We start from the raw sequence: 72,089 nt of genomic DNA, 5'->3' as shown, positions 1-72,089 counted from the left end.
AAAGAAATTTCTCCTCATCTCCTTTGTCTTTGGGCCTTTGTCATGCTTTCAGTTAGTTTAGTTTAATGTCATGTGTACTGACGCACGGTGGCGCAGCGGTAGGGTTGCTGCCATTGCAGTGCTCACAGCGCCGGAGACCCTGGTTCGTTCCCGAGTACGGGTGCTGTCTGTACGGAGTTTGTACGTTCTGCCGGGTCCACCACAGCCACTGACCTCCCCACCACCGAAGGGATTGTTTCAATGCGCTGCCTCAAAAAGGCAGCGGGCATCAGCAAGAACCCACACCACCCTGACCACACTCTCATTTCACTCCTGCCATCATAAGGAAGGTGCAGGAGTCTGAAAAATGTAACCTCCAGATTCAGGAGCACCATTTTTCCCAACAACCATCTGTCTGAAGAAGGGTCTCGACCCGAAACGTCACACATTGCTTCTCTCCTGAGATGCTGCCTGACCTGCTGAGTCTACCTTTTGTGGATACCTTTGTGTCTACCTGCATTTTGTGTCTACCTTCGATTTAAACCAGCATCTGCAGTTTTCTTTACTAACAATCTGGCTATTGAACACAACCACTAAGCTACAAACTGCCTTCATAGCACTGGGGACTTGGCATTTTGATTTTTTGTGTGCACTATATATTTTTTTGTATTTATTGAATTTCTTTGTTTAATGTTTGGTTATTATATTATCTACTGAGTACTGCGTTTACAAACTTTTTGTGCTGCTGTAAGTAAGTATTTCATTGTTCCATTTCGGTGCACATGACAATTGAACACGTTTGACTCTTCACCGGAACTCTGCTCACACTGCTTTGCTGTTACACACTCCTGTAGCATGGACCGATGCTAACCTCGCCTTCCCGTGGACTAAGTGTGTATGCACAGAAGATTGAAACTTAAAGTCAAACTATATGCGGCACGGTGGCGCAGCGGTAGAATTGCTGCCTTACAGCGTCAGACTCCCGGGTTCGATCCCGACTACGGGTGCTGTCTGTACGGAGTTTGTACGTTCTCCCCGTGACCTGCGTGGGTTTTCTCTGATATCTTCGGTTTCCTCCCACACCCCAAAGACGGACAGGTATGTAGGTTAATTCACTTGGAGTATGTGTAAATTGTCCCTGGTGTGCGTGGGATAGTGTCAATATGGGATCACTGGTTGGCCTTCACCCGGTAGGCCGAAGAGCCTGTTTCCGCACTGTATCTCTGTAACTAAGCTAAACTAAACTAAAAATATGAAGGAACTGCAGATTCTGGTTTACACCGAAGGTAGACTCAAAAAGCTGAACTCAACGGTTGAGGCAGCATCTCTGGAGAAAGGAATCAGTGACGTTTCAGGTTGAGACCATTCTTCAGACTCTGAAGTCTGAAGAAGTGAGTCTGAAGAAGGGTCTCGACCCGAAACATCACCTATTCCTTTTCTCCAGAGATGCTGCCTGACCTGTTGAGTTACACCAGCACTTTTGTGTCTCTCTTCTATATGAAATACTTATTGGGGAACATCAATTTCACACTTCCATTTGGGTAATGTTGAGAATAACACTTACTACAGTTGAATTATTCTTTTCTTACATTGTTTTAATTGGCACCATGAAGTACCCAGGCAGTAGGTCTATCGTCCCTTCACCTTTAACCTGCCTGCCGCTGCATTCCCACCTTGGGGAAAGTCGGTCATATTTAAACACCAAAGTATTGGACGACCCTTCAACTGGGTTCAGCTCAGTTAATTTACTTGCCTTCTGATTCCCTTTTTACGAGGCGATACCACGCAGAATTGCAGCAAACGTTCCAGTCCACAGCCCTGACCCACACAATCCTTGCACAGCACCCAACAGCTTCGCTTGGCATTTTCGAGGTGTAAATTAGCTTAGCTCCGACCGCTGTAAGGCATCTGAAGGGGGAGAGTTATTAATGGCTCACTTCTAGGTGTGAACTTAAAGGGATTGTAGATGGCTCCAGTTCAGATCCACCAGACGCCTCCTATACAGTTTGGATTTGGTGCATTAAACCCAAACTCCGTTTGAGCCACAGCTCAGATTTGCCAGGTCAAATACATCCCAATGTCTAAGTGTTAATCCGAGGGTTTAGGGCAAAAGAATGTCACGGCTCACGCAACAGTTTTGCTCATCCACCCTTGCTTTCTTCATATTTCCCGTTTGCTGGCTGTGAGACTGCGAGCATTCTTCCACAGAGGAGGGATTTTTCTGAACTGTGCCCTAGTTAAAGTTTTAACGAAAGAGAAAAAAGCTGCAGAAGGCAGGGCGGGCTCGGGACTCGATATTTGCCCATGTGCGGGGTAGCTGGTGTATTAGGTGGTTTGCAGTGCCCCCCGAGCCCACGCCACAACCTGGAGAGAGCTGCACATGGGAGGAAGAACTGTCTCAGGAGGGAGAGAGAGAGAGCAGCGAATCCCTGAAACACACAACACAATTTATTCAGCCCCGTGTTTCAGGGCTGAAATCCCAGCCCAAATCCCTCCACATTAACAGGAGAATAATGGACTAAGCAGCTGTCCCACATTCCACTGAGCTGAATCCTCCCTCATTCCAAATGCTAGGGATAATCTCCCATTTCGATGTCAAGTAAACACGGAAAATACCATGTGTAGGAAGGAACTGCAAATGTTGGTTCATGCCGAACTGGTTACAGAATGTTTTCTACAGAAAATACCATGTTTAGAGTTTGGAGTTTAGAGATACAGGCTCTTTGCCCCACCGAGTCCGTGCCGACCAGCGATCACCTGGTACACTAGCGCTGTCCTACACACAAGGGACACTTTACAATTTTTACCGAAGCCCAATTAACCTACAAACCTGAACGTCTTTGGAGTGCGGGAGGAAACCAGAGCACCCGATGAAAACCCACACAGTCACGGGGAGAACGTACAAACTCCGTACAGACAGCACCCGTAGTCAGGATCAAACCCGGGTCTCTGGCGCTGTAAGGCAGCAACTCTACCGCTGTGCCACCGTGCCACATGTGTAGGAGGTGTAGGATGGAACTGCAGATGCTGGTTTATACCGAAGTGATTACAGAAAATGTTCTACAGAAAATACCACGTCTCCACAGTTCAGAGAGGGGAGGTGTGAACGAGTGCCTTCATTTTTAAAAATCTTTCACACATGGCTCTTCACATCCAAGATGCCCCACACTACTTTATAGCCAATAGAGCACTTTTGTTGTGTATTTGTTGTGCATTTATCATATCATATCATATCATATCATATCATATATATACAGCCGGAAACAGGCCTTTTCGGCCCACCAAGTCCGTGCCGCCCAGCGATCCACGCACATTAACACTATCCTACACCCACTAGGGACAATTTTTACATTTACCCAGCCAATTAACTTACATACCTGTACGTCTTTGGAGTGTGGGAGGAAACCGAAGATCTCGGAGAAAACCCACGCAGGTCACGGGGAGAACGTACAAACTCCTTACAGTGCAGCACCCGTAGTCAGGATCGAACCTGAGTCTCCGGCGCTGCATTCGCTATATCAAGTGCGGTAACCAATTTTATACAGGAGATCCCACAAACAGCAATGATTAGTTTAGTTTGGTTTTGTTGAGATATAGAGCATGGAAACAGGCCCTTCGGCCCACCGAGTCCGCACGACCCGCGAACCCCACACATTAACATTATCGTACACACACTCGGGATGATTTTACATGTATACCAAGCCAATCAACCTCCACACCTGAACGCCTTTGGGCTGTGGGAATTAAACCGTTGATCTCAGAGAAAACCCACGCAGGTCACGGGGAGAACGTCCAAACTCCGTACAGACAGCATCTGTAGTCGGTATTTATTCGCAAAATGCTGGAGTAACTCTGCAGGTCAGGCAGCATCTCAGGAGAGAAGGAAAGGGTGACGTTTTGGGTCGAGACCCTTCTTCAGACTGAAGAAGGGCCTCGACCCGAAACATCACCCATTCCTTCTCTCCTGAGATGCTGCCTGACCTGGTGAGTTACTCCAGCATTTTGTGAATAAACACCTTCGATTTGTACCAGCATCTGCAGTTATTTTCTTACGCATCTGTAGTCGGGATCGATCCCGGGTCTCTGGCGCTGTAAGCGCTGTAAGGCAGCAGCTCTACCGCTGCACCACCGTGCTGTGATAATCTGTTTTCCTTGTTTGTGATATTGACCTGGGGATATGGACACCCAGCCTGCACAACATCAGCTGAGTACAATCTTACGTAAAACCTCTCCAACCCACGACACTCTGTCAATGCTACACCGACGAAAGCAGCCGAGATGTTAGTGCTCATCTCTCTGTGGTGGGAGTTGAACTCACAACCTTCCAGCTCAGAGATGAGGAGGTGCCAACAGCTACACCCTGACTTGGCAGCGTTCGTTTTATTCCCTTGCTTCTAATCTTGCTGCTCATTGTTAGGTCTGTTGCATTTTTGTCCAGGATTTTTCGTGATAGATTTTTGTTTCGAAAGTCTGAAGCTGAAATCTGTCTTGAACCGTGAGCCTACATCTTCCTGCAGAGATCAATTATGATCGGACAATGAATGTAAGGGATGGGAGCAAGAAAAGTCCACCTCACCCATTGATTCCGCTTTCCCAATCATCATGGATAGATTGCTCCTTAAGTACCGCTTACAGCATGTTCAACATTTTATAGACAATAGACAATAGGTGCAGGAGTAGGCCATTCAGCCCTTCGAGCCAGCACCGCCATTCAATGCGATCATGGCTGATCACTCTCAATCAGTACCCCGTTCCTGCCTTCTCCCCATACCCCCTCACTCCGCTATCCTTAAGAGCTCTATCCAGCTCTCTCTTGAAAGCATCCAAAGAACTGGCCTCCACTGCCTTCTGAGGCAGAGAATTCCACACCTTCACCACTCTCTGACTGAAAAAGTTCTTCCTCATCTCCGTTCTAAATGGCCTACCCCTTATTCTTAAACTGTGGCCCCTTGTTCTGGACTCCCCCCAACATTGGGAACATGTTTCCTGCCTCTAATGTGTCCAATCCCCTAATTATCTTATATGTTTCAATAAGATCCCCCCTCATCCTTCTATATTCCAGTGTATACAAGCCTAATTGCTCGAGCCTTTCAACATACGACAGTCCCGCCATTCCGAGAATTAACCTAGTGAACCTACGCTGCACGCCCTCATAGTTTAGCTATGAGATACAGCACAGTAACATGCCCTTCAGCCCACCGAGTCCCCACCGACCGGCGATCCCCGTACACGAGCGCTATCCCACGCACTAGGGACAATTTACCATTTTTACCGAAGACCAAATTTGAGGAAGGACATTCTTACTGTTGAGGGAGTGCAGCGTTAGTTCACGACGTTAATTCCCGGAATGGCGGAACTGTCCTTTCTTGAAAGACTGGAGCAACTGGGCTTGCATACTCTGGAATTTAGAAGGATGAGAGGGGATCTTATTGAAACATATAAGACTATTAAGGGATTGGACACGCTAGAGGCAGGAAACATGTTCCCCATGTTGGGGGAGTCCCAAACCAGGGGCCACAGTTCAAGAATAAGGGGGAGGCCATTTAGACCGGAGATGAGGAAAAACTCTTTCACTCAGAGAGTTGTGAAGCTGTGGAACTCTCTGCCTCAGAAGGCAGTGGAGGCCAATTCCCTGGATGCTTTCAAGAGAGAATTAGATAGAGCTCAATGATAGCGGAGTCAAGGGTGTATGGGGAGAGGGCAGGATCGGGGTACTGATTGTGGATGATCAGCCATGATCATGATGAATGGCGGTGCTGGCTCGAAGGGCCGAATGGCCTTCTCCTGCACCTATTGTCTATTGACAATTAACCTACAAACGTACACGTCTTTGGAATGTGGGAGGAAACCGGAGCACCCGGAGAAAACCCACGTGGTCACGGGGAGAAGGTACAAGCACCCCTTAGTCAGGATTGAACCCAGGTCCCTGGCGCTGTGAGGCAACAACTCTACCGCTGCACCTAATTGAGGACGATTAGAAATAAAATGTCCTTTTTTCCTTTGTTCAACATTGCCAGGACCTTTCGGGATTTATCGGCATTTCTAAAATTCAAACCAAAGGGCAGGTTTGTCGCAGTACACATTTCTGCAGCATTTAAAAATTTTGAGCATTAGAATTACTTCATTCATGACCGCCTCATTTGTCATTATGGGATCAAGTACATTTTTTTGGTAATTGTGGTAAAATGAGCCAGTTACTTTGTGAAACGCTGTGGGCTGCAGCCTACCCATGGCTTTGTAAACAGAGATGGAGAGCAGGAGGGAGAACCTACTGTGGTACCTTTGCAAGACACTGGCTGGGTGACCGGCAGATTATTGCATCTGATTCTAATCACCGCATCTTTGGAAAATGTGTTCAGTCTGATGAAGGGTCTCGACCCGAAACGTCGCCCATTCCTTCTCTCCTGAGATGCTGCCTGACCTGCTGAGGTCGAGGGGGAGGTCCCTGACAAAGAGCAATCCAACCAAGACCTCAATGGTGGAACAGGCAGAGGATGATGGCTGACTTTAGTGGAGCGTCACAACGGCTGGGAAGGTGGATGAAGGCTGCAGCAGAAATGGGTCCCCGGTCGTCTTGGACTCCATGCCACTGGATCCTGACCCAGATCTGTCAAGGACCGTGTGGTGGCTGTCTGTGCACCAGTCTCCCCACGTTGAACAATGTCACGCACAGGCATCCGACCCTATGGAGAGGACAGTCACACTCGCTTCGAGTGACCGCCGATGATGACAGCTCATTCCATATACCCAGCATGCTCCGTGTGAAAAAGTTGCCTCCCTTGGTTCCTATTACATCTTTCCCCTGTCACCTTAAACCTAGGTCCTCTGGTCCTTAATTCCGCTGCTCTGGGTAAAAGACTGTGCAAGTTGTACTGCGCAGTCACACTGGACAGGTCCCACCTAAGATAGACACAAAATGCTGGAGTAACTCAGTGGGTCAGGGAGCATTTCTGGAGAAAGGGGATAGGTGACATTTCGGGTTGAGTCCCTTCTTCAGACTGAGAGTCAGGGAAAAGGGAAACTAGAGGTATGGAAAGGATCAGAACAAATCAGAGCTGGCACCGATGGCCAAGGCAAGGTGGAGCCCACAATGGTTCATTGTTGGCTGTGGAAGAGGTGATAACAAAGTGATATATGGATGTTGTTCGTCCTTCGGGTTCGAAGATGACCATGACTTCACTTTCAATTGGAGGATTGGTGACTGTGGGTCCGGAAGTGACTGGTGAGGCCAATCCGGGTCCGGAAGGCACGCCCACACGTAGGACACAAGTGGATGGCTGCTGCAGTGGAAGTGGAGGTAGCCCGGGCCTTGCGCGCGGTGCGTTTCATCTGGGCCTCTGCAGTGCGTCTGTTCTCTGCTGCACGGGCTCCTGTGGTGAGTTTGCTGCGCCAGGTTGGACGGTCCAGAGCAAGAGACTCCCAAGTGCTGAGGTTGATGTCCAAGTCTTTGAGGGACATTTTGAGGCAGTCCTTAAACCGTTTCTTCTGTCCTCCTACTGAGCGCTTGCCCTGACACAGTTCTCCATACAGAAGCTGTTTTGGCAGTCGACTCTCGGGCATTCTGACGACATGGCCTGCCCATCTGGCTTGGGCTTTCCGTTGGAGGGTGTGGACGCTGGGGATATATGGATACGAACAGCGGAACTAGCAGAACATCCAGGGTGGGGGAGGGAGGGAATGCAAAGAGTTATTTGAAATGAGAGAAATCGACAATTCTCCGATTAGTCCTCCTGTCCTCCTAATTAAATATTACTGATTGTATATTGTGTTATCACCTTCCCCTCAGCTAACAATGAACTGTCGTACATGTCCTCTGCTTTGATCTGTCACTTTTGCACTTTCCATATCTCTGGACTCCCTCTCTCCTGACTCACAGTCTGAAGAAGGGTCTCGACATCATCGCCTATACATCGTAGGTATCACAAAATGCCGGAGTAACTCAGCGGGTGAGGCAGCATCTCTGGAGAGAAGGACTGGGTGACGCTTCGGGTTGAGACCCTTCTTCAGTCTACATCTTTCGTTTCCCTTTTTCGTGATTCTCAGTCCGAAGAAGGGTCTCGACCCGAAACGTCACCCGCTCCTTCTCCCCAGAGATGCTGCCTGTCCCGCTGAGTTACTCCAGCATTTTGCGGCTGCCTTCAATATTCATACCCCTGCGTTATCCCAACGAGATGACCAGTGAGTCTGCTCATGCAGAGAAGCCCAGTGACTGTGGACAGTCGGAAGCCTGGTGACTTAGCCACCGCTGCCCTTAAACATTACAAATAAGCAGCGCCATTCCTCTGCTTTTCAAAGTGCCAGGCAGGTAAGCGCTGCATTGTTACGGATGGCAATTAAGGATATCAGCTTCCTCCTGACCTAGTTGGAATCCAGTCATGAAACAAGAGTTCTATTCTTTCGCTTTTCCACTCTCCCGGGAGTCCCCCTCCTCATATGTTTCCAAGCATTTACAGAGAGTGAAAATATTTACTGGGAAAGGAAAGGTTTTACAGTTCCTGAATCTGCAGCCTGGTGAGCTGCTTGTACCTCTGTGGTTTGATTGTATCTTCGCCCTGTCTGAGTACAAATGGCCGGCTGTCTGTATGGCGTTGGAGATCGGCTCCGCTCTTCTCTCCCCCCCCCCCCCCCCCCCCGCACAACATCCTGACTCTATGTGCCTTATTCCATTATTTTTTTTCTTACCTGGAGGTAAGGTCAGAAATATTCTTGTCTGGAGATTGTAATAAGAGAAAGAAACTTGGGAAGACAGACCCAAAATAGGCCATTCGGTCCCTTGAGGCTGTTCCGGCTTTCAGTTGGGCCCATACTTTGCATGTCAGCTGCAGACAAGTTTATAACTATATGCCCAACCACCACAGGCATTACTAATGAGGGAAGCTCCTCTGTTGAATATAAATTATTAGCCTCAAGGTGGTTATCATTAATAATCTGCTTCAATTAACATGTCTCAATGTCATTATTGGAAAGACTTCTTTATCTTTTTCTTCATCTTAGACAGTACCTCAGGAGCAACAGGAGTCCTTGCTTCTGTAACGGTGCTGTGGGTTGGGAAGTGGCTGATGAGCCCAACATAGAAAATAGGTGCAGGAGGAGGCCATTTGGCCCTTCGAGCCAGCACCGCCATTCATTGTGATCATGGCTGATCATCCACAATCAGTAACCCGTGCCTGCCTTCTCCCCATATCCCTTGATTCCGCTAGCTCCTAGAGCTCTATCTAGCTCTCTTTTAAATTCATCCAGGAAAGGGCGGCACGGTGGCGCAGCGGTAGAGTTGCTGCCTTACAGCGAATGCAGCGCCGGAGACTCAGGTTCGATCCTGACTACGGGCGCCATCTGTACCGAGTTTGTACGTTCTCCCCGTGAACTGCGTGGGTTTTCTCCGAGATCTTCGGTTTCCTCCCACACTCCAAAGACGTACAGGTATGTAGGTTAATTGGCTGAGCAAATGTAAAAAAATTGTCCCTAGTGGGTGTGGGATAGTGTTGGTGTGCGGGGATCGCTGGGCGGCGCGGACCCGGTGGGCCGAAGGGCCTGTTTCTGCGCTGTATCTCTAAAAATCTAAAAAATAATTTTAAAAATTGGCCTCCACTGCCTTCTGTGGCAGAGAATTCCACAAATTCACTACTCTCTGGGTGACCGCCACCCAGAAATACCAGCAAACAAGGTTGTGCTGTGGGAACCCACCCATGGAAGACGGAACCCGGGACGACCAAACAAGACCATGCTGAAGACGTTGATGGAAGACGCACATGTAGAGACACAAGAGTCTCCAGCCAAAAGAGCCAGCTGTGTGGAGGACAGAGATGTGTGGTGCGTCCATCACCGTGCCCGTTGGAAACTAATGTCTTCAACGATTTTAAATCAATTAAAAAATCTGGGTGAAAAAGTTTCTTCTCACCTCAGTTTTATATGGCCTCCCCTTTATTCTTAGACTGTGTCCCCTGGTTCTGGACAACGTGGGAAGTGTAGATTCCTACGCAGATGGGACAGGAGGAGGGTGCCAGGACGGGCGAGGATGTGGGGTGGGAGGGAGGGCGCGAGTAGGGAGGTTTTATTGAGACGCAGTGTGCTCCTCTAACTGCTTATTCATCGCTTATGTGTGTTCCTGATACATGGCCTCAATGTTCTCTACACGGTGCCAAGTGTACATCCACTCTGGGCAGTCGCCAACCAGGTGTCCCTGGGATTCCTTAGACTTCAGACTTTAGAGATACGGCGCGGAAACAGGCCCTTTGGCCCACCGAGTCCGCACCGACCAGCGATCGCCCAAAACACTAGCACTATCCTACACACTCGGGACAATTTACATTTTTTTACCGAATACAATCAACCTACAAACCTGCACAGCTTTGGAGTGTGAGAGGAAACCGGAGCACACGGAGAAAACCCACGAGGTCGTAGGGAGAACGTTGTCCCCAGTGTGTGTAGGATGGTGATAATGTGCGGGGATCGCTGGTCGGCGCGGACCCGGTGGGCCGAAGGGCCAGTTTCCGTGCTGTATCTCTAAACTAATCTTCCCACCTCACACTTTTTGTCATCTCTGGCCTTCCACCAACCATCTGCCAAAGTCTCCCCTCGCCAGTGTACATCGATCACTTGCCAGAAATCATCCACAACCTCCTCTGAAGTAGGGCCCTGACCCGAAGCATCACCTATCCATGATCTCCAGAGATGCTGCCTGATGCTGTGAGTTGCACCAGCACTCTGTGTCATTTTCTGGGAACGTAATTTTGTTTCCAGAGTGCAATCGGCAGCAGACCCAAACCGAGTGGGTGTGCCGGCCTCGGTGAAGACTCTTTGACATTAGTTCCCTTTTCAGAGAGAGAGATCCAGCAAGCAAACAAGCCCCTCGACCCATCGAGTCGACATTGACCAGACTCAAAGGTAGACACACAATGCTGGAGTACAGCAGATCAGGCATCATCTCAGGAGAGAAGGAATGGGTGACGTTTCGGTTCGAGACCCTTCTTCAGACTGATGGCTGAACTCTCGTCGGAGAGAGGAGAACTTCTTCAAAGTTAAACCCATTTACATTCACCATACACTATTCTAATCCAACTTTGTTCCCTCCAATATTGCCATCAGCTCCCTAGGTTTCTCCCGCTCACCTACACACGGGGGGCAATTTATATCAGCCAATTAACCTACAGGCCCACATGTCTATGAGATGTGGGAGGAATCGGTGGAACCCCCCATTGTGAAACATTTTTCTAAATCTTTACATTTGGCTTGAGTACTCCAAATGCCGGCCAACGGCCATGTTATTTTCCTAAAACCATGTCCACAGATTTTATTGTTTTAGGAAAGAAAACTGCAGATGCTGGTTTAAATCGAAGGTAGACACAAAAAAATGGAGTAACTCAGCGGATCAGGCAGCATCTCTGGAGAGAAGGAATAGGCGACGCTTCAAGTCGAGACCCAAAGGGTATCTCCACCTCACCGTCTATATCTCTCGTTTCCCTTTTTCGTGACTTTCAGTCTGATGGAGGGATTCGACCCGAAATGTCACCCATTCCTTCTCTCCAGAGATGCTGCCTGACCCGCTGAGTTACTCCAGCGTTTTGTGTCTAATTTCGATCTTATTTCTTTCATCTTTTTGATTCTCACCCCCACCACGTCAGAGAGTCACCTTGGCAGCTGGCAGCCTGACCGTGGCAATTTCTCAGCTTGGAAGCCCACCATTAATCAGAAGCTTAACGGTTGCAGCCACAGAATGGCTCTTGTTCCATTGATGGCTGACTGTTCAACAACACTCGTGCCAGGAAAGTGAGGCAATCCTCTCTTTTTTCCTGGACGGGCGAGACACAGGAATTTCAACAGCCTGGTGGACTTGGTCGACTGCTTGATTGAAACCCCATGTACGACTTTCCAAGTCAATCCACCGACCACGGGTCGGCACCATCCACCTAATATACTACGGCAACTTGCCGAAAAAGTTTCTTTGTTACCTCCTCACAAACCGCAGCCTCCTCCTCTATAGGAAGGCAGCGGTTCATGGAACATCACCATCTCCAGTTCAACTCTCTCTTGAGCCATACAAAAGACGCTGGGCCACCTCAGCGGGTCGGGCCGCATTTCCGGAGAACATAGCTAGATGGGTAAGTGACGTTACAGGTCAGGACCCTTCCTCTTCTCCCTCCCACTGCAATCAGACTGAAGAAGGGTCGCGATCCGAAACATCACCTACCCATGTTCTCCAGAGACAATAGACAATAGACAATAGACAATAGACAATAGGTGCAGGAGGAGGCCATTCGGCCCTTCGAGCCAGCACCGCCATTCAATGTGATCATGGCTGATCATTCTCAATCAGTACCCCATTCCTGCCTTCTCCCCATACCCTCTGACTCCACTATCCTTAGGAGCTCTATCTAGCTCTCTCTTGAATGCATTCAGAGAATTGGCCTCCACTGCCTTCTGAGGCAGAGAATTCCACAGATTCACAACTCTCTGACTGAAAAAGGTTTTCCTCATCTCCGTTCTAAATGGCCTACCCCTTATTATTAAACTGTGGCCCCTTGTTCTGGACTCCCCCAACATTGGGAACATGTTTCCTGCCTCTAACGTGTCCGACCCCTTAATAATCTTATACGTTTCAATAAGATCTCCTCTCATCCTTCTAAATTCCAGTCTATACAAGCCTAGTCGCTCCAGTCTTTCAACATATGACAGTCCCGCCATTCCAGGAATTAACCTAGTAAACCTACGCTGCACGCCCGAGATGAGATGTGACCCGCTAAGCTAATGCAGCACCTTATGTTTATTTTTTTTCCTTCGGTTAAAAATTGAAAATTGCCTCTACTGTGTAGGATAGTGTTAGTGTGCCGGGATAGCTGGTCGAGGCGGACTCGGTGAGCCAAAGGGCCTGTTTCCACTCTGTATCCCTAGACTAAACTTAACTAGAAGCAAGGAACTGCAGATGAAGCAGTGCTGGAGTAATTCAGCGAGTCAGGCATCATCTCTGGAGAACCATGGATAGGTGACATCTTGGGTCGGGTCCTTTGAGTCCCAACCCGAAACGACACCTATCCATGTTTTCCAGACATTCTACCTGACCACCTGAGTTGCTCCAGCACTTGGAGTCCAAGCTGTCCGGATATGTGGCTGCAACAGAATTGAGACTACTGCTCAACTTGGGAAACATAATATTTTATTTAAATCCCTTCTGAGGCATCTTAGAGAAAGCCACCAGTGGACTGTTTGATCCCATCTGATACTGTCTCTCATAAACAACACATTTCCTACACAGCATCTCCATGTATTTACTCTAAACTGACTACTCACTCTTGCGATGACCCTTCCCTTCTCGATTTCTGAGCCTGCTCCTCTCTTCCTGTGCACAGAAAATGCATAAATAACAATAAATAAAGTCAGCTTTATATTTAGACTAGACCAAGTGGACCCGTTGGGCCCAAACCTCTCCTGCATTGGTGCAGCACCCTCTCCTCATCCTCCCCCCTCCCCTCCCCCCTCCCTCCTCCCCTCCCCTCCCCCTCCCCTCCCCAACTCCTCCCTCCTCCCTTCCCCCTCCCCTCCCCTTCCCCCCCTCCCATCATCCCCCCCCTCCACCCCTCTCCACCTCCTCCCCAGCTTTCCCTCTTCCCCTCCCCCCTTCCCCTCCCCCTACTCCATCCCCCTCAACCCCCTTATCCTCCTCCCTCCCTCCCTCCCTCCCTCCCTCCCTCCCTCCCTCCCTACCTCCCTAGGAGATAGATTTAAACTTTAAAATGTGAATAACTTTAAAAATATAACACCGATTTCAATGAAACTTCTTCCATTAGCACCAAAGGGACGACGGTGAGCAAGGTGGGCTTAAAATTGTCGCGCTATCGTGTACCGTTTTGGCTGTAGGTCAGGAACAAACAAACAAACAAACGAGTTTTAGTATATAGATACCATTTTATACTTGGTTTTCTGTTGTACATTAATTACCATGTTGTACATCATCAAGTCATCATTGCTACACCACATTACTAATTGCACAGTCTCAATACCTTTCTTTTTTACTTAGTAAAGTCGTTTTGCTCTGAAAAAAAGAGGAAGGAGGGAGGGAGGGAGGGAGGGAGGGAGGGAGGGAGGGAGGGAGGGAGGGAGGGAGGGAGGGAGGGGGAAGGAGGATAAGGGGGTTGAGGGGGATGGAGTGGGGGGAGGGGAAGGCGGAAAGGTGGCGAGGGGGTGGAGAGGGGTGGAGGGAGGGGGGAAGGGGAGGAGGGAGGAGGTGGGGAGGAGAGGGGGAGAGGAGGGTAGGAGAGAGGGGGAGGGGAGAGTGGAGGGGGAGGAGGAGGGTGCTGCACCAATGCAGGAGAGGTTTGGGCCCAACGGGTCCACTTGGTCTAGTTTAAATATAAAGCTGACTTTATTTATTGTTATTTATGCATTTTCTGTGCTCTGTTCAGGAAGAGAGGAGCAGGCTCAGAAACATCGGGCCTTGCCTCCGATTCTCTCCGCGGCCAGCTCTGAGGACGTGACGGATTGTGTCACCCGGCTGGCCAGAGTCAAGACTCCCAAGATGTCTGACCCCCAACGCACTGAGCCCCGAGGTCTCAGCTGCTCCTCACCTCCTCCCCAGCATCAGCTGGAGCCGTCAGTGAGAGCGGGTGGCCGCGCTTCTTTGAAGGCTTCTGCGACGAGTACCCCCGTGGTGTGAAAACAAGGCTGAGAGGAAGCGGAGACAGAGGGGGAAATAGGCCACCGCCAGGCAGGAGGGAATTCAGTGCTGGGCCATGCCAGAAAACGGGAATGAACGAGCCACTGAGCAGGCAGGATAATTTAATCACAAAGAGCTCAGAACAATAGGAGCAGCCGGTGAACCTTCTGTACACACATTCATCAGAATGGAGGAGCAATTCATTTTACTAAAGGTCACTGAACCTCAGGAACCTGATCGTGGCTGAGTTACAGCCTCACAAACTCCACATCATTGTTCCCCGTTGAAACTTCAGGGTGGAAACTTTCAGCATCTGCCTTCCATCACAACAATGGCATTCAAGCTTTCTCCACAATTGGCCCCATGGTTCACCACAGAGCTCTTCGTAATATATTCAAACAAGCCTGGCTGGGGGCACCATCATAGAAACATAGAAACATAGAAAATAGGTGCAGGAGGAGGCCATTCGGCCCTTCGAGACAGCACCGCCATTCGCCAGGGCCTGATGGTCTGCATCCCAGGGTGCTTAAGGAGGTGGCTCTAGAAATTGTGGACGCATTAGTGATTATTTTCCAATGTTCTATAGATTCCGGGTCAGTTCCTGTGGATTGGAGGGTAGCTAATGTTATCCCACTTTTCAAGAAAGGAGGGAGAGAGAAAACGGGTAATTATAGACCAGTTAGTCTGACATCAGTGGTGGGGAAGATGCTGGAGTCAATTATAAAAGACGAAATTGCGGAGCATTTGCATCGCAGGGACAGGATCGTTCCGAGTCAGCATGGATTTACGAAGGGGAAATCGTGCTTGACTAATCTACTGGAATTTTTTGAGGATGTAACTAGGAAAATTGACAGGGGAGAGCCGGTGGATGTGGTGTACCTCGACTTTCAGAAAGCCTTCGACAAGGTCCCACATAGGAGATTGGTGGGCAAAATTAGAGCACATGGTATTGGAGGTAGGGTACTGACATGGATAGAAAGTTGGTTGACAGACAGAAAGCAAAGAGTGGGGATAAATGGGTCCCTTTCAGAATGGCAGGCAGTGACTAGTGGGGTACCGCAAGGCTCGGTGTTGGGACCGCAGCTATTTACAATATACATCAATGACTTGGATGAAGGGATTAAAAGTACCATTAGCAAATTTGCCGATGATACAAAGCTAGGTGGCAGTGTGAACTGTGAGGAAGATGCTATGAGGTTGCAGGGTGACTTGGACAGGTTGTGTGAGTGGGCGGATGCATGGCAGATGCAGTTTAATGTAGATAAGTGTGAGGTTATCCACTTTGGTGGTAAGAATAGGAAGGCAGATTATTATCTGAATGGTGTCAAGTTAGGAAAAGGGGACGTACAACGTGATCTGGGAGTCTTAGTGCATCGGTCACTGAAAGGAAGCATGCAGGTACAGCAGGCAGTGAAGAAAGCCAATGGAATGTTGGCCTTCATAACAAGAGGAGTTGAGTATAGGAGCAAAGAGGTCCTTCTGCAGTTGTACAGGGCCCTAGTGAGACCGCACCCGGAGTACTGTGTGCAGTTTTGGTCTCCAAATTTGAGGAAGGATATTCTTGCTATTGAGGGCGTGCAGCGTAGCTTTACTAGGTTAATTCCCGGAATGGCGGGACTGTCATATGTTGAAAGACTGGAGCGACTAGGTTTGTATACACTGGAATTTAGAAGGATGAGAGGGGATCTTATCGAAACGTATAAAATTATTAAGGGGTTGGACACGTTAGAGGCAGGAAACATGTTCCCAATGTTGGGGGAGTCCAGAACCAGGAGCCACAGTTTAAGAATAAGGGGTAGGCCATTTAGAACAGAGATGAGAAAAAACTTTTTTAGTCAGAGAGTTGTGAATCTGTGGAATTCTCTGCCTCAGAGGGCAGTGGAGGCCAATTCTCTGAATACATTCAAGAGAGAGCTAGATCGAGCTCTTAAGGATAGCGGAGTCAGGGGGTATGGGGAGAAGGCAGGAACGGGGTACATTGAGAATTATCAGCCATGATCACATTGAATGACGGTGCTGGCTCGAAGGGCCGAATGGCCTTCTCCTGCACTTATTTTCTATTGTCTATTGTCTATTGCTGTGATCATGGCTGATCATCCACAATCAGTAACCTGTGCCAAACTTCTCCTCATACCAATAGACAATAGACAATAGACAATAGACAATAGGTGCAGGAGTAGGCCATTCAGCCCTTCGAGCCAGCACCGCCATTCAATGCGATCATGGCTGATCACTCTCAATCAGTACCCTGTTCCTGCCTTCTCCCCATACCCCCTCACTCCGCTATCCTTAAGAGCTCTATCCAGCTCTCTCTTGAAAGCATCCAACGAACTGGCCTCCACTGCCTTCTGAGGCAGAGAATTCCACACCTTCACCACCCTCTGACTGAAAAAGTTCTTCCTCATCTCCGTTCTAAATGGCCTACCCCTTATTCTCAAACTGTGGCCCCTTGTTCTGGACTCCCCCAACATTGGGAACATGTTATCTGCCTCTAATGTGTCCAATCCCCTAATTATCTTATATGTTTCAATAAGATCCCCCCTCATCCTTCTAAATTCCAGTGTATACAAGCCCAATCGCTCCAGCCTTTCAACATACGACAGTCCCGCCATTCCGGGAATTAACCTAGTGAACCTACGCTGCACGCCCTCCATAGCAAGAACATCCTTCCTCAAATTTGGAGACCAAAACTGCACACAGTACTCCAGGTGCGGTCTCACCAGGGCCCGGTACAACTGTAGAAGGACCTCTTTGCTCCTATACTCAACTCCTCTTGTTACGAAAGCCAACATTCCATTGGCTTTCTTCACTGCCTGCTGAACCTGCATGCTTCCTTTCATTGACTGATGCACTAGGACACCCAGATCTCGTTGAACTCCCCCTCCTCCTAACTTGACACCATTCAGATAATAATCTGCCTTTCTATTCTTACTTCCAAAGTGAATAACCTCACACTTATCTACATTAAACTGCATCTGCCATGTATCCGCCCACTCACACAACCTGTCCAAGTCACCCTGCAGCCTTATTGCATCTTCCTCACAATTCACACTACCCCCCAACTTAGTATCATCTGCAAATTTGCTAATGGTACTTTTAATCCCTTCGTCTAAGTCATTAATGTATATCGTAAATAGCTGGGGTCCCAGCACCGAACCTTGCGGTACCCCACTGGTCACTGCCTGCCATTCCGAAAGGGACCCATTTATCCCCACTCTTTGCTTTCTGTCTGTCAACCAATTTTCTATCCATGTCAGTACCCTACCCCCAATACCATGTGCCCTAATTTTGCCCACTAATCTCCTATGTGGGACCTTGTCGAAGGCTTTCTGAAAGTCGAGGTACACCACATCCACTGACTCTCCCTTGTCAATTTTCCTAGTTACATCCTCAAAAAATTCCAGTAGATTTGTCAAGCATGATTTCCCCTTCGTAAATCCATGCTGACTCGGAATGATCCCGTTACTGCTATCCAAATGCTCAGCAATTTCGTCTTTTATAATTGACTCCAGCATCTTCCCCACCACTGATGTCAGACTAACTGGTCTATAATTACCCGTTTTCTCTCTCCCTCCTTTCTTAAAAAGTGGGATAACATTTGCTATCCTCCAATCCACAGGAACTGATCCTGAATCTATAGAACATTGAAAAATGATCTCCAATGCTTCCACTATTTCTAGAGCCACCTCCTTAAGTACCCTGGGATGCAGACCATCAGGCCCTGGGGATTTATCAGCCTTCAGTCCCATCAGTCTACCCAAAACCATTTCCTGCCTAATGTGGATTTCCTTCAGTTCCTCCATCACCCTAGGTTCTCCGGCCCCTAGAACATTTGGGAGATTGTGTGTATCTTCCTCAGTGAAGACAGATCCAAAGTAACGGTTTAACTCGTCTGCCATTTCTTTGTTCCCCATAATAAATTCCCCTGCTTCTGTCTTCAAGGGACCCACATTTGCCTTGACTATATTTTTCCTCTTCACGTACCTAAAAAAACTTTTGCTATCCTCCTTTATATTATTGGCTAGTTTACCCTCGTACCTCATCTTTTCTCCCCGTATTGCCTTTTTAGTTAACTTTTGTTGCTCTTTAAAAGAGTCCCAATCCTCTGTCTTCCCACTCTTCTTTGCTATGTTATACTTCCTCTCCTTAATTTTTATGCTGTCCCTGACTTCCCTTGTCAGCCACAGGTGTCTCTTACTCCCCTTAGAGTCTTTCCACCTCTTTGGAATAAATTGATCCTGCAACCTCTGCATTATTCCCAGGAATACCTGCCATTGCTGTTCTACCGTCTTCCCTGCTAGGGCCTCCTTCCAATCAATTTTGGCCAGCTCCCGCCTCATGCCTCTGTAATCCCCTTTGCTATACTGTAATACCGACACTTCCGATTTTCCCTTCTGCCTTTCCATTTGCAGAGTAAAACTTATCATGTTGTGATCACTGCCTCCTAATGGCTCTTTTACCTCTAGTCCCCTTATCAGATCAGGATCATTACACAACACTAAATCCAGAATTGCCTTCTCCCTGGTAGGCTCCAGTACAAGCTGTTCTAAGAATCCATCTCGAAGGCACTCTACAAACTCTCTTTCCTGGGGTCCATTTCCAACCTGATTTTCCCAGTCTACCTGCATGTTGAAATCTCCCATAACCACCGTAGCATTACATTTTTGACACGCCAATTTTATCTCCTGATTCAACTTGCACCCTATGTCGAGGCTACTGTTTGGGGGCCTATAGATAACTCCCATTAGGGTCTTTTTACCCTTACAATTTCTCATTTCTATCCATACTGATTCAACATCTCCTGATTCTATGTCACCCCTTGCAAGGGAATGAATATCATTCCTTACCATCAGAGCAACCCCACCCCCTCTGCCCACCTGTCTGTCTTTTCTATACGTTGTGTACCCCTGAATATTCAGTTCCCAGCCCTGGTCCTCTTGTAGCCATGTCTCAGTGATCCCTACAACATCATACTTGCCCATGACTAACTGAGCCTCAAGCTCATCCACTTTATTTTTTATACTACGCGCATTTAAGTACAACACTTTAACTTCTGTATTTACCTCCCCTCTCACATCGTTCACAATTGGCCCTGCCCTTAATTTCTTTTCCGCTCTAGAACTTCTGTTCCCATTCTTCCGAGAGTCTTTTGCAATATCTCCTGTATTCCCTTTTACCTCATCTTCATATTCACAATTTGTTAACCCCTCCCCCCCACTACTTAGTTTAAAGCCACAGGTGTCACACTAGCAAACCTGCCTGCCAGAATGTTTGTTCCCCTGCTGTTAAGATGCAACCCGTCCCTTTTGTACAAGTCACCCCTAGCCCAGAAGAGATCCCAGTGGTCCAGAAATCTAAATCCCTGCTCTCTGCACCAGCCCCTCAGCCATAAATTCATACCCTCTATCTCTCTGTTCTTGGCCTCACCAGCACGAGGTACCGGTAGCAGTCCAGAGATAACTACCTTCGACGTCCTACTTCTCAGTGCTTTTCCCAACTCTCTAAACTCCCGCTGTAGCACCTCCTTCCTCTTCCGCCCGACGTCATTCGTGCCCACGTGCACAACGACTTCAGGTTGATCGCCTTCCCTCACTAGGATTTTCTGAAGCCGGTCTGTGATGTGTTGAACCCTGGCACCAGGGAGGCAACAGACCATCCTCAAGTCCCTCCTGCTGCCACAGAATCTTCTGTCCGTCCCTCGGACTATGGAGTCACCGACCACTACGGCTCTTCCAGACTTCGGTCTCCCCTGTCGAGTATCCTTGCCAACAGGTCCGCCACTCGGACTGGAAACGTCTTCTGCCCCGACAGTTCCCAAGAGGGTATACCTATTTGCAATAGGCACAGCCACTGGGGTCTCCTGTAGTCCACGTCCACGTCCACTCCCCCCTGAAACAGTCTCCCACCTTCGCTCGACCAGGACCCTTGGCGTGACAGCCTCACAATAGGTCCTGTCGAGGAAACTCTCGCATTCTCGGATGGCCCTGAGGTCATCCAACTGCCTCTCCAACTCCACCACACGTCCCTTCAGGAGCTGCACCTGGACACAGTTCTTGCAGGTGTAGCTCCCAGAAGCTCCAGCGACGTCCCTGTCTTCCCACATCCTGCAGGAAACACACCGCACCAACTTTTCCGCCATCACCTTGTGCCTATAACCAGCTCTGGCTTAAAACAATCGTATCCTCCTCGCCGAAGACTCGCAGCCGAAGACTCGCAGCCGAAGACTCGCAGCCGAAGACTCGCAGCCAAAGACTCGCACTTTTCTCACTGGGCACTTCCCTCACTGGGCTGCACCTGAACAGGGCTGCACCCTTTTGCAAGTATTGCTTATATCACCAATTAAATTGCCTGATTGTCCAATTTACCTGACTTCTCACTTAAACTAGCACTTACTTTACTGCTCAGCCAACGGGCGTCCTTGCTCTGCTCCCGGACTTTTCAAATTGACTACTAGCTTCCTTTTGGCGCTCTTTTTAAACTGCCTGTTCAACTGCGATTAGCACTTACTTTACTGCTCAGCCAACGGGCGTCCTTGCTCTGCTCCCGGACTTTTCAAATTGACCCCTTGATTCCACTAGCCCCCCGAGCTCTATCTAACTCTCTCTTAAATTCATCCAGTGATTTGGCCTCCACAGCCCTCTGTGGCAGAGAATTCCACAAATTCACAACTCTCTGGGTGAAAAAGTTCCTTCTCACCTCAGTTTTAAAAGGCCTCCCCTTTATTCTAAGACTGTGTGGCCCCTGGTTCCGGACTCCCCCAACATTGGGACCCTTTTTTCTGCATCTAGCTTGTCCAGTCCTTTCATAATGTTGTACGTCTCTATAAGATCCCCTCACATCCTTCTAAACTCCAGTGAACACAATCATCTGGATGGTTCATCAGCAACACACCAGCCAGATTACTTTACCTTGTATTTGTTGGCAGGACCAGGCCAGCCCAGTAGAAGGAAGTGCAATGGAACAGGGGACTGCGGGCAGGCTTTCTGCAGCTTGTTGGAGATAAGAAAAAGCAGCTGGAAAAACAAGTGTAGGCAGGAACTGCAGATGCTGGTTTACACCGAAGATAGACACAAAATGCTGGAGTAACTCGGCGAGACAGGCAGCATCTCTGGAGAAAAGGAATGAGCGACTTTTTGGGTCAAAACCCTCGACCCGAAATGTTATCTATTCCTTCTCTCCAGAGATGCTGCCTGACCCGCTGAGTTACTCCAGCATTTTGTGTCTTTTTTCGTTGGTTATACATGTTGTGATCGCTCCCTCTCCACCGTGCAGATCAGCCTACATCTCACTTCTAGCACTAGGGGCCATGAGCAAAGACCCATTCATACCTCCAAGTGTGATAGAGTCCTAGAGCCATACAGCACAGTAACAGCCTCTTCTGTCCATCGTCCATGCCAACCCTGAACCATCCAAGTGGCTCATTATAGACCTGTTTCATTTTCCAGTTCTTTATCAACACTTGGTCTAAGTCCTGGAACTCCCTACCCAACCAGTTTTGGTTTAGGTTTAGGTTTATTATTATCACACGTGCCAAGATGCAGCAAAACGTTATGCATGCTATCCAAACAGACAAATGATATCATACATAAATTCAATCAAGTCAAACTCAAGTACAATAGATGGAGCAATGGGGAAGATACAGAGTGCAGAATATGGTTCTCAACATTGCAGTACATCAGTTCCATAGACAAAGTTCACTGTCCGCAGTGGGGTAGAGGTGAATCGGACATAGGGTTGCCAACTGTCCCGTATTAGCCGGGACATCCCGTATGTTGAGCTATATTGGTTTGTCCCGTATGGGACCGTCCTTGTCCCTTATTAGGCCCGGGGGGGGTGCTGTAGGCCCGGACACTGTAGGCCCCAACACTGTAGGCCCCGACACTGTAGGCCCCGACACTGTAGGCCCTGGGAGCGCTGTAGGCCCCGACACTGTAGGCCCCGACGCTGTAGGTCCAGCCAGTTTAGGTCCCGACACTCTAGGTTTCCGACATTTTAGCTCCCGACAGTCTAGGTCCGGAGGCCCTTGCGCCGCCTAACGGAGATTGCGTAGCAACCTGCCTCCTGGTCCGGGCGGCCGCTGGCTGGGTGAGGTTGCGTGAGGCGTGGGGCGGTGACATCACCTTGGGAGTGAGATAGTCGGCACCCCTAATCGGACAGTACCCTAGCTTAAGGAAGGACTGTTCAGAAGCCTAATAACAGAGGGGATGAAGCTGTCTCTGAGTCTGGCGGTGTGCGCTTTCAAGCTTCTGTATCTTCTGCTGGATGGGAGCGGGGTTAAGAAGGAACAAGTGGGACAGGTGGGACAAGTCTCTGATTGTGTTGGCTGCTTGTCCCAGGCAGCATCAAGTGCAGTACTGTGGGAGCACCTTCACCAGAAGGATGTAGCAGTTCAAGTAGGAAGCTCGCCCCCAGCTTCTCAAAAGCAATTAGAGGGGAGCAATAAATACGAGCCATGCTCGCGATGCCTGGAGCCCAGAAAATGCATAAATAAAAATAAATAAAGTCAGCTTTACATTTAAATCCCAATTTATATTTGGCTTTCTGTTGGACATTACCAAGTCATCATTACTACACCACATTACTAATCGTGCAGTCTCATTACTTTTGTTTTTATCACTTAGAACAGAAAAGTTATTTTGTACTCCTTTGGGATTTCTGGTTGTCCTTTGGGTTCGATTTTGGGTTCCTTCATACCTCGAAAAAGATTAAAAACCAACAGATGTTGGTCGTTGACGCTGGGTCACAGTTATTAAGTGGAGAATGAACCCATAACACCTTCTGCAGTTGTACAGGGCCCTAGTGAGACTGCACCTGGAGTACTGTGTGCTGTGTACTGTGTACTGTTTTGGTCTCCAAATTTGAGGAAGGATATTCCTCCTATTGAGGGCGTGCAGCGTAGGTTCACTAGGTTAATTTATCGGAGTGGCGGGACTGTCATATGTTGAAACACTGGAGCGACTAGGTTTGTATACACTGGAATTTAGAAGGATGAGAGGGGATCTTATCGAAACATATAAGATTATTAAGGGGTTGGACACGTTAGAGGCAGGAAACATGTTCCCACTGTTGGGGGAGTCCAGAACCAGGGGCCACAATTTAGGAATAAGGGGTAGGCCATTTAGAACGGAGATGAGGAAAACCTTTTTCAGTCAGAGAGTTGTAAATCTGTGGAATTCACTGCCTCAGAAGGCAGTGGAGGCCAATTCTCTGAATGCATTCAAGAGAGAGCTAGATAGAGCTCTTAAGGATAGCGGAGTCAGAGGGTATGGGGAGAAGGCAGGAACGGGGTACTGATTGAGAATGATCAGTCATGATCACATTGAATGGTGGTGCTGGCTCGAAGGACCTAATTGTCTATTGTCGAAATGTCGATCTAATTGTTTATTGTCTATTGTCGAAAAGCAAGCATTGCTTAACCATACAGGAAAAAGCTGCCTTGCCAGAAAACAGAAACAAAATGAACAGGTACAATTTAATTTAGTTTGGTTCAGAGATACAGCGTGGAAACAGGCCCTTCGATCCACCGAGTCCACACCAACCAATGATCCCTGCATATTAACACTCACTCGGGACAATTTACGCTTATACCAAGCCAATTAACCTACAAACCTGCACGTCTTTGGAATGTGGGTGGAAACTGAAGATCTCGGAGAAAACCCACGCAGGTCACGGGGAGAACGTACAAAGTCCGTACAGAGAGCACCGGTAGTCGGGATCGAACCCGGTTTTCTGGCGTTGCAAGCGTTGTAAAGCAGCAACTCTACCGCTGCGCCACCGTGCCACCATGTGGATGAAAGTGTAGAGGCCACAATGTAATTTGAGGTAGAGGTGGCCTATTGTGGGACAACATTCAACAAACACAGCTGGGTTTCTTATTTACGCTGCAGGCAGAATCCGAACATATTCCTTTGAAGCACACAGGATTTTAATTAAAAGTGACAAGTCAAATTAGGCTAAGGTGTGAATCCTATAAGCCTCTGAAATCACTGGTTCTGGGTGAGATGGATATAAATAAAGTGCTTTGGTTCAAGTAGAAACCTTCAAGGTCCAAAGTTTTCAGTTCAGTGTAGTTTATTGTCATGCGTACCGAGGTACAGTGAAAAGCTTTTGTTGCGTGCCAACCAGTCAGCGGAAAGACAATACATGATTACAATCGAGCCATTTACAATGTTTGGATACACGATAAGAAAATAAAGTTTTGTGCAAAGGCAAAGCCAGTAAAGACCGATCGAAGATAGTCCGAGTTGATTCAGTGTGGTTCAGAATTTTTGCTAATGATATTTAGTAAACAGTAAAACAACCGGAATATCTGGAATATCTCCCTTATAAGAATGGAAAGACAAACTTTGGCTCTGCTAACTAGGTTAAGCACAGCACAACTTCCAGGAGTGGGTCGCAATACTCTCTCTTTCTGTCCTTTCTCAATCGTGACTCTCACCATTCCAACCACTTCCTTAATCTTAAACGGTCGACTGTCAGTGAAGTTTATTTAAACTCCTGTTGAAGGACTATCTGCCACACCAAACCAACTGCAGTCTGAACGGGTTAGATAATGAAAGCATTTTGCCTGAAGTAGATTTGAATTCCCTCGAGATTAAGGGCGATCTAATTGCGGAGTTTAAGGCGATTAAGGGATCTGATTAAATTGTTTCATGTGATAGGGTGGCCCAGAACAAGATCATAACCTTAGCATTGGAGGTAAGGCGGTGTCAAGGTGAAGCCAAGAGATGCTACTTTAGTTTTAGTTTTTAGTTTAGAGATACAGCGCAGAAACATGCCCTTCGACCCACCGGGTCTGCACCGACCAGCAATCCCCGCACATTAATACTATCCGACACACACTAGGGACTATTTTTACTTTTACCAAGCCAATTAACGTAAAAACCTGTACGTCTTTGGAGTGTGGGAGGAAACCGAAGTTATCGGAGAAAACCCACGCGGTCACGGGGAGAATGTACAAACTCCATACAGACGGCACCCGTCGTCGGGATCGAACCTGAGTCTCTGGCGCTGCAAGCGCTGTAAGGCAGCAACTCTACCGCTGCGCCACATTGCCGCCCTTCACACGATACTTCACACAGAAGGAAATCAAAACACGCAGCGGTAGAGTTGCTGCTTTACAGCGAATGCAGCGCCGGAGACTCAGGTTCGATCCTGACTACGGGTGCTGCACTGTAAGGAGTTTGTACGTTCTCCCCGTGACCTGCGTGGGTTTTCTCCGAGATCTTCGGTTTCCTCCCACACTCCAAAGACGTACAGGTATGTAGGTTAATTGGCTGGGTAAATGTAAAAATTGTCCCTAGTGGGTGTAGGATAGTGTTAATGTACGGGGATCGCTGGGCGGCACGGACTTGGAGGGCCGAAAAGGCCTGTTTCCGGCTGTATATATATGATATGATATGATATGATTGTTGAGCAGGGGTGTGTGAGTAAAACCTTCCTAACTGGGTTTTTTGTTAGCAAGGTCATGGAGGCTTATGGAGGTAAGGCAAATAATTGGAGTTGATTCTGATCAGCTGATGATCTCATTGATTGACCCTTTCCTATTCCCGTGTTCTAGATCGGTGTTTTGGCCGACTCTATGGCAGGTGGACATCACCCTCTGTCAAGCTGTTCCCCGGCCTCAGAGAATTAACATGAACTTCCTGACCTTACATCAGGGGGCCACATTAATGCACATATTTGAAATGTCCATCTTTTTCTTTTGCAACGGTGTTAACTGATTGATTTTGAAGATGCAACAGTGCTGTCAAAATCATGGAAGGAGGATCTCGGACAGGAACATCAAGCATGTGGGAATCATCTGGAATTTTGAAGGATGAGAGGGGATCTTATCGAAACGTATAAGATTATTAAGGGGTTGGACACGTTAGAGGCAGGAAACATGTTCCCAATGTTGGGGGAGTCCAGAACCAGGAGCCACAGTTTAAGAATAAGGGATAGGCCATTTAGAACGGAGATGAGGAAAAACTTTTTCAGTTAGAGAGTTGTAAATCTGTGGAATTCTCTGCCTCAGAAGGCAGTGGAGGCCAGTTCTCTGAATGCATTCAAGAGAGAACTAGATAGAGCTCTTAAGGATAGCGGAGTCAGGGGGTATGGGGAGAAGGCAGGAATGGGGTCCTGATTGAATGGTGGTGCTGGCTCGAAGGGCCGAATGGCCTACTCCTGCACCTATTGTCTATTGTCTATATCCCTGGAATCCCTCATTCTGAAGAAGCGTCTTAACCCAAAACATCACCCATTCCTTCTCTCCAGAGATGCTGCCTGTCCCGCTGAGTTACTCCGGCATTTTGTGCCTATGTGAGACACACAAATGCTGATCGACACGGACGGTCCCTAGACATAAAGGTGAATGGATGGAGAATCACCGGTGGATGGGATATGCGTCAGAAGGAACTGCAGGTGCTGGTTTAAACTGAAGATAGAAACGAAAAGCTGGAGTAACTCAGCGGGACAGGTAGCATCTCTGGAGAATAAGAATGGGTGACGTTTCGGGTTGAGAAGTCTGAAGAAGGGTCTCCAGAGATGCTGCCTGTCCCGCTGAGTTACTCTAGGTTCTTGTGTCTATCTTCAGTGAAAGGGATATATTTTGTTCTGCTACAAGAACCCAGCCAGTGCTCCTAAGGAGGAGATCTCCTCCGTGATTTCAAAATCTTCTGATAATTGCTCAGCTCGGTATAGAATCAGAGAAACATAGAAAATAGGTGCAGGAGTAGGCCATTCGGTCCTTCGAGCCAGCACCCCCATTCAATATGATCATGGCTGATCATCCAGAATCAGTACCCCATTCCTGATTTCTCCCCATATCCCTTGATTCCGTTAGCCCTCAGAGCTACATCCAACTATCTCTTGAATACTTAACTGCGGTCCTCCTACCTGACAACATTTGTGCATGATAAATGCCTTCACATCCGTTTGATTGAATTGTTTGAATGGGTAACTAAGATCTAGCAACCTGGCTTCAACCCTGACCCAGATGCTGTCTCTGTGGAGTTTGCACGTTATCCCTGCGAATTCACGCGTTTCCACCAGGCACTCCAGCCTCCTCTCACATCCCAAGGATATTCTGGTTTGTAGGTTAACTGGCTTCTGTAAGTTATCCACAGTGAGCATGCGAGTGATAGAGTAGATAGGAACGTGAGATGAGTGTAGGATTGGTGTAACTGGATGTTTCATGATCGGCGTGGAATCAACGAGCCAAGGGGTTTGTACAATGAAATTCTTTTATTTTTGCACACTGTTCAATAAAATCATACCACACATAAGCACAATCATACTTAATAACAAGAGTGTAGAGTGTGTAAGGATAGTGCATGACACTGAGGTAGTACACAAGTCGCCACGTTTCCTGGGTCATCTTGTACCCTTCAAGTTCAAAGTTGTTAAATATGTTGGAGTCTTAACTTGGTCATAAAGGCCTGTTGTCTTAACCGGGCCTAAAGACGGCAGCACCTGCCATTACCCGCTGGGACCTACGGCCAAGGAAGGCATTGGGTTGCTTCCTCTTCAGCCTCCACTCTCTGTAACACTACATTATACCAGCCTTGAGATTATACCACCCATTCACCGTTCACCAAGAGAGCTGTGCTTTTATTACCTTTGAAATTTCCACAGCGAGCCCTGAGGTGAAGTACTCACTCTTCAGACCCATTGTTCAGCTTCGAAGTGTTGCATGAATTCATCATTAATTATCTGAACAAAGCCTTCATAAGTGGACTTGGTTTCCCATTTCTCATTATTCACTAATGCTCCTTGCGTTTGGCAGACATGACATGATTTTGTTTTTCACTCAGGTCTGTTCTTGCAGTATGAATAGTGAATGAGATAGAGTATCCATTGTCTTCCTTCAGAACAATGCTGCCTCACACGTATTGAAGAACACCTGTGTACAGCAAAACCAGTCCCATCCACGCTGCTCCCCACCAGAAATGCTGAACTTACCCTGTTCCCTGTTAGGTTTCTCGTTGTGTGAAAATCCGAGCCTTCACACCTTTAAAAAAAACAAAACAATGCTTTTATTCAATTATACACAATAACAGAGTGGTAACAAAATCAAGACTGCCATTGGCAGTTTAGTTTAGTTTAGTTTAGTTTAGAGATACAGCGCGGAAATAGGCCCTTCGGCCCACCAGTCCCGCGCCGACCAGCGATCCCCGCACACACTAACACTATCCTAAACCCACTAGGGACAATTATTACATTTACCAAGCCAATTAGCCTACAAACCTGCACGACTTTGGAGTGTGGGAGGAAACCGAAGATCTCAGGGAAAACCCACGCAGGTCACGGGGAGAAGGTACAAACTCCGTACAGACGGCACCCGTAGTCAGGATCGAACCCGAGTCTCCGACGCTGCATTCAATGTAAGGCAGTAACTCTACCGCTGCGCCACCGTAATTTTAACAGATTAAAATATTGTCAAATTTGTCTACAATACACTCGACCCCCCGCGGTGACCAGCGTTCACGGAGGGCCTCCAGAGTTCCCGTGGACACCGCGTGCTCCCTCTCCAGGGACACGCGGGCACGGAATTAGGCCCGGAAGAGGGGCAGGCAGTCGACTCGGGCAGAGCCTTGACTGCCTATTCTCCACACCAGGAGTGAGCGACACACTGAGCGGGATGCCACCTGCGCAGATTCAGTCTACAAATGCCCAGCAAAACACAGAAAGGGACGTCCCTGCTCTCTCTCAGGGTCTACATTGTAAGCTGTTAGCTTCAAAAATCGAGTGGCAGGAAGGAACTGCAGATGCTGGTTTAAACCGAAGATAGACACAAAATGCTGGAGTAACTCAGCGGGACAGGCAGCATCTCTGGAGAGAAGGAATGGGTGACGTTTCGGGTCGAGGCCCTTCGTCAGACTGAAAGTCACACGAGAGATATAGACGGTGACGTGGAGAGATAAAGAACAATGAATGAAAGATATGCAAAAATGTAATGATGCTAAAGGAAGCAGGCCATCATTAGCTGTTTGCTGCTTGAGAACGAGAAGCTGGTGCGACTTGAGTGGGGGGAGGGATGGAGAGAGAGAGGGAATGCAGGGGTTACTTGAAGTTAGAGAAATCAATGTTCATACCACTGGGCTCAAGCAAAATATGAGATGCTGTTCCTCTAATTTGTATTTAGCCTCACTCTGACAATGGATGAGGCCTGAGACTTAAAGGTCAGTTTGAATGTGGGATCTAGCACGAGGAGTGTGGTTGGTCCGATTCTGTGCTGTCTATGCTCTCCATGATGTGATGCTGCCCCCTTTCCCTCACTTACTGTAGCTTTTCCCTACGCTTTTATTAAACAGTAATTGTGCCTCACCAATGTTATCTGACAACATGAATGCTTTTTCCATTCTCTTCTCCCGTCCCTCGGCATTGAGGGAGTCCTGCTTCCAATCCTGTGGCGTCTGTGGTGGCTGTTGAGGCTCATGTGGGACCTACAGGCCGGGTAAGAGGTGGGCAGGATGCACAAGAGGTTGCTATGTGCATTGGCGTGCTCCTTACACAACCTCTACCAGGTATCTGCATGGGCCCCATGAACCGCCTTGAGGTGAACTCACGCACTCCGTCCCCGCTTCAAGTGAACATGGATCAGACATTGTGGAAACAAGGAACCGCAGATGCTGATTTACACAAGAAAGTCACAAAAGTGCTGGAGGAACTCAGCGGGTCAGGCTGCATCTCCAAATTTGAGGAAGGATATTCTTGCTATTGAGGGCGTGCAGCGTAGGTTCACTAGGTTAATTCCCGGAATGGCGGGACTGTCATATGTTGAAAGGCTGGAGCAATTAGGCTTGTATACACTGGAATTTAGAAGGATGAGGGGGGATCTTATTGAAACATATAAGGTAATTAGGAGTTTGGACACATTAGAGGCAGGAAACATGTTCCCAATGTTGGGGGAGTCCAGAACAAGGGGCCACAGTTTAAGAATAAGGGGTAGGCCATTTAAAACGGAGATGAGGAAGAACTTTTTCAGTCAGAGAGTGGTGAAGGTGTGGAATTCTCTGCCTTAGAAGGCAGTGGAGGCCAGTTCGTTGGATGCTTTCAAGAGAGAGCTGGATAGAGCTCTTAAGGATAGCGGAGTGAGGGGGTATGGGGAGAAGGCAGGAACGGGGTACTGATTGAGAGTGATCAGCCATGATCGCATTGAATGGCAGTGCTGGCTCGAAGGGCTGAATGGCCTACTCCTGCACCTATTGTCTATTGTCTATTGTCTATTGTCTATCTCTGGAGGACATGGGCGGCACGGTGGCGCAGCGGTAGAGTTGCTGCTTTACAGCGAATGCAGCGCCGGAGACTCAGGTTCGATCCTGACTACGGGTGCTGCACTGTAAGGAGTTTGTACGTTCTCCCCGTGACCTGCGTGGGTTTTCTCCGAGATCTTCGGTTTCCTCCCACACTCCAAAGACGTACAGGTATGTAGGTTAATTGGCTGGGTAAATGTAAAAATTGTCCCTAGTGGGTGTAGGATAGTGTTAATGTACGGGGATCGCTGGGCGGCACGGACATGGTGGGCCGAAAAGGCCTGTTTCCGGCTGTATATATATGATATATGATATGATATGATGATATGACATGGATAGCTGACGTTTTGAGTCAAAGAGTTCTTCTTTCGTGTCCATCATCCACGTTTCAAATGTTACATCACTGTCTTCGTCCGTCCTGAAAAGGACGCTAGCCTTCCGGCGACAGTCAGTGGGAGCCATCACTTGTACAATGGATGGTGGTGGTAGCAGAATTAGTTCAGGACACTTCCAGTTTCCAGCCCCGCGACGTGGACACTTCTGCTATGGATCCCAACCCAGAACATCACCATGGACCAGAGGTAGCCAGGAGTTAGTGGGGATGTTAAACCTTTTCAAGAAGAGTTAAGGTAAACTATCCTGCAAAACCCTAACCACAACCCTACCTCAGCACCAAAACACACCGACCTTGCATCACTACGATCACTCAATATATTTTGTGTTTTGCACCATCGTGGCCTAGTTTAATGATCATTGATAGTTTCTTGGATTTTTATTTTACTACAGTTGCATCTAATGAGCCCGAAAAACTGCAACAAGTAGGAATGCCATTGCTTTGATTTATATCTTGTGCATTTGACAAATAAACACTTCCGAACCTGATGAGATTATTGAGGACATCCTTGAATAATAATATCCTCTGTCTATTTGCTAGCCTCTTGAAGATTACACACAAAATAGAGTTTCTATTTCTCGAATCTAACGTCAGATGTGCAAATTATATGGCAACCCAGGAAGCAAGTGAATGTAATGAGATCCTCAATGCTGGGGTGGCGCAGCGGTAGAGTTGCTGCCTTACAGCACCAGAGACGCTTATCATCTGCAAATTTGCTAATGGTACTTTTAATCCCTTCATCCAAGTCATTAATGTATATTGTAAATAGCTGCGGTCCCAGCACCGAGCCTTGCGGTACCCCACTAGTCACTGCCTGCCATTCTGAAAGGGACCCATTTATCCCCACTCTTTGGTTTCTGTCTGCCAACCAATTTTCTATCCATGACAGTACCCTACCCCCAATACCATGTGCTCTAATTTTGCCCACTAATCTCCTATGTGGGAGATCTGCCATGATTGAATGGCACTGTTGACTTGATGGGCCGAATGGCCTAATCCTACTATCACTTATGACCTTATGACCTTATGAATCTACTACATATGTCATTTTCCTGTTTTGAAGGTGGCAGAAACATGTGCTTGAAATCACGAGCAGCGAGTACATATGTTCAGTGAAATGTAGGTAGGTGTCTCAGCAGTTGCCACACCACACTGGCTATGCAAACACACATTGTCCTCCACAGAAGCTCGGGCGAGTCCTTTGTCAGAACCAGTCACACATACGACAGACTAATAATGAATCTGACACCAATGTCACCTGGGTGGAAGATTAATATTCACCACAGAGGCCAGCTGTAACTGGGATTGAAGGCAAGGAGTAATCTGAACCCACTTGCATTCTCTATGAATTAAATTAGATTGATTAGGTGTTGGAATTTGATTAGCGATGAACCCAAGAGGTCAGCGTTGCTTCATGTTCCCAAAATGCAGTAAAATTACGCTGCTTTGATCACACAGACAGAGCTACTAACTACACTGAACAATGACTTCCTGGTTAATTGTTGTCTAGGATATCGATAGGTTGCAGCCAACCTTTGTCCCTTCAAAGGTTCATTTAGCAATGTTAATTTTTCTGGAGAAGTGATACTTTTCCTTTCAACCTTCTCTGCGCCATCAATGGAAAACTGCTCTGATGGTTGCCAGCTGTGATACTTCAAGTGCGTTCTGTTCTGTGACTAGTTCTCCAATTTCAGGCACCTTTGTGCGACGTTCTGAAGGGTGGACTTATTTATCTGCTCAATACGCCGTCAAAAAAAAGCACAAGGCATCTCTATCTCTTTCCTATCAGTCATTGTAGACTGAAAACTAATCTTCAAACTATTGTGAAATGTCCTTTGGTCCATCAATTTCTCTCCTTAAACCCTTGACACCCTCCTGTTCCTTGTGCCAAGGGCCATCTTTCATTACAGGGACCATGAACGAAATGGAGAACGGGAGTAGACAACAGGATACAAACAATCGGGTGATTATCTTCTGCAGTGTTATTTCCACAGGTGCATCTTGAAGCCCTCAGGTTCGAAGCTCTGCAATTTGCCATCGGATCTGCAGTGGAACACCCAAAGCAAATCATTAAAATCATCTCAAGATTTCTCTAATTTCAAGTAACGCAGATGTTCCGCTGGAAATTGTATCTCAGTGAGTCAGTTCCGTTCAGTTTAGTTTATTGTCACATGTACCGGGGTACAGTGAAAAGCTTTTGTTGCCTGCTATCCAGTCAGCGGAAAGACAATGCATGATTACAATCGAGCCATTTACAGAGAGCATCTCTGGAGAAAAGGAATAGGTGACATTTCGGATCGAGACCCTCCATCAGACTGAGAGTCAGGGGAAAGGGAAATGTTTCCTATCCATGTATCTGCACAAATGTCTTTTAAAAAATGTGGTTATAGTACCCGCCTCAACTATCTCCTCTGGCAGCTCGTTCCAAAGAACAACCACCATCCATGTGGAAAAAGTTGCCCCTTAGGTTCCTATTAAATCGGGAGGTGTGTGAAATATCGGTGAGTCATATTGAAACCACGCACACAATCTCTATGTGAGGCAAAAGTGAAAATTTTACACTTTAACCTGGTGTCTTGTGAGACTTTCAAGAATTTGGGAATTTATAAGCAGAGACAAGAGAATAGGAAAATATGGGCTAAAAAGTACTATCTCCAGACTATTTTGGATTGGATTGCTTGGAGTGTCGACCAGCAAATGAGAGGTCAGGCAAAACTATTCAACTTGGAGGACTTAGGGTTTGAGGGAGGGTGTAGAATGGCCACCATTACTTTGGAATGTGAAGCAGCTTGGCTTGGAATGCACACTTGTCAACTATCACATTTCCGTAAAAAATGTTGTTTGATTTATTACAGTGTTAAATACAAAAGCACACTTAATTTGACCGAAAAAGGACACTCGACCACTGAAAGATTAAAATGAGATCTTAAACATCCGTTCAAAGCACTGGGCTTAAAAGAGAGGCTGAGAGGAGATTGTCAATCCAAGTTTTAGGATTAAAAAAACAACATAACTTTATAAAGTTGAATAACTTTTCTTTAGAGATACAGCGCAGAGCCAGGCCATTCGGCTCACCGAGTCCGCGCCGATCACCAATCACCCCGTACACTAGCACTATCCTACACACTAGGGACAATTTACAATTTCACCAGCTAATTAACCAATACTTTTTCACCTAGAGAGTCATGAATTTGTGGAATTCTCTGCCACAGAAGGCAGTGGAGACCAATTTACTGGATGAATTTAAAAGAGAGCTAAATAGAGCTCGAGGGGCTAGCGGAATCAAGGGATATGGGGAGAAGGCAGGCACGGGTTACTGATTGTGGATGATCAGCCATGATCACAATGAATGTCAGTGCTGGCTCGAAGGGCCGAATGCCCTCCTCCTGCACCTATTTCTCTGTTTCTATGTTTCTATGAAGGAAAGAAAGAGCAAAGAAAGATAATAATAATAATAATAATAATGCATTTTATTTATATAGCGCTTTTCTTATACTCAAAGACGCTTTACAGAGATTTTGAGAACATAGGGAAATGAATAAATAGATAAATAAGTAAATAAATAAATGAACAGAGAAAGGAGACAGAAGGTGAGGTGACCTTCAGTGGTTGAAGGCAGTACTGAACAGGTGAGACTTCAGTGATGTTTTGAATGTGGTGAGTGAGGAGGAGTCTCTAACGGTTTGGGGTAGTGAGTTCCATAGGGTGGGAGCAGCGATGGAGAAAGCCCTGTCCCCCCAGGATCTGAGTTTGGTCCGGATGTGGGGGGATAGGAGATTGGCAGCGGCAGAGCGGAGGGTGCAGGTGGGAGTGTGCCTGTGGAGGTGGTCGGTCAGGTAGGATGGGGCCAGGTTATGGAGGGCTTTGTAGGTTATGAGGAGGATTTTGTACTGGATTCTCTGGGGGATGGGGAGCCAGTGGAGTTTAGAAAGTACGGGGGTGATATGGTCACGGATCGAGGTGTGTGTGAGTAGACGGGCAGCGGAGTTTTGAATGTATTGAAGTTAAGATGAGGTGCTGGAGGAGGTCGAGCAGCATCTGAGGAGGAAAATCGACAGCCAGCTATTCTGATTGAGAGTCAAACTCTTATTTTTATGTGCCCCATAATAATTCACAGCCAATAAAGTGACTATGAGGTGGAGTCACTGTTGTGAAGTAAACTATTACAAGTCTTGAGTTCACACGTTTTCAGCTTTAAAGGTTGAGAAGAGTCGTAAAATTTAATTTTATTTTTTAACTTATGGAAGTAATTATTACAGAAAATCACTGAGTAGATGTTTGGAGTTCAATATTGCATCTAGTACCAGAGTGTTTGATGGTATTTTTTTTTAGATATAAGGGAATTAAGGAAAATGAGATCAGTTCAGGAAATTTGCACTGAGGTTAACGAGTAATGATGATCTTATTGTATATTACGATGATGATATATATGTATATATATGATATGATATGATATGATCCTGTTTATATTTTGATCTTGTTCCATAGTAGGTATGGCCTATACCTGCTTATCATATCATATATATACAGCCGGAAACAGGCCTTTTCGGCCCACCAAGTCCGTGCCGCCCAGTGATCCCCGTACATTAACACTATCCTACACCCACTAGGGACAATTTTTTACATTTACCCAGCCAATTAACCTACATACCTGTACGTCTTTGGAGTGTGGGAGGAAACCGAAGATCTCGGAGAAAACCCACGCAGGTCACGGGGAGAACGTACAAACTCCTTACAGTGCAGCACCCGTAGTCAGAATCGAACCTGAGTCTCCGGCGCTGCATTCGCTGTAAAGCAGCAACTCTACTGCTGCGCTACCGTGTAATTTTCGAATGAAAATTATTAAATGTATTTTTCGCCAAAAAAATGGTTTGGTTGAGTAAAATTTTCAGGACTTGTCTTAACCATCCGGCGATTGAACTTCCTTCATGAGCATTTTAACAGTGTTACTGGAGGGAGCATTGTCAAAGATAGACGCACAAAGCTGGAGTAACTCAGCGGGTCAGACAGCATGTCTGGAGAAAAGGAGTGGGTGACAATAGTCAATATAGTCAATAGTCGTTTATTTGTCACATACACATAAATGTGTAGTGAAATGAATCGGTATCGGGTATCGGGTCTTGCGAAACGTCATCTACTTTTCTCCAGAGATTCTGTCAGACCAGCTGAGTTACTCCAATATTGCGTCTATCTTCGGTTTAAACCAGCATCTGCAGCTCTGTCCCACACATTTCGGGAACATAATCAGGTCAGGAACACAGATCTATAACATACTGTATGTCAAAGGATAAACTGCCCTTCATCATTCAGGCTCAGATACGTTTAGAAGCGTTTAGTTTAGAGATAGAGTGTGGAAACAGGTCCTTCGGCCCACTGTTCACGCCAACCAGCGATCCCCATACATTCGCGCTATCCTACACACTAGGCACAATTCACAGAAGCCAATTAACCTACACACCTGCAGCTCTTTGGGATCTGGGAGGAAACCGGAGCACCCAGAGAAAACCCACGTGATCGCAGGGAGAATGTACAAATTCCATACAGACAGCACCCATAGTCCGGATCTAACACAGGTCTTTGACACTGTAAATTCACAAGTTATAGGAGTAGAATTAGGCCATTCGGCCCATTTGGTCCACTCCGTCATTCTATCATTGCTGATCTCTGCCTCCTAATCCCATTTTCCTGCCCCTTAACCCATGACACCCGTTCTAACAAGAATTTGTCCATCTCTGCCTTACAAAATATCCACTGACTTGGTCTCCACAGCCCTCTGTGGCAATGAGGTCCACAGATTAATTACCCTCTGACTAAAGAAGTTCTTCCTCACCTCCTTTCTAAAAGAGAGCTCTTTAATTCTGAGGCTATGACCTCTGGTCCTAGACTCTCCCACCAGTGGAAACATCCTTGCACATCCACTCTATCCAGGCCTTTCATTATTCTGTAAGTTTCAATGAGGTCCCCCCTCATCCTTCTAAACTCCAGCAAGTACAGGCCCAGTGCTGTCAAACGCTCATCATAGGTTAACCCACTCATTCCTGGAATCATTCTTGTAAACCTCCTCTGGACCCTCTCCAGAGCCAGCTCATCCTTCCTCAGATATGGGGTCCAGAATTGCTCACAGTGTTCCAAATGCGGCCTGACCAGCGCCTTATAGACCAGTGCCTTATAGACCAGCGCCTTATAGACCAGCGCCTTATAGACCAGCGCCTTATAGACCAGCGCCTTATAGACCAGCGCCTTATAGACCAGCGCCTTATAGACCAGCGCCTTATAGACCAGCGCCTTATAGACCAGCGCCTTATAGACCAGCGCCTTATAGGCCAGCGCCTTATAGACCAGCTCCTTATAGACCAGCGCCTTATAGACCAGCGCCTTATAGACCAGCACCTTATAGACCAGCGCCTTATAGAGCAGCGCCTTATAGACCAGCGCCTTATAGACCAGCGCCTTATAGACCAGCGCCTTATAGACCAGCGCCTTATAGACCAGCGCCTTATAGACCAGCGCCTTATAGACCAGCGCCTTATAGACCAGCGCCTTATAGGCCAGCGCCTTATAGACCAGCGCCTTATAGACCAGCGCCTTATAGACCAGCGCCTTATAGAGCCTCAGCAACTCTATTGGAGTGTCATTCTTCACATCTTACTACAAAGGTAGTAAGGGTAAAGTAAAAAGTAGCTTGGCACAGCGGTAGAGTTGCTGCCTTACAGCGCTTGCAGCACCACAGACCTGGGTTCGATTCTGACTACGGGTGCTCGCCTGTACGGAGTCTGTACATTCCCCCGTGACCTGCGTGGGTTTTCCCCGAGATCTTCGGTTTCCTCCCACACTCCAATGACGTACAGGTTTGTCAGTTAATTGGCTTGGTAAATGTAAAAATTGTCCCTAGTGTGTGTAGGATAGTGTTAGTGTGCGGGGATCGCTGGACGGCGCGGACTCGGTGGGCCGAAGGGCCTGTTTCCGCGCTGTATCTCGAAATAAGAAAAGACTTCAACAAATAGTTGCAGCCTTTCTTTTATTGACATATACTCTACTGTACAGCGTGAAAATGTCCTGAGGAAAGGTTTAGGGGGATATGAGCCTATTGCGGGCAGGTGGGACTAATGTAGATGGGGCATCTTGGTCGGCATAGGCAAGTTGGGCCAAAGGGTCTGTTTCCATGTTGTATGACCATCTCTATCTGAAACAGAGTGGATGAGGTTCACACTGTGATTAAGGATGTTTCAGCCAAAATAAGATATCGAGAGAGAGAATCTCACAGGCTCTTCTCAACTGAATCAGGCATGATCAGGCATTCTCCATTTGAAAAGACACCCGCCCACTCTCTAAGTCAGCGATAGACGGCAGTTGTTTGCGTGAGAGGAACGAGAGTAAAGCTGCAGTCCGTGCAGTCTGTCAGGAGAAAGGTTAATGCAAGGAATGAGTACTTGTATCATGATCCAAGCACTTAGAGTCAGCCATGCCCAGACTACCTCTTCCACTGAATCAGCCTATTGTTTCACAACTGTAACATGGACGCCAATCAGTTATATTGGCTCCAGCAACACAGTGGGAAAATGTGACAGTGTGTGAAACCTCAACAGGGTTGGGATAAGTAGAAAACCTTTGCAGTAACAACATAACAGTGTAATTTCATCTCCTGCTTTATAATTAGTAACCTCACAGCAATGTAGGCTTCGCTGTGGCAGTCGAGGGACTGTTCTGTTGCTTGTTCTCCTTAGACAAACAAGGGCTGATTCAGAAAACGTAACTCGTCGTGAATGGTGTGCAGAAGCTGAATAATAAAATCCAGCTCTTGAAACATGAGTTTATTTCCTCCTTTGCCAGCTTCTCAAAAACACTCAACATCCACCGAATGTTTACGTTTCCGCGTCAACTGGTCTCACTCTATGTTGCACGGTTAAACATTACTCTTGTTATCCGCAAACACCCCCTGCCCTCTCCGCTTTCTCCCCCAAGGACCCCCTCCCCCCCCCTTTACTCCCATCCCCACACCCCCCTCTCATGAACCCTGGCTGACCTTGCGCTGGTTTCTCCCCTTCCCCACCCCCTCCACCTGCATCCCTTCCAAAGGCTACATTTTTTCTACCCTCAGTTTCACAATATGCATCCCTTTGTCCTTTCTGGGCTCACACACCTGCCTTTCCATCTCTGGCTTTTGTCCAACAATCTGCCTCTCAAACCCGCACTCACCAGCGTTCACCAGCCACGATCAGTCCTGCACCTCGCCTGTCACAGCTTTCGTTCCTGCTCCCCCTTCCACATTCAGCCTGAAGAATGTACTGATTGAGAATGATCAGCCATGATCACATTGAATGGCGGTGCTGGCTCGAAGGGACCGAATGGCCTACTCCTGCACCTATTGTCTATTATAAGAAGGGTCCCGTCCCGAACCGTCCCAAATGTTCTCCAGAGATGCTGCCTAGCCCGCTGAGTTACTCCAGTACTTTGTGTTTTTCTTTCATATAAGCCAGCATCTGCAGTTCCTTGTTATTACAATTCTCTTGACTCATTTTCCAAAAAAGGTGTCTGGCTGTGCACTTGACCTCTTTTGATTTCAAGTGTCTGCAATTTTTATCTCAATGTTCCTCTGCACAGCCTGGATCAGCGGCAGGCATCAAAGTCAATGGATTTTCAGGCCATTGAAGTCAATGGTTTAAGAAACGACAAACTAGAATGACCAGGTGTCACAAAATGCTGGAGTAACTCAGCAGGTCAGGCAGCATCTCAGGAGAGAAGGAATGGGTGACGTTCCCGGTCGAGACCCTTCTTCAGACTGATGTTAGGGGAGGGGGCGGGACAACGATAGGATTAAATTGGAGACAGGAAGACAGTGGGAGAACTGGGAAGGGGGAGGGGAAAGAGAGGGACAGAGGAACTATCTGAAGTTAGAGAAATCGCTGGGCTGCAAGCTGCCCAAGCGAAATATGAGATGCTGTTCCTCCAATTTGCGGTGAGCCTCACTATGGCACTAGAGGAGGCCCATGACAGAAAGGTCAAACTGGGAGTGGGCGGGGGAGTTGAAGTGCTGAGCCACCGGGAGATCAGGTTGGTTAAGGCGGACTGAGCGAAGGTGTTGAGCGAAATGATCGCCGAGCCTGCGTTTGGTCTTGCCGATGTAGAGAAGTTGACATCTGGAACAGCGGATACAATAGATGAGGTTGGAGGAGGTGCAGGTGAACCTCTGCCTCACCTGGTCAGGTCACCAACAGCCTGTCTTCCAAATGGATGTAAAACCCTGCATGTTGCTATATGAAGATGTACAAGGGAGTTCTCCTGATGTTTCACTCAAAGTTTATCCCTCAGATCGACAAAGAACTGCAGATGTTGGTTTACACAAAAGACAGACACAAAGTGCTGGAGTAACTCAGTGGGTCAGGCAGCATCTCTGGAAATGGCTCAGTTTCTAAAGTTTGTTTGTAAAGTTTATCCCTCAATCAACATCACGAAACAGTGGAATTAATTGATTGGACTCATATAGCTGTGCAAAATTTGCTGGCTGTGTTCCTACATTGCAATAATGCTTACTCTTTAAAGTAATCAGACAGTGCTTTGGAACTTACCAGGACAGGGAATACACTGCATGAGTACTAATCTTTCCGTCCAAATGCGGGTGTGTGTTTTTCTTGATTTGTGTAGGAAAATAACTGCAGATGCTGGTTCAAATCGAAGGTATCACAAAATGCTGGAGTAACTCAGCGGGTCAGGCAGCATCTCAGGAGAGACGGACTGAAGATACTGCCTGACCCGCTGAGTTACTCCAGCATTTTGTGACACCTTTCTTGATTTGTAGTGAATAAACTTTACACGTGGTTGTGTAATGATTGAAAACTGGTTTGCAATTGTTGTCTTATGATATGAAGATCTGCAAGCAAAATTAGATACATTTTGTCTCTCCTCTGCTTTCTTCAGTCTTCCTTCTCAAAGATGTGTGTCTCCTTGTCTGGAACAGGGCCACAGATGCTGCACGTTTCCTGGCACCCAGCCCTACTGCTCATCTTTTACACATGAGCCTGACAATGAGGCCCAGCTGGAAATCTAGCCACATGATGCATTACTGTTAGGTGTGAACTTATCTTAACACATGCACCCATGCACCTCGAGAAGTGAGTACTGGATAGCAAACAGTACCACTGGAGAAAATTCCCGTATCTCTTGTTGTTGTTGTTGTTGTTGTTTGTCCTTCGGGTTCGAAGATGACCATGACTTCACTTTCAGTTGGAGGATTGGTGACTGTGGGTCCGGAAGTAACTGGTGAGGCCAATCCGGGCCCGGAAGGCACGCCCACACGTAGGACACAAGTGGATGGGTGCTGTAGTGGAAGTGGAGGTAGACCGGGCCTTGCGCGCGATGCGTTTCCTCTGGGCCTCTGCAGTGCGTCTGTTCTCTGCTGCACGTGCTCCTGTGGTGAGCTTGCTACGCCAGGTTGGACGGTCCAGAGCAAGAGACTCCCAAGTGCTGAGGTTGATGTCCAAGTCTTTGAGGGACACTTTGAGGCAGTCCTTAAACCGTTTCTTCTGTCCTTCTACTGAGCACTTGCCTGACACAGTTCTCCACACAGAAGCTGTTTTGGCAGTCGACTCTCGGGCATTCTGACGACATGGCCTGCCCATCTGGCTTGGGCTTTCCGTAGGAGGGTGTGGACGCTGGGGATTCCGGCCCGTTCCAAGACCTCTGTGTCGGGAATCTTGTCCTGCCACCTGATGTGAAGGAGTCTGCGTAGGCAGCTCAAGTGAAAGTGGTTGAGCTGTTTGGCATGTCTGCTGTAGACAGTCCAGGTCTCACTGGCATAGAGAAGAGTGGTGAGTACCACTGCACGGTAGACCTTCAGCTTGGTGGTAAGGCTGAGTCCTCTCTGCTTCCAAACATTCCCACGGAGTCGCCCAAAGGCAGCGCTGGCCTTGGCAATCCTGTTGTTGACCTCAGCGTCAATGTTCACCACTCGCGAGAGTGTACTGCCCAGATAGGTAAAGCTGTCGACTGCCTGTAGGTTCTGCCCCTTCACCGTGATGTGTGGTTCCTTGTAGGGCTTTCCAGGCACGGGCTGGTACATAACCTCAGTCTTTTTGGTGCTAATGGAGAGACCAAAGTTGTCACAGGCCTGTGAGAAGCAGTCCATTTCATGCTGCATCTTCTGCTCTGTGCTGGCGTTGAGGGTTCAGTCATCAGCAAACAAGAAATCTCTGAATGATGGTCTCCTTCACCTTTGTAACAGTTTGCAGGCGCCTGAGGTTGAACAGCCTGCTGTCAGTCCTGTACCTGATGCCGGTGGGGGCTTCAAGGGGTTGGGAGCCTCGATCGCCTCGTGGCGCCACGGGAGAAGAACGAGGAGGAGATAAGACTTTGCCTTCCATCACAGTGAGGGTATGCCTAGAGCAATCACTGTGATGGCTGTTTTGTGTAAAAAATTGTATCTGTGTGTCTTGTGTTCTTTAATGTCTACTGCCGGACCCTGACGTGAGAGGACGCTGGCGTTGAGTATTCGCCGCTTTTCCGTCAGGATAGTTTGTCTGTTTGTCTGTTTGTTTCTATGTTAATTGTATTTGTAAAGCGCTTTGTGCATGTGTTAAGGCGCTATATAAAATAAATATATCATTATTATTATTATTATTCCATCCTGGCAGTATCTAGGGGCGGCACGGTGGTGCATCAGTAGAGTTACTGCCTCACAGTGCCAGAGACCCGGGCTGACTACGGGAGCTGTCTGTACAGAGTTTGTCCATTCTCCCCGTGACCGCGTGGGTTTTTTCCGGGTTCTCAGGTTTCCTCCCACATTCCAAAGACGTACAAGTTTTGTGGGTTAATTGGCTTTGGTACAAATTGTAAATTGTCCCTAGTGTGTGTGGGATAGTGCTAGTGTACGGGGATCGCTGGTCAGCACCGACTCGGAGGGCTGAAGGGCCTGTTTCCGTGCTGTATCTCTAAACTAAACTAAACCGAAACCTTTCCCAAAAGCTCAAAAATCAGCTCCTTCTGCGCACACAAGGCATTGCACTTAAGATTTGTTCCAGCTTTCAACACGCGCACAAATCTACTGAGAGGTCAGAGGAAATAGTATACTCAGTGAACTAAGAAACGGGTAAATCTCATTTATTTCCAAGATTATATAAAATCCTCCCTAATTCCTGAAAAAAAAAGATATCTTTCTTATGAAAATATTGCAAAGGAAAGTTTGGTCTCGATATGGTGGACAGTCCAGGGTGATGTCGAAGTCTAGACACGTAGCTTTATGTGAGATGGACAGAGTTTAGGCGTGATCGGCGAGGCAAGTTTTGTCTTAGTGCAGTGGGTGTGTGCTATGCAATGCCAGGGAAGGTTTAGAGATACAGCGTGGAAACAGGCCCTTCTGCCTCCCAACTCTGCGCCAACCAATGATCACCTTTAAAACAGTTCTATCCTACACACACTGGGGACAATTTGCAGAGGCCAATTAACCTGCAAACCTGTACGTCTTTAGAATGCGGGAGGAAACCGGAGCACCCTGAGAAAATCCATCCGGTCACAGGGACAACGTGCAAGCTCCACGCAGACAGCACCCACAGTCAGAATCGAACACGGTTCCCTGGCGCTGTGAGGCAACAACTCATCTGCTGCGCCACCTTGCTGCCCACTAATGGTCAAGTCAAGTCAAGTCAAATTTATTTGTCACATACACATACACGATGTGCAGTGAAATGAAAGTGGCAATGCCTACGGATTGTGCACAAAAAAGAATTACAGTTACAGCATATAAATAAAGTTAATAAGTTACTATTAGTGTCGACAAAAATTTAGTCTCTGGGGTTATAAAAGTTGACAGTCCTGATGGCCTGTGGGAAGAAGCTCCGTCTCATCCTCTCCGTTTTCGCAGCATGACAGCGGAGGCGTTTGCCTGATTGTAGCATCTGGAACAGTCCGTTACTGGGGTGGCAGGGGTCCCTCATGATCTTGCTTGCTCTGGATCTGCACCTCCTGATGTATAGGTCCTGCAGGGGGATGAGTGTAGTTCCCATGGTGCGTTCTGCCGAACGCACTACTCTCTGCAGGGCCATCCTGTCCTGGGCAGAGCTGTTCCCAAACCAGACTGTAATGTTGCCGGACAGGATGCTCTCTACAGCCCCAGAGTAGAAGCAGGTGGTGGAAGAAGATACGATCGTGGCATGTAAGAGGCTTTTGGACGGACACGTGGACTCGCAGGGAATGGAGAGATATGGATCACATGAAGGCAGATGAGATTAAAGCCGCTATCTTGGCATTATGTTCAGCACAGGCATTGTGGGAAAAAGAGCCCGATCCTGTGCTGTATTTTTCTATGTTCTATGTTCTAAGTTTAGTTTAGTTCAGAGATACAGCATGGAAACGGCCAACGATCGCCCGTACACCAGTTTTACATTACCCCAGCTTCACATCCTACACACTAGGAGCAATTCACAGAAGCCAATTAACCTACAGACCCTCACGGCTTTGGAACGTAGGAGGAAACCGGAGCATTCAGACGAAACCCACATGTTCACAGGGAGAACGTACAAACTCCACACTGACACCACCCATAGTCAGGATCGAACCCCGGTCTCTGGCATTGTAAGACAGCAACTCTACCGCTGCGCCACCGTGCCACCCCAGCAAAACACTCATGCAAGCTGAGTTCCAATGAAGTGGTCATTTGGCCTGATGAGCAGATATCTACGCGATATTACAACAGAATAGGTCCAATGGAGTGAAAGAAAACTTTTTTTTAATAAAACATTGTTTTTAATCAGTCACCAAAGTTTTATTCATTGGATGGAATTTCTTCCGGCTGACACAACAATATAATTTGAATGTTCAAAGACACATCTTAAGTCTTAAGTCTTAACAAAGACACCCCATGAGATGTCAATATTTTCAGATTATAACTTTTTAGTTTAGTTTAATTTAGAGATACAGAGCGGAAACAGGCCCTTCGGCCCATCGAGTCCCCACCGACCAGCGGCCCCCTCACATTAACTCTATCGCACACACACTAGGGACAATTTACATTTATACCAAGCCTATAAACCGACAAACCTGTACGCCTTTGGAGTGTGGGAGGAAACCGGAGCACCCGAAGAAAGCCCACGCAGGTCACGGGGAGAACATACAAACTCCGTACAGACAGCACCCGTCGTTAGGATCGAACCCGGGTCTCCGGCGCTGTAAGCGCTGTAAGGCAGCAACTCTACCGCTGTGCCACCTTGTTTGTCCTATTTGGGGATTTTTGTTTTAGACAATAGACAATAGACAATAGGTGCAGGAGGAGGCCATTCGGCCCTTCGAGCCAGCACCGCCATTCAATGTGATCATGGCTGATCATTCCCAATCAGTACCCCGTTCCTGCCTTCTCCCCATACCCCCTGACTCCGCTATCCTTAAGAGCTCTATCCAGCTCTCTCTTGAATGCATTCAGAGAACTGGCCTCCACTGCCTTCTGAGGCAGAGAATTCCACAGATTCACAACTCTCTGACTGAAAAAGTTTTTCCTCATCTCAGTTCTAAATGGCCTACCCCTTATTCTTAAACTGTGGCCGACATTAGTGCATTGGAACAGAACATGATGTATAGCCCCTTGCATGCAGTGATATAACCTCTTGTAATCCCATAGCCCCATGTATCTGAGTGAGTCTCCGCTCCCACCACAGCCCCACAGCGAGAAATCAGGATGTGACAGAGAAGGCAGAGCAAGAGAGGTCACTGAAGAACCACAGCGAACAAAGAATGGAAGGGGGCCAAAAATCTGGCCAAGCAGATTTGAAGTGAGACAGGTGGTGAGCAGCAGAGAATCAGAGCAGGATAAAGACTTCCGTGCATTACGGAAGGACAATCTAAGGGAACAGCAAGACAAAGTGTGTCTGCCAATATTTGGAGAGTAGAAGGGTTTCGACCCGAGACGTCACCCATTCCTTCTCTCCGGAAATGCTGCCTGGGCCCGCTGAGTTACTCCAGCATTTTGTGTCTATCTTCGGTGTAAACCAGCATCTGCAATTCCTTCCTGCACATAGATATATCAACAACAGGGAACAGCTAAACGTCTGCCATCACATGTCAACACGTTGCACATTATTCCGCAAAGACACCGCTGATTAACTCTCGATTTATAATGGTCACAGAAAATGTAGTGGTAATAAGAGAAGCCCGCCGCGGACTTTTCACCGTCCGGCGCCGCCTGGAACAGGCTGCGGGATTTTCTCTGCTCCGCGGAGGCTTCAATGTCGGGAGCCACGACCGCCACGACCGCCCTGACGTGCAGCGGCAGCGTCTTCACCTGCCCCGGGTCAGGGGGCTTGGGTCGGCCCGCAGCGGACCTATCACTATCCGGCGCGGCCTGGAACATGGCAACTTCAACAGCCTGACCGCGGGAGAAGACGGCAGGGGAAGAGAAAAGACATTCTGGCCTTCCATCTCAGTGAGGAGGTGACTGGAGGAGACTCACTGTGATGGATGTTTCTTTTTATTTTGTGTTGGTTTATGATTGTGTGTGTTGTTACTTATTTTTAATGCTCTTATTGTTGGACTGTAGGTAATCTTTCATTTCACTGCACATTTATGTGTATTTGACAAATAAACTTGACTATTGACTATTTACTATTGATTGACTATTGAGACGTAAAAACGCCGGCAATGGCAGTGAGATTAAGACCTGGTCATTGCCCATTATCCAAAGCACAAAGTTCAGGCTCTGTGCAAATGACAGTGCAATTAGTCTCCCTGTCTGAACTCCTGCGGGAGGAGCAAAAACATTTTAAACAGCCAGGCTGATGTGAAGGAAAGGGAGGGTGGCTGCAAGATGGACGTTATTGAAACCCATCCAGATATCATCTTTACTTGGGTAAGACCATCTCCCCAGGCAACCAGGAACAGAGTTGAACTCCTGATTAAAATGTTCATTGCTCACTGCACCACTAACATCACGATGCACACCATGGTATTAATTTTAATAATTACAGCTAGACAATGAGACTGAGGCAGTTTGTTTTATTTCTTACTTTTCACAATTCTGATGGGAGGTCATTAGCTGAAAGCTTTGAATCCATGTTTGTTTACAACAGGTAGCCCATTGAGTCCACGTGGAACTATTTCCAGAATTTTCTATTTTCATATCGAGAAGTAAAATTCTCCATACTCCCATCAGGCAGAAGATACAAAAGCTTGAAAGGGTGTGCTACCAAATTCGAGAACAGCTTCTTCCCCACTGTTATAAGACTACAGAACGGTCCTTCTATAACCTAGGGTATAGTCCTGATCTTCCAACCTACTTTATTTCGGACCTTGCACTTTTTTTGCCTGCACTTTATCTGTGACTGTTGCACCGTAATACTGTAACACGATATTCCGATAATAGGAGTGATGTGATGTACATGGATCGAACACAAGGCTCCGCTTAGGGCACCCGCCTCAACAATCCACCTTCATCTTCTTGCGTTTGAGGCAGCAGAAGTTACGAAGCTGCTTCTGCTTCTGCTGTCTCTGTTTGTTGTTGTTCGCCTGACTGAGGTCAGTTGACAGGGCTCACCACAGGGAGGTCGACAACGTGAGCCCCAACAATCCACCCTTCAGGTGGCGCGGTGACACAGCTGATCGAACTGCTGCCTCACAGCACCAGAGACCCTGGTTCGATCCTGAACTCCACTGCTGTCTATGTTTGGAATTTGGTCGTCCTTATTCTGACTTGTGTGGGCTTCCTCTGGGCGCTCTGGCTTCCTCCCACAAAGATCTACAGATTTGTCAGTGAATTGATCATTGTAAAATTGCCCCACATGTGTAGGGAGTGGATGGGAAAGTGGGATAACATTAAACTTGTGTGAACGGATGATCAATGGACGGTCTGGACTCAATAGACAATAGGTGCAGGAGGAGGCCATTCGGCCCTTCGAGCCAGCACCGCCATTCAATGTGATCATGGCTGATCATTCTCAATCAGTACTCCATTCCTGCCTTCTCCCCATACCCCCTGACTCCGCTATCCTTAAGAGCTCTCTCTAGCTCTCTCTTGAATGCATTCAGAGAATTGGCCTCCACTGCCTTCTGAGGCAGGGAATTCCACAGATTCACAACTCTCTGACTGAAAAAGTTTTTCCTCATCTCAGTTCTAAATGGCCTACCCCTTATTCTTAAACTGTGGCCCCTTGTTCTGGACTCCCCCAACATTGGGAACATGTTTCCTGCCTCTAACGTGTCCAACCCCTTAATAATCTTATACGTTTGGATAAGATCTCCTTTCATTCTTCTAAAGGCCCTGTTTCCCTGCTGCGACTTTGAATCAACTCAATCAATAACACACTGTGAAATAACTGGGTATAAATTAACAATTCATAGGAATTAAAGTATTTTTTTATTTGCAATTCTGAAGCTCTCACATGTTGATACCTATACACATTTTCAAAATTAAATTGTGATTATTTAAACCTCTCTGCAGTCATACATGAATGATTACTTACACTTCCCTTTTGAGCTGTGTCAGTCTCTTAAATGAGCTCTATTGTTATCTCTAATCTTCAGCCTTCTTAACAGCAGCTACCTGGCAATGACCTGCTCTGTGCAGTTGATGTGATATATTTGGCATCCACTTCAGATATATGTGAAATTTAAGATGCAGATGGACATCTGTGGTCTATTGTGGAGCCTTCCCCATTCATCCCAACACCATGTGACATGCCGTGTTGTTAAAGAAGCATTAAATCTTCTTATTCACAAAATGCTGGAGTAACTCAGCAGGTCAGGCAGCATCTCAGGAGAGAAGGAATGGGTGATGTTTCGGGTCGAGACCCTTCTTCAGACTGATGTCAGGTGGGCGGGACAAAGGAAGGATATAGGTGGAGACAGGAAGATAGAGGGAGATCTGGGAAGGAGGAGGGGAAGAGAGGGACAGAGGAACTATCTAAAGTTGGAGAAGTCAATGTTCATACCGCTGGGCTGCAAGCTGCTTGAGGTGCTGTTCCTCCAATGTCCGGTGGGCCTCACTATGGCACTGGAGGAGGCCCATGACAGTGGGAGGGGGAGTTGAAGTGCTCAGCCACCGGGAGATCAGATTGGTTAACGCGGACCGAGTGCAGGTGTGAGGCCCACCGGAAATTGGAGGGACAGCACCTCATATTTCGCTTGGGCAGCTTGCAGCTCAGTGGTACGAACATCGACTTCTCCAACTTTAGATAGTTCCTCTGTCCCTCTCTTCCCATCCCTCTTCCCAAATTTCCCTCTATCTTCCTGTCTCCACCTATATCCTTCCTTTGTCCCGCCCACCTGACATCAGTCTGAAGAATGGTCTCGACCCGAAACGGTCTCTCCTGAGATGCTGCCTGACCTGCTGAGTTACTCCAGCATTTTGTGAATAAATACCTTCGATACCTTCTGCAGTTATTTTCTTATATTAAATCTTCTTAGTTCATAGGTTCATAAGTTCATAAGTAATAGGAGCAGAATTAGGCCATTCGGTCCATTAAGTCCACTCCTCCATTCAATCATGGCTGATCTATCTCTCCCTCCGAACCCCATTCTCCTGCCTTCTCCCCATAACCCCTGACACCCGTGCTAATCAAGAATCTATCTATCTTGGCCTTAAAAATACCATTGACCTGGCCTCCACAGCCTTGTGTGGCAATGAATTCCACAGATTCACCACCCTCTGGCTAAAGAAATTCCTCCTCATCTCCTTCCTAAAGGAACGTCCTTTAACTCTGAGGCTGTGACCTCTGGTCCTGGACTCTCCCACCAGTGGAAACATCCTCTCCACGTCCACTCTGTCCAAGCCACTCTACCCATGTGTGCATAGTTGGAGGATGCAGAGCATTTTGAAGTTCGTGCTTTCCACTTTCCACGAAGCTCAGGGGTAAAACACGATTCATCGCAAGAGAAATAAGCTCTGCACACAAATCAGGAGGAGCTTTAAAGCACAGCTGTGAGGTGCTAGGGTACAGTTATGAAAAGCAATACCAGTTTTTTGCTTTTTCGTGACGCAACAGCAAAAGGACAAACAGGGGAGAGGCGGAGGTGGAGGTGCGTGACTGGAAAGCTGGGGTGAAGCGAGCTCCTTGTCTCCATGAGTTGACCCTGGTACTTAATCCATGCCCAAATGTTTTTGCAGCATCCAGTTCTTTCCATAGGCTTTTAAAGAGCATCTACAGAATTAGTTTTTCCGACTGAATTACAAGAGTTGGTTTGTGCTCCGACCAACGTCGGAGGAGAAGTTTCCAAGAGGTCTTTCTTCAGAAAAAAACCCGATTTGCTATGAAATGGTAATGTTTTCGTCAGAAGCTTGTTAGAGAAAAGACTACTCCTTTAGAGAAGGTGCAGGTTGACTCAAATCAAACATTTCAGAAAAACTGCAGCCAAGATTCAATTTTCCATTCTGAGGAAAATGTTGCCACAAAATAACAATCCATCGAGGTGTTGAACACACCAGCACAGTTGGCTGTTTGCGTTCGATCAAAATGACATGGCAGTCACAGGAATACTGCAGCACAAGAGTGAATATGATCCGTTAGGTGACTTAGAGTCCTGAAGCTCGGAAACAGGCCCTTCAGCCCAACTTGCCCATGCTGGCCCACATGCCCCATCTACCCTAAACCCATCTGCCCGCCTTTGACCCATATCCCTCTAAACCTTTTTATTCACAAAATGCTGGAGTAACTCAGCAGGTCAGGCAGCATCTCGGGAGAGAAGGAATGGGTGACGTTTCGGGTCGAGACCCTTCTGTCTATGTACCAGTCCAAGGTTGTTACAGTACCTGATTCAACGACATCCTCTGGCAGCTTGCCCCATATACCCACCACCCTCTATGTTAAAAAGTTGCTCTAAGGTTCCTATTAATTTTTTGCCCTCTCACCTTAAACCTATGTCCTCAGAACACTACTCTGAGTAAAAGACTGCATTCACCCCGTCTATTTCCCTCATGATCCAAAGAATACGGTCCTAGCCTGCCCAACCTCTACTATAGCTCAGGCCCTCAATTCCTGGCAACATCCTGGTAATTCTTCTCTGCACACTTTCCAGCTTAACAACGTCCTTCCTATAGCAGGATGACCAAAACTGAACACAATACTCCAAATGCAGTCTCACCAATATATTGTACAATTGTAATACAGCATCCCATCTTCTAAACTTAATACCCCGACTGATGAAGGCCAATGTGCCAAAAGCCTTCTTGATCGTCCTATCTACCTGTGACATCACTTTCAAGGAACTATGTACCTACGTTCTTACACCTCCATGCTCTAGAACATTCCCCAGAGTCCTGCCATTCACTGTATCGCTCCTGCCCTGGTGTGACTTCCCAACTGCAACACCACACACTTGTCTGCATTAAACACCATTAACCAGCTGCACTGAACAGTAGTGATGCTAGCATTAGCCGCCAGTGAGGAAAGAGCCTTTATCTGGGTTTCCTACTGCTGACCACTAACCTAAACCACCTGCATCATGAGCATTGCCAGTATATATGTAGGGCCTGTGACATTTTCCTCACTTTGAGAAGGGGGGCCAAAGTTTACGTGCAAAGTAGCCACAGCGATAACAATGATTACCATCAGGGCTGAAGTGATTCATGTTTCACTTATCTTGTCCGGAGAGCTTATCTTGTCCAAACCTGTGTTCAGTTTAACTTAGAGATACAGCGCGGAAACGAGCCCTTCGGCCCAACTTGTCCGTGCAGCCCTGCGATCCCCGCACACCAGCACGATCCTACACACACTAGGGACAATTTACAATTTTACCGAAGCCAATTAACCTACAAACTTGTACGTCTTTGGAGTGTGGGAGGAAATTGGAGCACCCGGAGAAAACCCACGCAGGTCACAGGGAGAATGTACAAACAGACAGCACCTGTAGTCAAGATTGAACCCGGGTCTCTGGCGCTGTTAGGTAACAACTCTACCACTGCGCCACCAGGCCACCACCTGTGTACAGTTTTATTTAAGTTTAGTTCATTGTCCAAAGTACCAAGGAACATTGAACAGCTTTTGTTGCGTGCGATCCAGTCAGCAGAAAGACAAGACATGATTACAATCAAGCCAATTGCAATGCACAGATACATAAGGTCATGAGGTTAAAAGGAATAGAATTAGGCCATTTGGCCCATCAAGTCCGCTCCGCCATTCAATCATGGCTGATCTATCTCTCCCTCCTAACCCCATTCTCCTACCTTCTCCCCATAACCTCTAACACCTGTACTAATCAAGAAAACATGATAAGGGAACAACGCTTAGTATGATGGGGAGACAGATAATAAACTGCCCAACATACCTCCGCTGCTCCGGCACAACTTGGACTTCCATTTAGTTTACTTTAGAGATACAGCGCGGAAACGAGCCCTTCGGCCCATCGAGACCGCGCAGCCCTGCGATCCCCGCACATTAGCACTATCCTACACACACTAGGGGCAATTTACAATTTTACTGAAGCCAATTAACCTACAAACTTGTATGTCTTTGGAGTGTGGGAGGAAATTGGAGCACCCGGAGAAAACCCACGCAGGTCACAGGGAGAACGTACAAACTCCGTATACACACACCCATAGTCGGGATCGAACCCGGGTCTCCGGTGCTGCAAGCGCTGTAAGGCAGCAACTCTACCTCTGCGCCATTGTGCCGCACATTTGGTGAACAATGGAGAGAATTTCACTCAGGCATTACGTTTCCAGTGCCAAGGTGAGTCCACGTAAACATCAGAGATGCAGACAGCGAGCTCCACCTGCAAATATGTTCAAGGAGTTACAATCTGGCTCACACATTACCTACAGCAACCTCGGGGAAATTAACATCACCTGCTCTAGTGTGTGTAGGATAGTGTTAGTGTGCGGGGATCGCTGGGCGGCGCGGACCCGGTGGGCCGAAGGACATGTTTCGCGCTGTATCTCTAAACAAAAAAAAAAGAATATCAGTTGAATCATCTATAAACCTGATCGCCTTAATTGCCCACAAATGAAATGATTTATTCTGCTCATCATTTATGTTGTACAAATATCTAAAGCTGCAAATATTTCTGCATTGAATAATGTACAGATTGCTGTGAATTCAACCTCATAACCAACTTGGTCATTGATCTTTATACTGCTTTCGGGTCTACGAAAACACTGATACAGGTGTCAGGGGTTCTGGGGAGAATGCAGGAGAATGGGGTTAGGAGGAAGAGATAGGTCAGCCATGGTTGAATGACGGAGTAGACTTGATGGGTCGAGAGGGCTAATTTTGCTCCTATCGCTTATGAACTTGTGACCTTATGACATAAAAACAGAGTTGGAAATATTCAGCAAGATAAATAGCATCTGCGGGGAAGAGAAATCGGGTTAAGGTTTCAGATGAAACAGGGTAAAAAGTAAAAGCAGCCATGCTTTATGTAGCGAGGCTGGATGAGTCCATGGTGTGAAATGCCTTAACCTTATGCTTTCATTTTCCTTCTCTGAAGCTTAGTTAGACATCTACCGTATTTTAATATGGACATCTTTGCTGGTGATGTTGTGTTGCTACAGCACACACACCAAACACTTGGGTGCATTGTGCATGGATACCAATGGACTAACAATTGCCTGGGAGTTGCTGATCCATTGAGTGTTGTCCTGTCAGGACACAAACTGCACACTCAGACCACAGACAGAGGTCCCCAGTGTTTATTAGCTACAACCCAGTGATAGTCTACCAGCCATTGATCCAAAGTGCAACACTTTCACCTAAAGATATGACATGAATGTACCTTGAGCAAGTCCCACTGCCATATTAGCTGGCTATGTAATTGGCTACTGTTCATAAGTTCTAGGAGCAGAATTAGGCCATTCAGCCCGTCAGGTCTACTCCGCCATTCAATCATGGCTGATCTATCTCTCCGTCTCAACCCCGTTCTCCTGCCTTCTCCCCACAACCCTTGACACCCATCTGTTCTGTGCAGAACATCCACCGTAGCGACGCACAGGTTCAACAAAGAGCAAACGGGGCTATTCAGCAGTAAACCCTCTTTGACCGAAAATCCACTGGATTTTCGGTCAAAGAGGGTTTACTGCTGAATAGCCCCGTTTGCTCTTAATGCTTCAAACAGCTGATGATTTCATCGGAATGCAAAGCCTTTTCAGAGGAAGATGTCCCGGTGTCTGACAATATATCAACCGGTCATATAAATGTCACGCACAAAAGCTGTCGACGTCTCACACTGCATTCACCATGACCCCAGGCAGTGACTGAAATTAAGTAAAGCTTCTTGGCTTCCCAAAGCCTCTCCCTAACAGCGAGTTTTGTCCGACAGAAGTGGGAGTTCAAAGTGCTGATTGATACATTATAACGCCATCCCAACCTGTTTCTTAATTCAAGCTGTGAAGTTCACACTTTGAGGCTGATTTAAAACATTTGATGCTCTGATAATCAGGAGGCTGGTTTCACTCTCTATGATCTACCCTCGAGCTATGCAGGTCCCGTACCATCTGTTACTACTTTTAATTGCCAAGAAAAATCTCTCCTCAATTCTTTAGGGACCGTCGCACTGTCCGCTATTGAACAATTTTTGACCTAATAGAGACTATCTTCAAATGATTTGAACTGCAGCTATTCAATTAAATACAATTTAATAGAACCGTGACCCAAATAGTTTCAACGATAGATTTATGTAGGTTTTCCAATGATCAAGACTCAAGAGTTAATTCAGGAGCGTTTTACTGTCATATGTCCAGAAATAGAACAATGAAATTCTTACTTACAGCAGCACAACAGATACTTAACTTAATACTCTGTAAAACCATATTAATCAAGGGTGGCACAGTGGCGTTGTGATAGAGCTACTGCCTTACAGCGCCAGAGACCCGGGTTCGATCCTGACTACAGGTGCTTGTCTGTACGTTTTTCTCCCCGTGACCCGCGTGGGTTTTCTCTGAGATCCAAGTTTCCTCCCACAGTCCAAAGACGTACAAGTTTGTAGGTTATTTGGCTTGGTGTAAATGTATACGGCCGGCACGATGGCGCAGCGGTAGAGTTGCTGCCTTGCAGCGAATGCAGCGCCGGAGACTCAGGTTCGATCCTGACTACGGGCGCCGTCTGTATGGAGTTTGTACGTTCTCCCCGTGATCTCTGAGATCTCGGTTTCCTCCCACACTCCAAAGACATACAGGTATGTTGGTAAATTGGCTGGGTAAAATGTAAAAATTGTCCCTAGTGGGTGTAGGATAGTGTTAATGTGCGGGGATCGCTGGGCGACGAGGACTCGGTGGGCCGAAGGGCCTGTTTCCGTGCTGTGTCTCTAAATCTAAATCTAAAAAAAAAAATCAAAAATTGTCCTTAGTGTGTGTTGGGTCGTGTTAATATGGTCGGTGTGGACTCGAAAGGCCTGTTTCCGCGCTATATCTCTAAATGAAAATAAAAGTTGAGTACGTATATCGAAAAAAAAACAGACCAATAAATAGACAATAATAGTGCAAAAATCATGTCTTAAAATAATGCCTAAATGACCTTATTTTAATTGCAGAAAATTGATGCTCAAAGTGCATGATTACTACATTAAATATGAAGGATTGCAGAATATGAATTTCCTTGTATGAATGCTGATAGGACTATCGTATTGTAGGATCGAGTTCTGAAATATGGTCTTTCATACAATCTAGTTTCTCCTTCTAGTCATCCAACAAGACAATAATCAAGTGGGAAACAAAGTAAATGCCTCGAGGGTTATCAGGTGGTATTCCTTCCCTTTGTATCTCCCTTGAAGCAGGGAGGCACTTATCGAATGCTCGAAGAGAAAGGCAACGTGACGAACAACACCTGAAAAAAGAGAGCAAAAAGGAAATATGTTATGTGAGAAATTAGCTGGCCTGCGTAATCTAACACGAGGCTAATCTGTCACCAACCTCCCTTGTCAAACCAAATAAACCTAGAATGTGAAAATAAAAAGCCCAGACACGGGAAATGTCAGAAAAAGTACAGCGATATATTATTTCCCTCGATAATGAGAATCCATGACATTGTCATTCATTCAACACGCAACGTAACAGGAAACGACGGGGACACCATGAATACTTGATTTGCCAGAGATTGTTCCGGTAAACATTGCACCTGATTATGAGATACAAACCTGTGGAAATCATGAGTATCAGAATGTAGTGGTGACTCCACATTATGTGAAATAGAGTCACAGAGTGATACAGCATGGAAACAGGCCCTTCAGCCCAACTTGCCCACACCGGCCGACATGTCCCAACTACACTAGTCCCACCTGCCCGCGTTTGGCCCATATCCCTCCAACTCCTGGCGTGCATATTTACGAAGATCTTTCCTGGACCCAGCACACTGATGCAATTATAAAGGAAGCACATCAACGCCTCTACTTCCTGAGAAGATTCCGGAGACTCGATATGTCAGAGAGGATTCTCTTGAACTTCCACAGGTGTACAGTAGAGAGCATATTGACCGGTTGCCTCGTGGCCTGGTTCGGCAACTTGAACGCCCAGGAGCGGAAAAGACTGCAAAAAGTGGTAAACTCTGCCCAGTCCATCACCGGCTCTGACCTCCCCACCATCCAAGGGATTTATCGAAGTCGCTGCCTCAGAAATGCAGCCAGCATTATCAGAGACCCACACCACCCTGGCCACACACTCATTTCACCACTGCTATCGGGAAGAAGGTACAGGAGCCTGAAAACTGTAACGTCCAGGTTCAGGAACAGCTTCTTCCCACAGCCATCAGGATATTAAACACCACAACCTCAAATAAGCTCTGAACTACAATAGACTATTATTATTATTATTATTATTATTATTATTATTATTATTATTATTATTATTATTATTATTATTATTATTATTATTATTATTATTATTATTATTATTATTATTATTATTATTATTATTATTATTATTATTATTATTATTATTATTATTATTATTATTATTATTATTATCCTCCTATTGTTTGTTTTTTGAGTATTTATGTATGTGTATATATATATATATATATATATACTGTCTATATATATATACTGTCTATATATATACTGTCTATATATATATATATATATATATGTGTGTGTGTGTGTGTGAGTAGGTGTATATATACACACGGAACATTTTCCCTTTTCTCTCTCATTTATCATATTGTTTACTGCACTATATTTACATGTTCTGTTGTCCTGCAGCAAGTAAGAATTTTCATTGTTCTATCTCGGACAGATGACAATAAAACACTCTTGACTCTTGAACCTGTCCTATCCATGTACTTGTCCAATTCTTTCTTATACGTTGGGATAGTCCCTGCCTCAACTACCTCCTCTGGCAGCTCGTTCCGTACCCCCGCCACCCTTTGTGTGGAAAAAGACACCCGTCAGATTCCTATGAAATATTTTCCCCTTCACTTTGAACCTATGTCCTCTTGTCCTCGATTCACCTACTCTGGGCAAGAGACTCTGTGTATCGAATGATAAAGCTTATGGTCGTTCTGATGTGTTTGTATGGTTTTTCCAAGGTATCGTGCTCTCTAAGGAGAGTCTTTCACCAATTGGGTGATGGATGTGCAATTCTCTTGTACCGCACACAAACAGGCCTTAGGCACTACGAATTTCCTCATAACTTCACCCGGCCAACCCAGAGACAGAAATGCATTCAATCAAAGTCATCGGGTGGAACTCCCAGGAAATTCTGATCTGTTAAAAATAAATATTGAGGTTATCATGTATCAGGTCAATCAGTTGCAAAGGAAAGAGGTGAGACAAGCATTCATGGAGAGGCAAGAAGGTGCAGATGCCACAGGTTACCTTGGCCTGGTTCGGCAACTCAATGCCCGGGAATGATGGAGATTTCAGAGAGTGATAGACACCTGCCGGTCACAGTGCTGGTACCGACCTCCCCACCATTGAAGGGATCTACATGAAGCACAGCCTCAAAAGGCAGCCAATATTAAAGACTACACCACCATGCTCAGTTATCACCCTTACCATCAGGAAGAAGGTACAGGAGCCTGAAAACAGTGGCCACCAGAATAGTTGATTTCCAATAACCATCAAGCTCTTGAACCCAACACAACACGGACCTCAGCAACATGGTTCCGTGTAATGTCTAGCTTGCACTGAGGACTTCAGTTTCTTTTTGCACTCGCATTGCAGTTGTTTCTTTATTGAGGTTAAATTATAATTTATGCCTGCATTGTGTTTACAGACCTGTTGTGCTACTGCAGGTAAGAATTTATTTGTTCCATTGTCAGTACATTTGACAATTGAAGATTCTTGACACTGGACTCTTGGACTGCGCACATTCAGAGAAAGATCAATCTTGGATGCTTCTAATTTTGAGCCGTTCCTGAAGGAATACATCGAATTGAATGGGCAACACGGTGACCACTGAGAGGAATGCAAACAAGATCATAATTACATCTGAGGTCTCATTATCAAAGGGGTTTCTGAATTAACTCATCACGAAATACCTGTAAAACAATTTTCATTGAAGTTAGACACAAAAAGCTGGAGTAACTTAGTGGGTCAGACAGCATCTCTGGAGAAAAGGAATCGGTGGTGACGTTTTGGGTCGAGACTCTTCTGAGTCTGAAGAAGGGTCTCGACCTGAAACGTCACCTATTCCTTTTCTCCAGAGAGGCAGTTTGACCCGGAGTTACTCCAGCATTTTCGATTTAAACCAGCATCTGCAGTTCTTTCTGTACGTTTCTGGCTTCACTTGGATGCAAACAACGAAGAGTGTTTTGAACCACGTTACTGGCAGATCGATCAGGATGAAGAGGAGAAAGCTTCATAAGCTGGTCTGGACTTCTGTTCAAATTATATTCCATAAAATGCGTTAAGGGAGAATTTATAAAGGAGGCATGTTCAGGAGAGTATAACCTAGTGCTAGATGTTGGTGTTTGAGCAGCTAAACTTAATCTCCATTCTGAATGTGTGAAGACTTCTTTGTTCCGAATGTTTGCGTGATTTAGGGCTTCAATTCATTGAACCGGAGCAAGCAGATAAAGATCAGATCTGGAAAAGAGCAGTAAGCTCCTTCAGCTAGAGTTTTACTTGAATAAATAAACTCTGTTTGACTGGCTCCAAACAGAACCAATGTTCCTGTTGAAGAAACTACGTTACATTAAGAATGAGAACATTATACCACTGTATAATAAATTAATAGCAGAATGTATTGGATCTGGTGTACTACCTACACACACTGCACTGCAAGAAGGAAAATCGAATAAAAGTACAACTGCAACCAATGGCCAAACTTGCAGCTTAGTTTTAGTTTAGTTTAGTTTAGTTTAGTTTAGAGATACAGCACGGAAACAGGCCCTTCGGCCCACCGAGTCCGCACCGACCAGCGATCCTTGCAAATTAACACGATCCTACACCAATAAATGGCAGTAATGTCCACGATCAATAAATAAACGTTTCATTATACAGTGGATGATGCTCCCCCATTCCATTATCCACATCACCAACCTTCTTTGACATTTATTTTGGCCATGCCATAAATCAATGAGCTTCACTCGATGGGAAGAAAAACAAACTCGCCGTGAAGGATTAAAAAGGTAACCAAACTTAAAAAGGTAGAAAGAAAAGGAGATGAGGAGGAATTTCTTTACTCATCGGGTGGTGAACCTGTGGGATTCATTGCCACAGATGGTTGCAGAGGCCAAGTCAATGGATATTCTTAAGGCGGATTCTTGATTAGAACGGGTGTCAGGGGTTGTGGGGAGAAGGCAGGAGAATGGGGTTGAGAAAGAGCGATAGATCAGCCATGATTGAATGGCAGAGTAGACTTGAAGGGCCGAATGGCCTAATTCTTCTCCTATAACCGATGATCTTATGAACTTATAAAAGGTTTCTGCAGCCGCTCCAACCTTAGGAAGGTATCTGGAATAGGGGTTCCGATGTCGTAGCGACCAGTTCCAAGTGTTCCAGCCTGTGTTTCCACCTCTCCGTGAGGGAAAGGCCTACAGGAGGGTTTACAATGGTGCAGCGAGAGCAAGGTTCGTAAGGGGGTCACCCATACTTTTACACGACCACAGATGCTTTTAGTTCTTTGTTGGGGAGCAGCTCACCAGTGCAGAATGCATGAATAAAGAGGTTACCATTCTCTGTTTTGGCCAAGTGCTTTACGATTTTATGCTCTGACACGCATTTTCCACTGCCTGAAAGGATCAACCACCACGTTTCAACAGCGGCAATGGGACGCATGCCAAGAGCTATCAAAGGTGGTCACATCGATTTGGAGTGTGGCAAGCATTCACAGCCACATGGGTCAACAAAATGCAAATGTATTTTTCACTTGCCAGGATTTTGTTCAGACTTGAAACGAAACCAAGTCCCAAGAGCTTCTCATAATTCGGCAAGAAATGGAACCCACAATTAATTCCTTTTGCCAGACTTTGTCTCACTCAGGCAGTGATAATATGGCTCACCTCGCCTCTCTATGGCTCCTACTTCCCTGCCTTCCCCCCAGTCTCACCCACACACACGCACACACACACACACACACACACACAAACGCACACACGCGCGCACACACACACACACACACACGCACACACGCACACACGCACATACACACAAACGCACACACGCACACACACGCACACAAACGCGTGCACACGCACACACACACGCACACACGCGCACACACACACACGCACACAAATGCACACAAGCACACACACATGCACGCACACAAACACACACGCATGCACACACATGCACACACGCACGTACACGCACGCACACACAAGCACACACGCACGCACACACATGCACGCACACACGCGCACACACACATGCACACACACACGCGCACACACACACACATACTCATGCGTACACACATGCACACTCATGCACGCACGTGCACGCACGCGCACTCATGCACACTCATGCACACTCACGCACACACACACACACACACACACACACACACACACACACACACACACACACACACACACACACACACACACACACACACACACACACACACACACACAACACACATACACACACACACACACATCAGTCCTTCCAAGCTCCTGCTGCAATGTCGTGTGCAGAGTGAGGTGTATCTGTCATTCCATGGTCCATTGTACAACTTGCGGTGTCAGCTGGTTCAAATCTCACCATTCTGCACAGTAGAAACATACTTGCAAGGCTTTAACTATAACTGTTACCCTCTGTGTAAAATATTTGCCCCACACATCTCCTTTAAACTTTGCCCCTCTCACCTTAAAGTTATGTCCCGCAGTATTTCATTTTTCCATCTTGGGAAAAAGATTCTGACTGTCTAGTCAGTCTGTCAGATTTTGACTGTCTGTCTCACCACGACAGGAGAAAACAAAATTATTGTTTTGACTCAAAACGTCACTTCCCCATGTTCTCCAGAGATGCTGCCCGATCAGCTGAGTTACTCCAGCACTTTGTGTCCTTTAGTGTAAACCAGCAGCTGCAGTTCCTTTTAGATTTTAGAGTTTGGAGATACAGTGTGGAAACAGGCCCTTCGGCCCACCAGGTCCATGCCGACCACCAATCGCCCCGTACGCCAGCACTAGGGACAATTTACAGAAGCCAATTAACCTACAAACCCCCACGTCTGTGGTATGTGGGAGGAAACCGGAGCATCCGGAGAAAACCCGCGCGGTCACGGGGAGAACGTGCAGACTCTGACAAGACAGCACCCGTGGTCAGGATTGAACCCAGATTTCTAGCACTTTAAGGCAGCAGCTCTACCGCTACGCCTCCTTGTTTCTAAGATTATTGTTTTTCTCCATCTAAGTATTGCTACCAGGGGTGCAGTTGCTACTGGAGCTTACCGGAGAGCCACTCCAGCACCTCTGTAAAAAAAAAGCCAAAATAAACAGCGGGGAATTTTAAAACTAGCGGGGAATTTAACAGCGGCAGCTCCCATACCAGTGACAGCTCCGGCATCTAAAACATTAGCACTGCAACACTGGTTGCTACGCTTGTGTTTTCAAAGGAGATAGTTGTATATCACCTTTCCATGGAAACACCACTCTCTGGGTGTGGACTGAATGTGATCCTGTTGTATTGGAGTCATGATGTGTGCTATGAAACAGTGACACTGACTAGAACACGCAGTTGGCAGCAGGAACTGAGGTTCAACATGTACATGGTTCAGTGTTCTTGCCTTGCATCGAGACCACAACCTCTCCTGATATATGATGTGTCAATGCTTTTGTAAAAACATTACTGAGGCAGGCTCCACCGATGGCCAAGATGCTTTTGGCTGGTGGTCCTCTGGTGTTTCAGAGCCTTCCATCGACTGTTCCCCGTGTCCACGTACCAAGACTGAGTCAGCCATCGATGCAGCATGACTGAGGGGAAGGCTGATCTGGCCAGAAGCCCCATTTCCAGGTCACCACACCACCTCTTACAGGCTCCCTGGTTTACCTAGTTACAATGAGCTGTGGAGCACTTTGTTGCCATTCATCGGTTTTCTAAAGAGCCAGAGTAAGGATATAATTCACCCTGGACATGGTGGTGTTCACTGTACGCACACATTCAGTGAAGGACACCGTCCACTCACCTCACTGGTGACTTTCATGCAAATGGCTGCTCTTTCCAGAGACAAAAAAATAATAATTACCATCATTTTGCCATGAGATGGATGAGCTGTAGTTTGTGTTTATTTGTGGGTTTGTATGTGTGCATGTGCACGTGTGTGTGTGTGTGTGTGTGTGTGTGTGTGTGTGTGTGTGTGTGTGTGTGTGTGTGTGTGCATTTGCGTGTGCATGTGTTTGTGTATGTGTGCGCGCGTGTGTGCATGTGTGCGTGTGGGGATGTGCATGTGCGTGGTTGTGTGTGAAGACTCGAGTGCGTTTATTGTCATATGTCCCGACAAGGAGCAATGAAATGTCTCTGCATATGTGCGTGTTTGTACTTGTGCATTGATGTGTGCATGTCTGCATTTATTATAGATCCTGTCTAAACGTATGTACTGTGCAATCCTGCGCAGTATATACAATCTGTTGCCTTTACAAGTTTCAACCAAATAAACCAGCTGATGTGTAAGTTTCAATAGCTCTTTGCAGCGGTAAGTTTCAAGTCTTTTTGCCTTCACCATGTAGTTGCAGAACATTGCTCTGAACTATGCCCACGATAAAACTAAGAGGGAGTGGAAGTGGACGTTAGTGCTTTCATCTGTAACCAAAAGGGTGACGGTATGTATATAACAGTTTATGAGACATTATTGACTGTTATACATCAATCTAGTTTTTAAACTTTAAGGGGTGTCAGTACACTGATGTTTACTGTCACAAGAAAAGCTGAGGTTAACTTTCCAGTAAGGACATAGCTACATAACTGTGTGGATTGGGTGTGGAGAAAGAATGTCTTCATGTCTTTTCTTGTTGTGAAAGCTCCACAATCTCATGGCACCTCTCAGGACTGTGTCTGTGGCCTGAACATCATGGGTCTCCAGAAGGCATCAGGGCGGTTTAAGTGTGATAAAGGTCTCCGCCTTCACAGCCGTTCAGGCAGCAAGTTCCAAACTCAAAAATGCTGCAGCAACTCAGCGGATCAGGCAGCATCCGTGGAGAAAAGGAATAGGTAACGTTTCAGGTGGAGGTCCTCCAAAGATGCTGCCACCCCGCTGAGGTGCTCTGGCATTTGTGTCTATCTTCAGTCTAAACCAGCATCTGCAGTTCCTTCCTACACATTTTGTCCAGATCCAGACCCCACATCACTTTGAGTAAAAATATTTTTCCATTGTGGAATCGCTCACAGCTCTGAAGGCCAGTTGTCAATACTGATGATTGCACTGTCGGACCGAGACTCATAGACCTAAATGGGTCTGTGAAGAGGGCCTAAGAGGGGATCTTATCGAAACGTATAAGATTATTAAGAGGTTGGACACGTTAGAGGTAGGAAACATGTTCCCAATGTCGGGGGAGTCCAGAACAATGGGCCACAGTTTAAGAATAAGGGGTAGGCCATTTAGAACTGAGATGAGGAAAAACTTTTTCAGTCAGAGAGTTGTGAATCTGTGGAATTCTCTGCCTCAGAAGGCAGTGGAGACCAATTCTCTGAATGCATTCAAGAGAGAGCTAGATAGAGCTCTTAAGGATAGCGGAGTCAGGGGGTATGGGGAGAGGGCAGGAACGGGGTACTGATTGAGAATGATCAGCCATGATCACATTGAATGGCGGTGCTGGCTCGAAGGGCCGAATGGCCTCTTCCTGCACCTATTGTCTATTGTCTATTGTCTATTGTAATGTCAACTTTTGCTTCTTCTGTTTTTCTAATTAGCTTAATTAATTAGTGTGCAACCTTTTGAACTGACGAGTTATGAATTCCTTTTCAATGATTTTTTATCTAAATCTGCGCTAAATTTCAAGTAGATACCAGAGATGGGTCACAAAAGTTAAAATCTAGAAACATTTTGGATGTTCGGCCCGCAGTCTACAAGGAGAGCGTGCAAACTCCACGCAGACAGCGCTGAAGATAGCGGAGTCAGGGGGTGTGGGGAGAAGACAGGAACGGGGTACTGATTGAGAATGATCAGCCATGATCACATTGAATGGCGGTGCTGGCTCGAAGGGCCGAATGGCCTACTCCTGCACCTATTGTCTATTGTCTATTGAAGAAGGGTCCTAACCTGAAACATCACCTATCCATGTTCTCCAGAGATGCTGCATGGCCCACAGAGCTTGTGACATAGACCTATAAGAAGATAACTGCAGATGCTGGTACAAATCGATTTATTCACAAAATGCTGGAGTAACTCAGCAGGTCAGGCAGCATCTCGGGAGAGAAGGAATGGGTAACATTTCGGGTCGAGACCCTTCTTCAGACAGACATTGTGACATAGACCTAATGGGTTTCCCCGCTATGAAACCTGCAACCTGACCCCTTGATCCTGTCCCCACTGCCCTTCTGAAGGATGTCATTGCAATAGCCGGTCCCAGCATCCTCTCTATTATCAACAGTTTCTCTGGCCACTGGCACTGTTCCAACCAGTTTCAAGCATGCGGTGGTCCAGCCCCTACTGAAAAAACCTAACCTAGACCCCACCTTGTCTAGCAACTACAGACCCATTTCCAAACTGCCATTCCTGTTAAAAGTCCTTGAAAAGGCAATTCTAAACCAATTAGTGCCCTACCTGCACCAATACACCATCCTGGAAAGTTTCCAGTCAGGTTTCAGAGCCCACCACAGCACAGAGTCTGCCTTGTTGAAGGTACACAACGACCTGCTTCTCGCCATCGACACCGGCGACTGTGCAATCCTGCTCCTTCTCGACCTCAGCGCAGCGTTCGATACAGTGGACCACACCATCCTTATTGACCGTCTCCGGTACGCGGTTGGCATTGATGGCACTGCCCTGAGCTGGTTCGCTTCGTACCTCAAAGATAGGAGTTTCGCCATCAACATAGGCAGTTATTCCTCTGCTCCAGCTAGCCTCTCCTGCGGAGTTCCACAAGGCTCCATCCTAGGCCCCATTCTCTTCTCTCTATACATGCTCCCCCTTGGCCAAATCATTCAAAGGCACGGCATTTCTTTCCACTGCTATGCCGATGACACTCAGCTTTACCTCCCCCTGAAACCCAACAACCAGTCAAATTTAAACAGCCTCTTACACTGCCTTGAGGACATAAAATGTTGGATGGCACAGAACTTCCTCCAATTAAATGAGAGCAAGTCTGAGGTCATCCTATTCGGCCCCCCCAACTCCATCAAATCGATAACAGGCAGTCTTGGAAGTCTATCCTGCCTAGTCAAACCGCATGTCAAAAACCTCGGCATGATATTTGACTCTGCATTAAAATTTGATAAGCAAGTCAACGCTGTGGTAAAAGCCAGCTTCTTCCAACTTCGAACCATAGCTAAAATCAAACCTTTCCTCCAATTCGACGACACAGAAAAAATCATTCATGCTTTCATTTCCTCCCGCCTAGACTACTGCAACTCCCTATACACTGGGATCAGCCAATCTTCCCTGTCCCGCCTGCAACTGGTCCAAAACGCCGCAGCGAGACTCCTGACGGGTACCCGTAAAAGGGACCACATCACCCCGATTCTGGCCTCTCTCCACTGGCTCCCTGTACGGTACAGAATCAACTTCAAGCTCCTCCTATTCACGTATAAAGCCCTAAATGGACATTCCCCCCCTACATCAAAAATCTTCTAACCCCCCTCTCTAACTCCAGGTCCCTCAGGTCGGCCGACTTGGGGCTACTCACTATCCCGTGGTCTAGGCTTAAGCTCAGGGGTGACCGCGCTTTTGCGGTTGCAGCTCCTAGACTGTGGAACAGCATCCCTCTCCCCATCAGAACTGCCCCCTCCATCGACTCCTTTAAGTCCAGGCTCAAAACCTATTTCTACTCCCTAGCATTTGAGGCTCATTGAGGAGGTGCTGTGAACTGTTTGCGTGCTACTGTATGTTTCATTTTTTTCCTTAGTACCTATTCAGATGTTCAGCACTTTGGTCAACGTGGGTTGTTTTTAAATGTGCTATACAAATAAAATTGACTTGACTTGACTTGACTTGGTCCTCCTGTTTTCTTCCATGCATCGTGTGTTGCACGCTCAGCTGGCTGTTGTACATTTCCTTGACTATAGACGGGCGGCTGGAAAACAACATGGTGCTGGGGAGGCTGAGATAAGAGAGGAAGTGTAGGAAGAGTGCAGTTGAGTGCTTGACAGGCGAGGTGGTAGAGTTGCTGCCTGAAAGGGCCAGAGTCCTGGGTTCGATCCGGGACTTCGGGTGCTGTCTGTGTGGAGTTTGCACATACTTCCTGTCACCTCGTGGGTTTTCTCCAGTGCTCCGGTTTCCCCCACATTCCAAAAGATGGACAAGTTTGTAGTGTAAGAAAATAACTGCAGATGCTGGTACAAATCGAAGGTATTTATTTCACAAAATGCTGGAGTAACTCAGCGGGTCAGGCAGCATCTCAGGAGAGAAGGAATGGGTGATGTTTCGGGTCGAGACCCTTCTTCAGACTGATGTCAGGGGGGCGGGACAAATGAAGGATATAGGTGGAGACAGGAAGATAGAGGGAGATCTGGGAATGGGGAGGGGAACAGAGGGACAGAGGAACCATCTAAAGTTGGAGAGGTCAATGTTCATACCGCTGGGCTGCAAGCTGCCCAAGCGAAATATGAGGTGCTGTTCCTCCAATTTCCGGTGGGCCTCACTATGGCACTGGAGGAGGCCCATGACAGAAAGGTCAGACTGGCAGTGGGAGGGGGAGTTGAAGTGCTCAGCCACCGGGAGATCAAGTTGGTTGAGGCGGACTGAGCGAAGTTGTTGAGCGAAACGATCGCCGAGCCTTCGTTTGGTTTCGCCGATGTAAATAAGTTGACATCTAGAGCAGCGGATGCAATAGATGAGGTTGGAGGAGGTGCAGGTGAACCTCTGTCTCACCTGGAAAGACTGTTTGGGTCCTCGGATGGAGTTGAGCGGGGAGGTAAAGGGAGTTTGTAGGCTGATTGGCTTGTGTAAAGTGTACATTGTCCCTAGTGTGTAGGATAATGTTAGTGTGCGGGGATCGCTGGTCGGTGCGGACTTGGTGCGGCGATCGGCCTGTTTCCGTGCTGTATCTCCAAAGTCGGAACCAAAATGGGGGCGTGGCTGCGTTCTGCAGCTGCGGCTCACCGGCAGTCTCTCTGTCTTTTTTTGGTTTTTGTCTTTGTTATCGTTTAAATGTTTCTTTTGATTTATTTTTAACTCTGTATATGTGGGGGGGGGGGGAAACCTTTTTTTTCCAATCTCCTCCTCAATGGAGATGCGACCTTTACCGTGTTGTGTCTCCGTTCGCGCTACGGCCTAACACCGTGGAGTCGGCGGTCTCCAGCTGGGATCGACCTTGAAGACTCCGGTCGCAGGGCCTGGACTTACCATCTCGGAGGCTTCGGCCGTGGGCCCTGCAGACCGCAACATCGGGAGCTCGCAGGTCCCTGGCTGGCGACCGGCTTTCGGGAGCTCCAGCCGTAGCAGCTTCGACCACCCCGAAGCGCGAGGTTTGATTGACCCGCTCGCAGGCCCCTCATCGCCCTGCGTGGCCTGGCCGCGGCACTTTCCATCGCCCGGTGGGCGCTCAGGAACTTCATCGGCCTGCTCGGCTCGGCCCTGGGACTTTCCATCGCCCGGTGGGGGCTTCAAAGTCGGGAGCCTCGATCGCCTCGTGGTACCACGGGAGAAGAATGAGGAGGAGATAAGACTTTCCTTTGCCTTCCATCACAGTGAGGGTGTGCCTGGAGCAATCACTGTGATGGCTGTTTGTGTTAAAAAATTGTAATTGTGTGTCTTGTGTTCTTTATTGTCTACTGCCGGACCCTGACGTGAGAGGACGCTGGCGCTATTTGTTCGCCGCTTCTCCGTCAGGACAGTTCGTTTGTTTGTTTTTATGTCTTGACTGTTTTTGTAAAGCGTCTTTGAGCATTTGGAAAAGCGCTATAAAAAATAAATGTTTATTATTATTATTATTATGATAAAGGCTCTATTCCTTCTGCTTCATTCCTTCCACCAATTATGTTAAACATGCGGCCCTTGGTTTTTGACATTGCATCAAGGCAACTAGATTCCTCCTTGTGCATTCCTCATGGACCCCTCTTACTTTCATCTCCAATCACCTCCCCACAACCCCATGTCCTGAAGAGAACAAGTCATGCATCTCCAATATTTCTTCGTGAAAATAAGTGAATAAGCTGAAATTCGTGATGTTGTTCCTCTCTGAAGATGTCAACCACAAATGTGATTCTGCAATTGCAAATAATGGTTGCACAAAAGATAGTTTCCAGATAAAGCAAAACAATGCGAAGAATATTCCGATCTAAAATGGCGCCTATCCATGTTCTCCAGAGATGCTGCCTGACCCGCTGAGTTACTCTGGCATTTTGCCTCCTCTTGTGTATTAACCAGCATCTGCAATTTTTTGTTTCAACAATAATTTCCACTCAGCACAGCACGTATCATGTAAACAGATAACCCACTGTCTAGTCCAATGATTTGGCTTTATGGTGCGACTTAAGAGAAAAGAGAGGTCCGGAAGTGTACAACAAAAAGACAAAGTGCTGGAGGAGCTCAACAGGTCAGGCAGCATCTCTGGAGAACATGGATAAGTGATGTTTCAGGTTAGGGCCCTTCTTCAGACAGAAGGTTCTTGACCCAAAGTGTCCATGTTCTCCAGAGATGCTGCCTGACCCACTGAGTTACTCCAGCACTGCGGTTTTTGTTTGGAAGCCAGCATCTGCAGTTTCTTGCATCCGGGCAAGTGTAAAGTAGTTTTGAGGAGGAAGTTTAGAGGTGAGGGCATCTGTAGAAAGCGCAGGCTGGAAATGAGAGTGGGAGGAATCAGGAATGCACAGAAGCGGAGGAGCTCAATAGTCAATAGTCAATTTATTTGTCACATACACATAAATGCGCAGTGAAATGAAAAATTACCCACAGTCCAACAATAAGACCAATAAAAATAAGCAATAAAAATAAGCAATAACACACACAATCATAAACCAACACCAAACAAAAAGAAACATCCATCACAGTGAGTCTCCTCCAGTCACCTCCTCACTGTGATGGAAGGCCACAATGTCTTTTCTCTTCCCCTGCCGTCTTCTCCTGCGGTCAGGCTGTTGGAACCTGCCACGAGCTGAGACTCACCTCGTGGCACCACGGGAGAAGAAATCAGGAGGAGATAAGACTTTGCCTTCCATCACAGTGAGGGTGTGCCTAGAGCAATCGCTGTGATGGCTGTTTGTGTAAAAATTGTGTAAAAATTGTGTAAAAATTGTATCTGTGTGTCCTATGCTTTTTGTTGTCTACTGCCGGACCCTGACGTGAGAGGACGCTGGCGTTGTTTATTCGCCGCTTCTCCGTTAGGATAGTTTGTCTGTTTGTTTTTATGTTTGATTGTTTATGTAAAGCGCTTTGAGCACCTGATAAGGCGCTATATAAAATAAATGCTTATTATTATTATTATTATTATTATTATTATCCTACGGCTGGCAAGATAAAAGGCTGGAGGGAAAAGAGTCTTTACAGCCTCCTGACAATGCAGCACCCACCTCACGGGGCTTCGATTAAATACCTTTGATTTGTACCAGCATCTGCAGTTATTTTCTTACACCTCATGGGGCCCGGTTAGTTGACAACAGTGGATTCATTCGAGGAAGCGGAATTTGTCCAGTATGTTGTCATCCGACCAGGTTCCAGTGGCGGGGCCTCGTCTTGCACAATGCTGCTTGCCTCGGTTCATTTCTCCAACGCGGACTTGATTTTGGTGTGGGGAAGCTTGGCAAGGGTAGGCCGGCTCCATAAATCAGAGCCAGGCCTTGTGGAATGGAAACAAACAGGACTAGGTGCACGTTGAGCCGAAACAGCACCAAGAGTACGGTGCGTCCAATACTTGTGTGATGATTAATTACTGGAAAATCAGCAGTGTATTAACTTGCTTGAGTGGACCTTTGGGACATTATGCTCTGATCTGTGACAAGCTTTGCAAAATACAACAGTACTGATGTTTCTAGCCTATATTGGAAGAAATCCACCAGGTCATATCAGACTCCAAACATTATTGTACCTTTGATCACATTTGATTGACGGTCTTGTCTCAACTGTCTAAAGCCCAGTGATCTTCCGTTCAACTTTCAAGGAAGAATTTTGTGGGAACCTGCCAAACACTTGTGCAACAACATGGATTTCAACCCTTGTTTCCTTATGCCAGGAAATGATAAAAGAGGTGCTTTTTAAAAAAAATTGTACAGAAGTTTTTAATTCATTTGGAAAGTTCCATGGTAGAAAATAAACACCCATGATTGCCGTTCATTATAAACCTTTCAACCAACCAAACAAATATTCATCAACTTCCTTCAAATGTCGCCCGAATAAAGAACTTTTCATCGCAGACGCAATACTTTCAAAAGTGAGATCACGCACTTCCTTTCCATCAGTGCCAATATCTTTTGAATTACATCCGCACTAAATCACTCACTTTGAACTATGCTTACCAAATGTTGCCTATGAGTGTATTTGCTCCGCTGATACAATGCACAGCTTTCTTGGGAGTCTGGAAAATATATAATCAGATCCAAATTAAGAATATACCTGCAGCGAGCTTCTATTTAAATGACACTGCACACAAGGCAACTGCCAGGAAAACTGGTGCTTCATTTGATTTTATGTATCTCCAGATTGTAAACCTTACTCTGGTTATTCAGAGGAGGGATTCATCAGGGCAGCCAAGGAAGCACAGCTGACATTTTGTTTATGGGATTCATCCGCTTTGATTGAAATGTTCAGATCTTTAACCACTTCAATGCCATTTGAGTTTCTGGCAGTGGTACCTCCAAAGGATATGGATGACGGGGGATGTGATGATAATGCCACTGACTACTAAGGGTTGGCAGTTAGGACATGTCTCATGTTGGAGATGACCATTACTTGGTGTAATTGTGGTCCACGAGTCACTTGCACAGCTGACATTTCTTTGGGGGGTGGCAGGGGGGGGGTTAAGGGATTCATCCGCTTTGATTGAAATGTTCAGATCTTTAACCACTTCAGTGCCATCCCAAAGTCTGGGCAAACTTAGCAGCGCATTTAGTCACAGCAAAAAAGTTGCAAAGCCTTTCAAGCTTATTCCACCATTCAATCATGGCTGATCTATCTCTCACTCTCAACCCCATTCTCCTGCCTTCTCCCCATAACCCCTGACACCCGTGCTAATCATTGTGCCTGCTGCACTTCACCGTACGTGTACATGCGACAATAAATTCAACTCGGCTCAGGCTTGGTTTCTCTAAACCTGTCCTCGCAACTTTCAATTAGCTTTTTCTCAAACTTCTCCCACGTCCCCCAAAAGGCAGTACATCCATGACTGGAGACTGCATTGTCAAGCCATACAGTCATGTCATAGAGCAATCCAGAGCAGAAACATGACCTGCAGCCCATCTGAGC

The sequence above is a fragment of the Rhinoraja longicauda genome, chromosome 35 (genome assembly GCF_053455715.1).
Source record: "Rhinoraja longicauda isolate Sanriku21f chromosome 35, sRhiLon1.1, whole genome shotgun sequence".
Classification (NCBI taxonomy): domain Eukaryota; kingdom Metazoa; phylum Chordata; class Chondrichthyes; order Rajiformes; family Arhynchobatidae; genus Rhinoraja; species Rhinoraja longicauda.
This window is presented reverse-complemented; position numbering follows the sequence as displayed.